The sequence below is a fragment of the Camellia sinensis genome, chromosome 9, assembly GCF_055761805.1.
Source record: "Camellia sinensis isolate YWXY chromosome 9, ASM5576180v1, whole genome shotgun sequence".
Lineage (NCBI taxonomy): Eukaryota > Viridiplantae > Streptophyta > Magnoliopsida > Ericales > Theaceae > Camellia > Camellia sinensis.
The window spans coordinates 62,915,656-62,987,744 of NC_138969.1; the positions used below are offsets into that span (position 1 = coordinate 62,915,656).

At 37.3% G+C, this 72,089-nt stretch overlaps 4 protein-coding genes across 4 annotated transcripts; 2 read left to right on the plus strand and 2 right to left on the minus strand.

Moving 5' to 3' along the window:
* Positions 1-6,493: 6,493 nt before the first annotated feature.
* On the minus strand, positions 6,494-11,289 carry LOC114292403 (uncharacterized). Its single transcript, XM_082886888.1, has 9 exons — positions 11,053-11,289; positions 9,100-9,528; positions 8,776-9,017; positions 8,301-8,519; positions 8,121-8,213; positions 7,926-8,027; positions 7,438-7,821; positions 7,240-7,336; positions 6,494-6,765 (listed from the first exon to the last, which is right to left on the minus strand). Exons 2-9 carry the CDS (start codon positions 9,341-9,343, stop codon positions 6,749-6,751), a joined length of 1,398 nt encoding a protein of 465 aa, XP_082743014.1. The 5' UTR covers positions 9,344-9,528; positions 11,053-11,289; the 3' UTR covers positions 6,494-6,748.
* Positions 11,290-14,630: 3,341 nt separating this feature from the next.
* Positions 14,631-16,802, minus strand: LOC114309564 (uncharacterized). The gene has a single exon (XM_082889070.1). It carries the CDS (start codon positions 16,800-16,802, stop codon positions 14,631-14,633), a length of 2,172 nt encoding a protein of 723 aa, XP_082745196.1.
* A 6,043-nt stretch (positions 16,803-22,845) lies between these two features.
* On the plus strand, positions 22,846-28,364 carry CLS (cardiolipin synthase). Its single transcript, XM_028204140.2, has 8 exons — positions 22,846-23,408; positions 25,715-25,781; positions 25,877-25,951; positions 26,108-26,159; positions 26,473-26,558; positions 26,642-26,716; positions 27,563-27,657; positions 27,802-28,364. Exons 1-8 carry the CDS (start codon positions 22,924-22,926, stop codon positions 27,890-27,892), a joined length of 1,026 nt encoding a protein of 341 aa, XP_028059941.1. The 5' UTR covers positions 22,846-22,923; the 3' UTR covers positions 27,893-28,364.
* A 2,449-nt stretch (positions 28,365-30,813) lies between these two features.
* LOC145799479 (serine/threonine-protein kinase/endoribonuclease IRE1b-like) lies at positions 30,814-31,380 on the plus strand. Its single transcript, XM_082889071.1, has one exon. It carries the CDS (start codon positions 30,814-30,816, stop codon positions 31,378-31,380), a length of 567 nt encoding a protein of 188 aa, XP_082745197.1.
* The last annotated feature ends 40,709 nt before the right edge of the window (positions 31,381-72,089 follow it).

Here is a 72,089-nt window from a genome sequence, read left to right on the forward strand (position 1 = left end):
GGAATATGGGATTTAAAAAATAACCTACATTGAAATATAAAATAATAATAAAAGTGAGACAAATAAACACATAATTTATAATTTAAATAAATTAAAAATTACTTACCAGCAGCATGTAAGTCCATGTGTAATTGGAAAGCCCGTCGATTATCAATAATCTTCCAGTAATCTACATAATAGCGACAATTTTGTTTGATGGCCAACTTTGTTCTATCTATGGCTTCATATATAAAACCCATTGTGGGCTTTTCATCCCCATCTACAAGTCTAAGCACCTTTAGAAGTGGTTCTTGAACTTTTAATACATTTACAGCCTTGGTCCAAAAATCTTTACTTTGTATAATTTTTTTCGCTTCTTTTGCATCATCCTTTTTGGACCATTTGCTGTGCTTCCACTCTTGAGAATGAAACATATCCTGTAAAGCAGTCTTATGTTTAACAATGCTTTTCAATGTAATGAAATTGGTGGCAAAGCGTGTGATGAGAGGACGTAACAACTCTTATCTCCTATGAATTTCTTCATGAAATCAACGACCCAGTTAGAGTTATAAATAAAATGTGTGATTACTTTTGCATAATCCAACACCTTTGCCACACTTTTTTTTCTTCCCAATATCCTCTAACATAAGATCAATACAATAAGCTGCACATCCTTTCCAATACAAATTCTCCATTTTTTGCATAAGTTTGTAGCCAGCTGCCTTTATTACAGCTTCGTTATCAGTTACGATTTGCACAACATATTCTTCTCCAATTTCATCCACTACTTTGTCCATGAGGCCTAAGTAATAATCAGCTGTCCTACTAGGTACATCAGTTACATCCATAGACTTCTGAAAAATTGTTTCACAATTGCTATACACAAGAAAATTAACAATGTGTTTTCTTGTGGGCCCAGACCATCCATCACACATAATTGTAACACGTCTCTCAACCTAACTAGATTTATGAGATTTTATCCAATTTTGTAAAGCTTCATACTCCATTGGTAAATACACTTTAGTTACCTGTTTAATAATAAACAATAAACAATAAACAAAAACTATTAACAAGCATCTTAATAAGTTATTTATTTTTAAACATAGAAAGAGTTTTTTCAAACTTCAAGTTAGAGACTTACTTCATAAGAACTAGGTAGCTTTGTTCCTTTTCTAACCTCTCTTGTAGTATCCAACATTGGTTCTAGCCATTTAGAATTAACAACATTTGTAGGCACCAGAGTGAACAATACTGTCACGACCCAAACCCGGCCCTATGGGTTTAGCACCGTAACCAGCCAGTAATCCGAGATTACCGAAGGCCTGCTTAACAGTAGTACAGTAAAACAGAGTTCAGGGCCTGGCGGAAGCCAATACAGTAAATAAACAATGCCCAATGAGCTGTGATAGTCTATATGCCAAAAAGATTTCTCATGCATTCATACATACAAACAGTACAGAACAGTATGCACAATATTTACAATCATTCAGACTAGGGACTCAATCCCTGTATAACAGTACAGTAAACATTCAGTCTATACAAAACAGTAAGACGGTACAGAAGGGGGAATTGTAAAACACCCCTAAGCCTTAACACGATAGGCTCGGAAGCTCGCGGTGAGGCACAAAGGCTGGCTTGACAAAACTGGAGTCTAGCCTACGCTCCTAGCTCCGATCTGGTGGCTGAGCACCTACATATATATATGAGCAGTGAGCTAAAGCCCAGTGAATAACATAAAGCGTAAAGGGGTTTAGAATGAATGTCCTTACAGTAATGAAAACAGTTCATTTCAATCAGTATTTCAGTTGCTCAGTACAGTAAACAGTCATATGTGGTACATCCATTAGCATAACAGTACAGTAAGCAGTAGGTCTTAAAAGACCGAACAGTAATGATGGCCATCAGTCAGTAAACAGTAGTGGTTCCAACAAGGGAACCGACAGAGAATTCTGTCACAGTAACAGTAAGCAGTAGGTGCTAAGGATGCCACAATACAGTTCAGAATATAGGACATACATTCATTCAATTAACAGTATTCAATTCAGAAGCAGTACAGTTCAGTTGTTCAGAAAATAATCATTTTTGAACATATCTTTACACAATCGTTACTCACAGAGTTCTGGGCTATAGTATGCTAGAGCGTGTCTCCCCAGTCGCCAACCCTACACAGTTAACAGATTGAACACACACACTAAGCTACACAATTGGAAAATATCATAACGTAATCCCTAATTTGCCTCGGTGTGTTCTACATCTATATCCTCAATAAGATGTCTTAAACTAGGTCTAAGAATGCCTAGAATGAGATGAGGATGCAAAGATGCACTATTAAAAGCAGTTTCGGATTTTTCAGAAAACAGAGTCCCGCTCGAGCGCATGTTTACCCGCTCGAGCGGATATGCAACAAAGGTACACGCTCGAGCGTCAACTTTCCCGCTCGAGCGTACTGTAAAAGTACTGGATGGGTGAAATCTCCGCTCGACGGACGCTCGACGCCTGCTCGAGCTTGAGACACATGACTCCGCTCGAGCGCCCAGTCCTCCGCTCGAGCGGACTGTAAAACAGTGCAGAGATACTGGATGCTCGGATTCCACGCTCGAGCGTCAATTACCCCGTTCGAGTGGGAGTGCAAAATCTGGAAATCCCAGATTGCACCTCCAAGCTCAAACTCACATTCAAATGCATCAAAACCAATCCTCTTGGGCCCATTTTCTGGAAAACATTTGTAAACAAATAGAATAACATGGTTCAAAGCTCAATTTGAGAAATCAAAGCCCAAGGGTGTTTAATTCAAACTCAATTTCAAACCATTTTTCAAGAACAAGATGAACATGCAAACATGCATGAATTCAAATCATTTTGAAGCTCCAACTTGATGCTATAAGGAGCCAATCCATTTCAAAACATGATGAAATCATGGACTTAAACATAATTATGAACATGCATGTAACCTTTTGCCATGAAAACAACTCAAACATCTACAATTCAAACATGCATGCATGAATTATGCTCTATATCAACATGTATGAACTAAAACATGACTTAGCTCTACAATTTAACATGGACCATGCAAGAATTAGTTCAAACACTAGAATGAGAAGATGAAATCCTTACCTAGGTTCTTTGAATGCAAGTCTAAAGGTCCAATTTAGCAATCTACACTTCAATTACCAAGCAATTCTTCAAGTTTCCAAGCAATTCAAGGTGAAAAACCAATTTCTCTCCCTCTCTACTCTCTAGGTCGGCAAGACTCAAGAAAGGGCTGAGGAAATGTTTGTTTCAAGTGTATACAAGGCTCACATGTTATATTGAGTGGGCCACTAAGGGTGGCAATTTGGTAATTACGGCAAACTTTGCAATTAACTCGTTTTAATCTAATTTAATCATACCTAATCAGTTTTCAGATAAATATACCATAAATGCACATTAATTCTAAGGATCATAAAACATCAACCAATTCCCGGTTCGGTCGCCGATAAGGCCTTCAATTTGCAGTTTAAACGTAAAACACGAACAGATCAAATAATCAATCAAACAGATAGAATACAAATTAACATACATACTCAGTCAATTCAGTTCCAGTTTTCAGTTAGTCAGTTCAGTACTTTAACCAGTCCCATTATCAGTCATAATCAGTTCAGTTTAACGGTAATCAATGTTTATCGGTAATCAATCAGTCATTAATCGATAAACAGTATGAGGGTTGTTACAAATACAAACTGGCTAACTGCTCTTCCTAATTTTTTCTTTGCTTCTTTCAAGAATCTAGAGGAGAGTTTGGATTGTTTGTTGCCTTTGGTCCTATGAAGATCCACATCTATGTCTAATAATTAAACTTCTGGAGAGGATGTATCAATCCGTTTCCTACCTCTACTAGCCTCATGAACACTATGACTTCACCGAGCAAAACCAGGAGGAGGTGCAACCTCAATATTACTAGCCCTAATTTGTCGGGCCATAACCATTTCTAGGTCCTTCTCATCATTTTCATCATCATCATCACACTATCTAGCTCTAATTTGTTCTGTCAATTCCTCATTCATTTTCCTTTTGTCAAGTTTTTTGCCCTTATAATTATTCAAATGATCCATCATTAGTGTCCGAACTTCACCACTGGCATTAGCACAAGGTGTGACTTGACCTTTAATATGGGCCAAATGTTACTTCAACCTAGTTATACCACCATTTAGCTATTTTTCACAAAATGTACACCTAATTTTCTGCCTTGTATTTTCTAGCGGAATTTCAAATTTCCAACCAATATCATCACTTGGAGGTTTTCCACTAGAACCAACTCCGTGCGTCATTATAACTTTTAATTATCTACAATAACAATTTTCAATTGACAAATATCGTAATTCTAATTTAGTTACTAACAATAATGCATTTAAAATAAAAATAAAAAATCTAAACATTAAACATCTTTACTTAACAATTAACCTCTTTAAAAAAATCTGACAGATGAAATTTCTTTTAAAAAAATCTGACATAAAAATAATCTAAAATAAAAAAACCTGACAGATTAAAAAAATCTGAAATAATAAAAAAAATATGAAATAAAAAATCTGACAGATTAAACTTCTTTAAAAAAAAAGAAAAAATCTGAAATATTAAACCTCTTTAAAAAAGAAAAGAAAAGAACAATCACAAACATTTTCACTAACTTTGTTTGTGGATCCAAGCCTTTGACAGATAAAGATCTTACTTTCAATATTTATTTTTCTTGTTTTTTTTTCCTTGCTCAATTGAGAAAAAAATTTTAAAAAATAAATATATATATAAATATTTGAACAATCATAAATATATATATATATATATATATATATATGTTAATATATCTCCTATCTTATACCATAATATAACCACAAAATGCAAAACAGTGGCTTAAATAGCAATTACGAAACAGAAAAAAGAAAAAATATATATTTATATATATATAAACAGAACAACAACAACAACAACAACAACAACAACAAAACAAAGCATGACAACACATCTTCTTTGAAGAAGCTTGAAAGCGGTGCCACCGGGAGATGGGTTTGGGTTCGATTCGATGCTTCTCCCTACAACACTTTACAAGATCGATGCCACTGGGAGATGGATTTTGGTTTGATTGAGGATTTGGGTTTGGTCTGATTGAGGGTTTTTGTTTACAGGTTGTTGTCTTCTCAAGTTGAAGGTTGAAGTGAACTCTACCACATAGCCCAAAGAAAGAAACTTAGATCTATGGAGCCAAGCCATAGAGAAGTTTGATTGTGAAATGTGAACTGCAAATCTGTAACTGGTATCAAACTTATGGTTCGTGAAAGTGTGAAATTGCTTGAAGAAGACAAAGCCCTTAAAGCCACAAAGGTCTGAGTGAGTGATGTACATGTATGTGATGGGTTATTCATTTATTTTCTGCATTTGCTTTTGCTTTTGCTTTTGCAGGTGCTCTACTCCATTGTCAACTGTACCAAACGATTATTTTTGCTTTTGCAGGAGGTTCTCTGCTCCAATTTCAGCTGTACTGGCGATGGCAAACGTGTATCGGAATTGTATTGCTCATGTATCGGATTCAGGCGGATACGTACCGGGAATTGGCCACTACGATTGCAAATTTCATTTTCATCGGTATATCGGTCCATATCCGAATCGGCACTCCAATTTTCTAATATGAACCGGCCGGTACAGTATGAACCGGCACTACAAAAAAACCAAGATTTAGTAGCGGCCAAAATTGTCGCTAAAAGCAGGAAAAAGCGTCGCTAAAAACTGAAACACCTTTACCCGCGGTTGCAATAGTGGCGGCCAAACCGCCGCAATAGCCCCGTCGGCATATCCTTATAGTGACGTTTTTCGCAAACGCTGGTATAGTTATTTTTATTGCGACGGTTGATGTAGTGGCAGTTACAAATGTCGCTATATCTTGAATTTACCAATTACTTGCTAACTTTATAGCGACGGGTCGACTGCTGCTATATCCTTCACTTTTGCGACATTTTGTAAACCGCTGCTATATTTTGACTCTATTCCATCAGTTTTACACTGTCGCTATAACCATATAATTCGTTTCGTATTTTATTTACAGCGACGGTTATTAACCACTGTTGTAGGCTATTTTTTTTTTTTTTTTTTTGGGGGGGGGGGAGATGAATAAAGTCATAAATAAAACGACAAAAAACTACAAGATACAAGGGGTATACCCTAGGAGCAAACCAACTATACAAACACACATAAACCAAAAAAAAAAAAAAGACAATCTACACAACAAAAACCATCCTGTTCACACACCACATAAGCAAAGGGCAAATGAGGGCAAGAACAAGGCAAACAATTCCAAAAAAAAAACCTAAGAGCAACATAACCTGATTACATTGAAAAGATCCAAACAAGAAAAGGAACTAGAAACAAAACCCAAAAGGCCATATTACAGGGACAATTTGATTACAAAATGATCAAAACAGACATCATAGCCCTGCTCACATTATATATCTATAACAACACTATTTTATTCTAATGGCTCAATGCTCAATAATTGTAAAAGGTGAAAGAGTCTGCATTTTCATAATCCCAAAATATCCAAAACACCTTAATTAAAAGGTTCATTACATAAGCCTGTAATACAAAAAGATCCAATGTTTCTAGCAAACTAATAGCCCACACCATAATCCAAAAGAAAAACTTGTCACATAACAATAGTACTCAAAAGTATTACTCGTGACACCATTTTATAAAGATCTCCATGAAAAATGTTCAAATCGAGAAATGACGTCCATTGTTTGATACTTCATATTATCTTATTTCCTGCAATAAAAATAATTGAATGAGTATAAGTATCATTTTCAATTTTAAAATCTATAAAGAAAATTTAGACAACAAATAATTCTCGACAAGTCTTATTTTATTTTATTTTGGTAAGTATATGGTTTACATATAAAAAAATTAAGATTACAATGAAGTTGAAGATCATCAAGCCAAACATTAGTAGCAGCCACCAAATCAAGCAACCACTGGCAACATCTAAGGGTCTATTTTTAATTGTATATTACAGTTTGATACGTTGCTGATATTCAAATTTGTTCAATTTTTGCCCAATTCTCTATTTCATTGGTTTGTTTGGTATTTTTACGGATGCCAATAAAGGAAGCAAAGTAGAGAAGTCAACCTATCAAACCCCAATTTCGTCCAAACTAACTAACTAACAATTTATTGGTAAAGAAGTCATTAACAGTGGTTCTAAATTTGTGTCAATGTATGTGTATTGTAATGATGATTTACCTCGATTAGAAGGTTGCATTTCATGACTCTGAAAAGAGGATCTTTGATGTGTTCGTGGAGAAGCTTGGTCCGGAATGCCACTACATCCATCTGTCGCCTAATTTATACAATAAAATTTACATAAGTATGCATAAATTTAGAAAATGATAACATATGATAAATACATCATATAAAAGAATATGTTATATGTAGTTATACCTGCAAACCACTAGAACTATGTCTCTGACTCATCAAAAATGCTACTTGCTCTTTTAAAGAGTTTATTACAGCATCTTGAGCTTGCAACTGAATACCTTGAGTTTGTAACTGATCACCTTGAGTTTTTAGTTGTTCCTTCAACTCAATTATAGTGTCTTTGTCTCTCATTCTCTCTTCATCAGAAACCATTCTTAAGTGGTCAAAATTATTGCACATGAAGCCATGCTTGGAAGGAGTAGGCCCAAATCCTAAACCTCGAACACGACCATGATGCTCTTTACCCATCACTTGAGAATAAATATCATTTGGTGACCAAGATATACGTCCACCAACATTTCCTTCGGAGCTGCTTGGTTGTGAGCTCATCAAAGCTTCTAGTTTTTCCTGTAGCATAAATGGGGGGAAAAAAATAAGACGACAAAAAGCGAGAGATTGTTTGCCACAAACACATTAGAATTTTGAAAATGTAACTTATTAAATGGGCATACAATTTTTGTAGCTGCTGCTTCATTGACTGGTGTCCCATCTTTCCTTTTGTGAAGCGGTATATACAATTTTGCTCGATCTAGTGCAATCTTATCTTTTTGCTCCTATGTGACAATCATATCGTTTGAGAATAAATTCATAATATAATGCGCTAACCAAATTCAAAAAGCTGAAAGAAGGAATGAAGTTTGAAATACCATATCATATGCATGTTGTGCATAAGTTTTAGATCCTCCCGTATGTGCACTTGTTTGCTCTCGCCTGCTTTCCTTATTGGTTGCACTAAGTTCCTTCACTCATAAATGCATAACAATATGTTAAAAAAAATGATATAATGACATTGTATTATTTGATAGAAAACATACATCTATGCATACCTGTCCTTCCTTTGAAAACCAATACGCGACAAGGTCAGCATAGTGCTCACGGTTAACTGTTAAAGGTGCAGTAGCTACTATCTGTGCTGCTGTCTTTGTCTCATCATAGTACTTTGCTTTTAAACTACATTTCCAATTTCTCCATTTCTCTCCCATTGACTTCAATGTTCGATGCCTAATCATATCCCTTCTCTCATCTTGAGGAATGGCAAACTTGGACTACAATTGTATGGTTTTTCATGTTATGAACATTCTTAAAATTATCAATACAATAATATAAACTAAATTTGTGCATTTCTTTGCCTAATTCTCATATTTTTACATGGAGATAATGAACCACACTAATTTCATACTTCTTACTTCTAGACGACACCTATATCCTAATATAGGAAAGGAACTTTTAGACAATCCTATCAACAATTTTCTTTACCACTGTAGTAGAATTATCACAAAATACTTGTAGTTAGAAAATTACCTCGATAATATTCCAACAATCTTCTTTATACTGATCTGGCACTTCATGCCAATTCTTGTACTTAATTGGGCATAAGTGTGGCTTCCTAGCAATGGTGCCTATGAAGCGACTGAATATACCACCCTCTGTAGAAACAGCCTGCAAATCCTTGTTGAAGGTGAGCATAATGCGTTCTTCTGGAGTCAAATTCCACACTTCAACCATACGTGTAATTCCCCGCGTGTTTCGCTTGGTCGATTCATCTATTACAATACAACAATGATATATATCATGGAAGTTAAGGGTGACTTCTAATTTGTACCTCAACTAAAAATCTAATAATACCTGTACGTTGCATTTCTTCTTCCCTTAACCAGTCCTCATCTAAATCATCTTCAAACTGAGGGTTAACCTCTGATTCTTGAGGTTGAGGATGTGGAACATGTGATGGAGCATGTGAGGAGGGATGTGACCAACTAGGTTGTGAAGAGCCATTTGATCGACTAGGCTGTGAAGTTTCATTTGGCCGATTAAGCTGTAAAGAGGCATTTGAACGACTAGGTTGTGAAGTTCTATTTGGCCAGTCCATCTGTGGAGAGCCAATTGAGTGACTAGGTTGTGAAGTTCCACTTGGTGCGTTAAGCTGTGAAGGGTTATTTGGTTGGCTAGGCTGTGAACAGTTATTTGACTGGCTAGGTTGTGAAGAGCTATTTGATCGCTTATTTTGGGACTCCTTCTCAAGATTGCAAGTTCTAAATCATTTCTTTGCCATATCTGCTAGATAAACAATAGATGTAATTAATCAAACACAAAGATATTAATCAAATTAAATGAGCATTTATCATAGTATACTAAAGATATTAGAGAACATAAGCCATAGGAAAAGCTCATATACACCTCGCAAGATTATTTTCTTTTTCTACTTCTAAGGAGATTTTCTGTAAACAATGCATGGAAAGAGGAACAGATCTGTTACAATGGTGGATTGGGTATAAATTTAGAATCTTGGAATGGAAAATATGGGATGTGTTTCCTTTTGCTGCACTGTGGTATTTGTGGAGGGGCAAAATGATTGTAAGTTCATTGGTTCTCAACTAAGGGTGCAGTCTCTAGTAAATGGTGTTTGATTGTCTTGGCACGGTTGTAGGGGTGAAGAAGGTGCCAATCCTGAGTCTGCTCTTGATTTTTTGGCAAAACACTGTCAGTGGGCTGTGGTGACATTAGGCCCTAATGGATGCATTGCAAAACATGGAAAAGAGGTCAGTGATATGTTATATTTGTCTCCTCTTCCATAGTTTTGGTTATTAGAAATATTAATATATAACCTGGTTATATATATAAAATCTGTGGAACTTTGAAAGGTAACTATTCCATGGAATCTTATAATAATCTCTCTTCCAAAGGCACATGTGTACCCTTTATGGAATGGATATTATAATTGGTATCATCCTAAACATTGTGAGTCTGAATTTGTTATGTAATGATCATGGCAAGTACACAAGATTAACACAAGACATTTAATCTGTTTTAGGTACACAATATGCTCTCTTTTAGTATATAGTAAGTCTACAAACACATATCTAACTACAGAAACAGATCTAAGTACAGAACATTAGCACTAAAAAAGTGCACTTTTATATTTTTTTACTTTTTGGTAAGTAATGGATAGAATTTCATTACCTCTTTCAGATTGTTCGGGTTCCAGCAATTGGGGAGGCAAAGGCAATAGATGCCACTGGAGCAGAGGACCTGTTTGCAAGTGGGTGTTTTTACAGATTGGTAAAGGGGCTAAACCTAGAGGAATGCTGCAAAGTGGGCTTATGCAATGGTGGCTCTGTTATTCGGGCTCTTGGGGGTGAGGTCACACCACAGAACTGGCAATGGATGCATAAACAAATGCAGACCAAGGGCCTCACTGTCCCCAGTAGTGATGAGTGATATCTCCTGTCAAAGAGGATTTTTTTAGGGTTTGGGTAATCATTATTGCTATTGTTTCATGAGTCAATGTTATTTGGCATTAATGATAGGCCAAATCAATTAACTAACCATGAACTAATCAATATTTTCACAGACCATAAGCTGCAATACATGTATACAAATATGTATGTGCATGTATATATATATTTATGTCTCAGAAGTTGTACAAGTTCACTCTCAATTAGATCATAATTGTAACCACCAATGGTTATATTCAGAAGATGCCCAAACAAAATATGAGGTAAAGAGGGATCTGCAAATGTTAACTACACAGATCAAACCCATGCATATGATGAGAGAGAGAGAGAGAGAGAGAGAGACCTCAAACAAAGTTAAATCACTACCAGCAGTTATGTTCCAGACAATTCTAGTGGCCCTCTCTATGCCAATATCTAATAAAGGTGATTGAACGGCATTTAATGCAGCATCTCTTGCTCTGGACTTTCCTACACAAGAACAAATACCACAAGATAACTTAGAGAAATTTGGCCACTCATCCTATTTCATCAGACTAAAACAAAGCCAAAAGCAAAATGCATAAAAAAAATAAAACAAAAATATATCTGTCCATACATTTTCCTTTCTTGGCTTAATTAAGGTTACTTATATTATTATTTTTTTTTTTCGATGCCAAAAAGCCCAGCCTATCATAATCAGACCGACCACTAAAACAGAATACATTAACTGAGCAGCCACCAACCAGTAAACAAAATTGAGCAGACCAACAAACCTAAGCAGACCAACCACTACAAGAGACCAAACAGAGCAGACAGCAGCAAAGCAAGCCATACAGCAGCAGCAGCAGAGATTCACCACAGTAGCAAAAACCTCTATTGCATTGAGATTTCATCAGCAAAAACAGTACTCAATTAGTACTCTATCACCCCAAAGCCAAAGGCCATCACTACAACATTGCACTCAGCAGCACCAAGGATCACCACTAAACATATCAGGACAGCACTCAACAAACCAGTACTCACCTCAGTAGCAAAGAAACCTCTATTGCATACAGCAGCAAATAATCACCACGAAGCACCATCCAGCAGTAGCAGAGGTTCACTACAATAGCAAAGAAACCAGCAGTAGACAACTAAGGAAACAGAACTGGTGCCTTAAAGACCAGCAGTAGACAACTAAGGAAACAGAACCAGCAACCTGAACCACAAGCTAAGAACTCTCTGCCTGATGGTAATGCACACTCAAAACTGGTGCCTAGTATTCCAGCAGAAACAGCAGCCTTATGCACACTAGCAGACTTCTACCTTACAAACCAGCACCTGAACTGGTTCCTTGAAAACCAGCCCAGAACTGAAACACAACAAACCTGCTACTAGCAGACTAGAAGCACCAATGCAAACTTAGAACTCTGCAGCCTGAAGCTAATGCACACCCAAACTGGGGCCTAGTATTCCAGTAGAAACAACAGCCTTACCACACTAGCAGTCTTCTACCTTACAAACTAGCACCCGAACTGTTGCCTTGAAAACCATCCCAGAAGCATACCACAACAACTCGGATCTCACACCAGACCACAATAACACAGATCAAACAACACAGGGACAGATCAGAAAGAAACAGAAATTAGCTAGACAGTAACCTTAGCCAAGGCAGACTAAAACCTGTTGAAGATGATGTACAATGTCATTGACTGAGTTACTTATATTACTTAATTCAGATAAGTATTCAGTGCTACCTTCAACATATTTAATTTCTTATAGGAATTCATAATATTAAAATTTAAAACCTTAGAAAAGCATTTAAAAAAAAAAAAGGATCGTAATTAAAATCTAGCCACTGAAGAACACAATAAAAAATTGATTTGGCCTATCATTAATGCCTTAAAAATCCCTAGGGATAGTTTGAGCACAATAATTTGACTAGAATTTTGAGCAGGCTGAATGTAATCATATCAAAATCGGACAGTACATAGTTCAGGTTAGGCAAGCACAGCACCAACATTATGGTGCAGATGCCCAGAGGCAACACATTAAACTGCTCTGTAAGAAAGAGGCTCCAACACATCCACATCATCCCAAGTGTTGTTAGTAAACTCCTTAGTTCATTAAACATCACATGACACAATAATAGTACTACATTCAGACAGGTGCGGACATACATGACTATACTCACCTCTCTTGGACGAATGCAGACTTCTTTCTTCTCAAGATATGATATACCTAGATTCGCCCACTAAAAGTTAAAACCAGAGAGAGCAAAAAAACATAGTGTCAAGATGCTGATTTGACAGTCCAAGCCTATCATAGCTATATTTAACAACAAACATTAAAATAAAAAACACGGGTTGCCATACATATATGAAACTAAGAAATTTGAAATTTATATTCAAAACCAAATCATGTTTCAAAGATTAACATGAGAATAAATAAATTAAAATCAAACTAGTTGAACTCAATAGCTAGACATCCTCATCTAAATCATCTTCATCGATCAGTTGGTTATCAAGTGGAAGTGGTAAATTGATTGTCGTTCCATCAGTGTCATTTCTAGCCCAATTGAGGTTTTCATTCGCATCCACATGAGTGTCTTCAACTATCATATTATACGGCTCGTTATCATAGTAATTGTCAACATCACCATCACCTAATTCAGTAGTACCAACATCAAACACATCCCTCGCTTTTGTTTTAACAACAACCAACCAATTTTCATGCCTTACATCTCCCACATAATAAACTTGTGTTGCTTGAGATGACAAGACAAATGGTTCATCATTTAACCGTTCTCCAGTATGTATCAAATGTGAAAAATTTACAAGGTTAAAACCATATTCATCTATCTTGTAGCCTCTACTTGTGTTCACATCAGCCCAATTGCATTTGAATAGTACATATTTCAACTTGTCAAAATAATTCAGCTCAATGATATCAATTAAAACACCATAATACATGGTGCCTCCTTCAGTGGCCACACAAACCCCACTATTCTGAGTTTTCTTCGTCTCCTCGTAATTTTTAATTCGGAACTTAAAACCATTAACAACATATCGTTTGAATCGTCTAGCTAGAGTGTTTGGGCCTTGGGCAAGCCACTTGATTTCCTCAGCAAGTTGTTGCTTTCTTGTGTCATCCATAGCTACAACCTGATATATTATATAATCCATTAAAATGATTACATTAATCTCTATGCTAAAAATTATATATGATAATAGTATTATTTAATAGCTACATACTTACATATGATCGAAACCACTCACAAAACTTTTCCATATGCATCTTATTAAGAACTTCATCAGTTAGACGACGCGGACGACTTTGTCTCTTTATATGCTCTTTGTGTTCTCTGTATGTTTATTCCTAACTTGTGTTACTATTGCAAGTATTAAAATGGGAAACTCAAACTTATTTATATACCATAACTCATAAATATTGCTTACATCCGATATGGTTGAATTTCATCATTGTTAAATAGCACATAACGATGTGCTTGTATCCATGACTTTTGATCAAGTTCGATATTCATTATTGCCCCTGTAGAATCTTCCACATTTCTTAAGGGTCGATTGAATACAGTTTCAATAGATTCCAAATACCGCGAACAAAATATTAAACACTCTTCAGCTATGTATCCTTCTGCAATAGAGCCCTCTGGATGGGCTTTATTACGAACATAAGATTTTAGTCGTTGGAGATACCTACATGAAAAACAGCATGATTATAGATCGACTAAATTGGATGTCATTGTGATGTGGATTAAAAACACAAATGGATACAAGTTGTCACACCTAACCTCTCAATGGGATACATCCATCTATAGTGAACTGGGCCAGCAATTTTAGCCTCAGTGGCCAAATGGACGACTAAATGCACCATAACAGTAAAAAAGGAGGGAGGGAAGATTCTCTCCAAATTGCATAAAGTCAGTACAATTCGAGATGCAAGTCAGTCAAGCTCTTCCACTTGCAAGACTTTGGAACATATTTCCCTAAAGAAACAAGATAACTCAATTAGAGGTGAAGCGACTTTTTTTGGTAATGTTCCTCGTAATGCGATAGGAAGAAGTTGCTGCATCAAAATATGACCATCATGACTCTTCAAACCTATAATCTTACGCTGTCTAAGTTGAATACAACGTGAAATATTTGAAGCATAACCATCTGGGACTTTTACCCCTTTCAAAACTTTCAAGAAGTCATCTTTCTCTTTTAAAATCATTGAGAAGCAAGCTGGAGGCAAATATGTCTTATTGGAACTGATCTTTTGTGGGTGAAGTTCACGTCTTATACCCATCTCTTGTAAGTCAAGACGTGCCTTCAAGTTATCCTTTGTCTTCCCATCTAAATTCAACAATGTTCCATATACATTATCAATCACATTTTTCTCTATATGCATCACATCAAGATTGTGACGCAATTTTTGATTTGCCCAATATGACAATGTAAAAAATATACTTCTTTTCTTCCATGGTTGTGTCTCATCACCATCCGCTTGTTTCTTTCTTTTTTTGTTTTTTTCTTTTGCCTTTGTCTTCCCAAATTTGTAATCAAGGTCTTCTGTTTGCATCATGATCTCAAAGCCAGATAGTATATCAGGAGCTGATTCTATTTCTTGTTTGCCATCAAATGATGCTCTATCTTTACGAAATCTATGATCTTTATCCAAGAAACGCCTATGGCCCATAAAACAATATTTCCCTCCATGTTTTAACCATCGAGAATGAGTCTCATAATTACAAGAAGGACATGCAAGAGCACCCTTGGTATTCCAACCAGACAAATCACCATATGCGGGAAAGTCATTTATAGTCCACATTAGAGCTGCATGCATTTGAAAGTTCTCTTTGGAAGATATATCATAAGTTTGTACTCCAACATCCCATAATTCCTTCAATTCTTCAACTAAAGGCTGCATATACACATCTATGTCATTCGAAGGGGAGCTCGGACCAGGAATAAGCAATGATAGGATGAAAGAAGATCTTTTCATGCACATCCATGGAGGCAAATTATATGGGACCAATATGACCGGCCATATACTATAACTAGTACTCATATTCCCATAAGGGTTAAATCCATCTGCTGCCAACCCCAACCTGACATTGCGGGAGTCAAAGGAAAAATCTACATATTGAGAGTCGAATGTTTTCCAAGCCATAGAATCGGCAGGATGCCTCATTATGCCATCATTTGTACGACCTTCAGCATGCCATTTCATATAAGCAGCTGTTTTTGAAGACATGAACAACCTCTGCAATCGAGGCTTCAAGGGAAACCACCGTAAAACCTTTGCAGCCTTTTTCTTTCTCTTTTTAGATGAAGTACTCATATTATGCTGCAAATCATTCTCATTTGTTGCCCACCTTGAAGCACCACAATGACACACTTCATCATTTGCATGTTCTTTCCAAAATAACATACAATCATTAGGACAAGCGTGAATCTTTTCATAACCGAGACCTAAATCCTTAATAATCTTCTTGGCATCATAAGAGGCTTTCGGCAAATTTGCATCTGAAGGAAGCATGTCTCTCAAAATTTGAAGCAACATTGTGAATGAGTGGTTGCTCCATCCATTAAGACATTTCAAGTGATACAGATGCACAATTGCTGACAACTTGCTAAAATTCTTGCACCCTTCATACAAAGGCTTCTCAGCATCTTTCAGTAAGTCGTAAAATTTTTGTGCCTCTTCATTAGGATCTTCTTGAGGTCGTTGCATGCTTGGACCTTGATCAGATGGTTCTGGTAAATTACTTTCTTCTGCATATTCATCTATATTTTGGGTGTGCATGGGAAACACGTCCCGCAACATGTCACGTATATCACCATACTCAGGTCGTATTTCTTCATGGCTTTGACTAGTTCTACTAGAAGTCGTTGCAGACATAATTTCCCCGTGAAGATACCAACAATTATAACCCGGACTAATTCCATAGGATACCAAGTGATCATGTACAACTTCTAAAGTCAACATGTATGAATTCACACATCTCATACATGGACATGAAATTGTTCCATCATTAGATACATTGTGAGAAGCAAACTCTAAAAATTCTTTAATCCCTTGTATATAATCTCTTGACAATCTACTCTTCTTCATCCAACTCTTATCCATTGATAATTAACTAAATTGAAGTACCATGAAACAAAATGAAAAGTTAAATATATTATATAAAGAGTTATCTATACTAATATAAAAAAGCACTACACAATTTAGTGTAGGTACACATAATTGAATTATTTGTATATGACTTTTCATGTATATCTTCTCCTAAAATTGAACTATTTTATATTTGATACGTTTCATTTTTTTTTATTTGTTTTCTTCAATTTCATTTTCACAATTTATGTAGCATTTTAATTTTTTTGAGTTATGATTTTTTTTACCCTGTCGACTCCATTTGATGGAACATAAGGCTTAGTTTGGTTTGGTTATGATTTTTTGCTGTCTTTCACGTGCACATGCAAATACGTAATGAAAGTTTGGTTGTTGAAGGTTACGAAAAATCTCTTGTACAATACATTATATGGTTTAAACTCCATGATTAAATTTAAGTATTACATAATAGATAAGAAAAATCTCTAGTATAATACACTATTTCTAAGAAAATACTACAATTCTACCTTAGTACATAAATTTTTTATGAATTAAAGGGAAAACAATAACATTGAAAAAGTAATCTACACTAAACTTGTGGCACATCGATTGGTGTCCAGATTAGGGATTCAACTTTTATTTGAGTAATTATAACATGCAGCATTTTACTCACGTAATGTATACAATGTACACGTATAGTTTTTTTAGTATCTGTGTTTCATAGTTAATAATGTGTCAAGAAAACAATCAGCTGCAAAGCTAAAGCTATTAGCGAATGGGTCCAACAATATATATCAAACTCTCAAAGAACTTCAAGTACTGCATACATAGTTCATTTCTAATCTCGCTCTTTTTTCGTCAGTTAAATCACATTCTTCTACAGCACCATTTATGCGTGTGACAAGTAACACCAAAGTAAATGATAATAAGCAGACACTGATGTGAAAGAGAATTGTATAGGAATAGATGACATCAACATCATCAAGTTCTAGACACTAAGCAGAAACAACTTAACTTGTAATATTAAATGTTTAGCACAACCAATATCAACAAAATTAATTCACAAGAAAGTCACTAATTAAGTGCTTCCCCTCCCAAAAAATTAATATTTTTTGTTCGCAGATACATGAAACGAAGAAGTAATAAACCAATAAACAATTAACATTATCCTCAAAAACTAACATTCCAATCCTGCAGCAACAGATTCCAACACTAATTTCAATCAAAGCTCACAACATAGCAGAGATTCACAGCTCAAGATGGCATAAATAGCATACCATAGTGCAAAAATAGTTACCGACCGTGGTAAAATAAAATGACATCATTCGGAAGAAATCAAAAAGCTGCTCAAGTCTCCCAAATGGATAACTCTCAAACAGCCTAATGGATAACTCACAAACAATGAAACCTAGTTGTGCCACCAGTACACTAGGAGCAGCCCCATTGCACATCTAAATGTACCCAAAGCATCAATGACAGCAGACCAGTGCAGAACAGCAAAAGCCAACCACAAGCCACAACCCCCTTACTATTAACACTACCTCCCACCCTTACAGTCATGCATAACAGAGTTTAACACACAGAGTTGAGAAGCCAAGAATTCAGACTAGTTGCAGGACACACCAGAAAGCACACTAGAAAAAATTTGAATATTTGTATTGTTTGAATATAAATTTTCAAACAAAAATAAAATATTTGACTATAAACTTCAAAACAAAAATAAACTACAAAACAAAAATGAATAGTGTCTGCAAATTTTCTGTGATGTGCATCCCAGAATTTTTTTCCCCCTGATTTGAGTAAAATTTCCCCCTATTATGCCAGCTCACAAATAAGAGTGCCTTGGTGACAGAAAGAAATATGGTTCTAAGGGATTGTTTGGCTTAGCTAAAAAGTCACAAAAAAAAATCATAAAATCATAAAAAAGGTCAAATTCCTTCCATTCTCTCTACTATTTGCATGTTTTTGTATAGAAGTCAAAATCATTCCCAAACACTAATTTTTTTCACCTCATATTTTAACTAAATAGGCACTAAAAAGTTGATTTCCAAACAGACCATAATTTCTATGACCAATTATTGCAAGTGCTTGAAGAACTAAAAGTGGTTATGCAATATATACATCAGGACATGACAAGCCGTAGCACCCACAAAACATCCCTAACCTCAAGAAGACAAAAGCTGAACTTAATATTTATATGTTAATGGAAACATCTAGTGGGTTCACTTTTTCAAATAATAATATAAGGAGATATATGTACATGAGTATCATTTATGCCACCATTGTTGTTCCAGAAAGAAAACTCTTTGTGCAAAATTGTAACTTTTTTTGTTTGAGAAAAACAGTGGTTTTGGCTGCTATAAGTTATTCCATGTTAAGTGCTTCTACAAACTCTCTGTTGCAGTTGACTTAGTGGTGATGCATTCTCCTCAATATTCTCTTTTTTATCATTCTTAATTTTATTTCCTTTTTCTTTTTTCTTGGTTTATTTTTCCCCTTGACTCTCCTTAATGGAGGTAATTAAATGGGATAATCTCCCAAGGTGTTATAGTGATTGGGTTGATCTCTATGGCCCGTTAATCTCAATCTTTGAATTTTTGTTGAACATACTACTGGTTAATCTCAATCTTCTTCAAATTTTCATTGAACATACTATACATGAACTGATTATCAACATATAGTGTTAGCATTTTATATTTAAAAGTTCTCTAATATCATACGCATCTATTTAATAGATATATAACAACAACCATGGGAATTCCCCAAAACAGATAGTCAAGGGATGTCCACTGGGCTCATTGCTTCCCAAAGGGGCTAGTCAAGGGATGTCGTTTGGGTTCATTGCCCCTTGTAGATTTCTGATGTGTGACTCGGCACATGGAAATCTAGGTCGGGGTCAGTACATACATATATTGAATACCAACAATTTTTTTTTTCTATTTTCTAAATTATTTTTCCAAATCAAAATCATTCAAGATGATCATGAAATCCTTCAAAGTAGAGAAGTTTTGGAGATATTAGAAGCACTGAATGGAGTGGCAAGTCGTAGATTAACAATGAATTTCATTGACCCAAACTTGACCGAAGACAGTATAGGAAAAACATAGACAGAGATAGTAGAAGAAAGGGAGAATGGCAGAGAGATAAACCGAGAGACAAGAAGAAAGAAAGGGATAGAGAAAGAGAAACAGAGACAGAGAAAGCAAACTGACCTTGAAATCACAGTGGGACGATGATGAATGCTGCGGGGAAGGATGAACGCCGATACGTCGCCGCGGGGGAGGATGAGCTCTGATGCTTCGCCAAACAGGGGTGCTGGACTAGGGCACAGTTTTAGATGAGTTGAACGATTTTTTTTTTTTTTGGACTGAAATTCTGATATGTTATCCACTCCTCACGAAAAAAAAATCTGATTTCACGCGAAATCAGAGTTCAATTTGGCGGGCCTCTATTTTGATTGGCTTTTTAGTAACGGTTGTGTACAAACCGTCATTATTAAAAAATATATTGCAGCGTTTTAGGCAAAAAATGTTACTAAAAATTTAATTTTTAGTTGTGGTTAATAACCGCTACAATAGCCCATCTGTAGCAGCATTTTTTAAGCCGCTGCAATAAAAAACGCTGCTAAAACCTGATTTTCTTGTAGTGCGGCCGGTACAGTACGAACCGACTGATATTTAGAACTATGCATGTGACATAGATACATGAATTTAAAATAAAAGAAAACCAAATAATTAGATGTCCTAATAGCTATAACTTTCCAAGTCGATGCTTAGGTACAACAAAATGAGTTTAGCTCAATATAGGTAAAGCTCGAGGCTTAAATAAAATAATTACATCAATAAACAAAAATGAAGCCTTTAGCTTCAAATCTTCCCAAGTTACGTTCTTGGTGGAGACATATTATCAGCACTTAAAAGTTATTTTTTTACATAAGGTGAGCCAAAACCTAGTTGCTCTAACACAGTATATGAATTTTAACAAAATTATAAGGCGAATGTACATGCACGCCATTTGTCAAACATTCCTCATTTTTCATCTCAAAATAATGTAATGCCAAATTATAATTTAATTCATGAAAATAATCATTTTATAACAGAAAACCGTAAATAATCCTTTTAGAGAGGTTCATATAATTATCTGAGCAATGATACATAACTCTAAATTTAGAGCTTTAACAAGTTCTTTAATGAGATGGCAAGGTAAAAAATTAAAAATTAAAAATTAAAACATCAATTCAATGGGCGAAAGCTCCTTTAGAGCTCTCGGTTTAGAGCTCTCAAACATTTTTATAATTATCCAAGTAATTTTTTTTATGAAAAGAATAATACTAGAGATCTCAAAAGTTCTACCAAAAAGTCAAATTAGCAACACCCTTGACCTAGGAATGGCAATGGGGGCGGGCGGGGCTGGGGATCACACTCCTCGTCCCCGATGGTGAAAATACCCTCGGTCCTGGCCCCGATCCCCGACGGGGAACTTATCTTCGTCACCGCCCCCACCCCTAACGGGGATTGAGTTTCCCTGACCCCGTAAATTTCCCGGCCCAAAAAAAAAAAAAAAAAAAAAGAGCAAACACAACAGCTATCATCATCATCAACATCAACAACAACAAAATATATATCTATATCTATATCTATATCAATGATATTGATATAGTGAAAATCTTGAGAACCAAAGTGTATATATATATATATATATATATATGTGTGTGTGTGTGTGTGTGTATATATTATCTCAGAACCGTGGCTGTAGATCTAGAGACGAAGTAGAAATGTTCATTGCGATTCAGATTTGGAAGGAGCCTTCTGTCGCTGATCTCTCTCCTGATTTCTCCGTTGCGGCTTCAATCTAAAGGTGCTCATTCATCTCAAGGTGTTCATTCATCTCTCTCACACAGAGAGAGAGAGAGAGAGAGAGAGAGAGAGAGTTAAGAACTGATAGATATTACCCACCCAAAAAAGAGAACTGATAGATATTAGATATAATAAATATATTAGATATTAGATATTAGATATAATAGCCTTCTGATTAAAAAAAAGATATAATAACCTAAACATATATAATAAAGCTTAAACATATATACATACATATGGGATTGTCAGGGACATTCGGGGCAGGACCGGGGTTGGGAACCTATTACCGTTCTCGACCTGAAAATTATCAGGGATTTAATTTTTAATACCATCTTCGATCCTATGGGGGTAATCACACCGCATATGTGGGCTATCGAATGAAGGCATCAAGCTATGAAATGACTACGTCCATTGAGGGACTACATTATGCTATGAGCGAGCTACGGATTGAGATGTTGCCTTACTCATGCTACACGTTGGTGCAACGCTAAAGTGCGCAATGGCCTTAGGCGGAATCTAGCACACGTGTTGGCACGAGGACTACGTCGTGGGTAAGAGATTGACCCTCGGTGGCTTGTGGGCTTCGCATGACCGAGTGGCCATCCATTATGCATCTATTGAGGCATGCTTGACCCTACGACACTTCGAGACGCTATTAAAGATCCAGCATGCAATGTTGGCTTGTCGGCTAAGTTGAGGACCTTCTTTAGCACAGTGTTGTATGGCTAGGTACCTTGATGACATAAACCTAAGTTGGGCGAACACCTTACTTGAGGTAAGCATGGCGCTATCAAGTGACTTATGCCGTGCTTGGTGCACTTGAGGCGTCAGGCCTACTTGTGACATCCTGGTGAAGACGGAGCTTCCTTGTGAAGTTATTTTGCTTGACAAAGCATTGGGGCCTAATATTCAAACGGGTGACACCATCAACACTCGATTTGTCAATGAGCTATGGCGGGCTTAAACTTGGTGGAGTTTAAGCGCCACACGGGCAAAATTTGATCCACTGCGCCTCTAAAGGAGTCGGCCCGTGACAGTTGAGATTTAATTTTTGATACCATCTTCAGTCCTATGGAGATAATCTTCGGAAAAAATCCGTTCTAATCAGGGTCAGGAGGTCGGTTCCCGTCGGACAAGGTTCAAATTACCATTCCTACCTTGACCAGTGTTGAAACATCGGCACGTGTCACCCCTTACGTCATTCTAAACCCCTAGCTAGTCTCCTTCCTCCTCTCTTCAAAAACATTTTTCGCAGCAAAAAATACAAAAAAAATGCGTCGTTAATGGCGGTGTACAGATCTCTGAGAACCCTAATTTCCCAAAACCCTAAGACCAAGCTCTCCAGAATCTTCCTCACTCTCGCCTTCCCATCTCCTATTCCCTTATTCCCATCCCCATCTCCCTCCCACTTTCTCTCTCATCCTCCTCGCGTTCGCTCTCTCTATCCTCTCTCCAATTCCATCATCCCCTTCCACGGCCCTCTCTTCCTCTCTTCTCCTCCATGGATGCTCTCTCAGTCCTCCACTCCTCTCTACGTCCAATCCGATCTCGTTTTGCTCCCCAGAGTCCACGGCTTCAATTTGCTCAGGCGGCCCAGTTTTCCGATCAATTTCGGGCTCGAATCGGTTTCTTCGGTCCCCAAGTTGTTGAATTTGACTGGTACGAAGGGATCGAGTGATAGCAAGGTCGGTGGATTTGTGGAGAGTTTCGTGAATTTGCCGAACTTGATCTCGATGAGTCGATTGGTCTCTGGTCCGTTTCTCGGATGGTACTTTTCTTTTCTTTACTTTGAATAATGTATTGTTTTCAATATAATGATGCGAGTTTAAAATGTAATGACATGTTAGAGCATTTCCAATCATTTATCTTTTCTTTCATAAAACTTAAATTTGACATTTTTTTCAAAAATGATGAAGCATTTTGGAGATTTTGATGAAAATTTGATGAAAGGATTGGAGAAATCAAACTTTTTACTCAAATTTGAAATCAAATTAGATGAAAAAATTGGTGAATGGTTGGAGATGGTCTTAGAGAGCTTGATTAATCTTTACCTTAACTTTGCAATAGTATAATGCATTAATTCTTGTTACAAAAAAATTTCAATATGAATTACTTGGCAAAATGTATAAGTGAAGCTATCTACAATAGATGTTTTGAAACATCTATGTAAACAGAAACTCAGGGAGAGAAAAAAATTCCTTATGGAACAATGCAATTCAAAGAATATTAAGGTTCATTATCTGGGGATGTTGATGGATGAGTGGTGTTAATGTTGATTTTAAACAAAAGTGGAAGATGATTTAGTAGGGAGAAAAAAAAAAAAAAAAAAAAAACTTTTTTGCTACCTGCTGCTCTAGTTGGAATGGGGGGAAATATAACCCATGGATTAGTTGGACACCAAATCTATGGTTTTATGATTCTTTGCTATCCAGTGTGGACACCTAGGAAGTACGGATACGGATACGGGATACGGATACGGATACGATACGATACGGCGATACGACAAAATTTGAAAAACTAGGATACGGGTACGGCGGGGATACGTTCGTAAAAAATATTATTTTAACAATTTTTAGTAATGCAGTATGCATAAAAATAAAACTTAAAGCAAAAGACAACTTGATAAAGAAGAAAGATTCCTACAAAACTAAGAGTCTTCAAGGTCAATAGCATCAACTTGTTCCCCTTCATCAGTGAATATCACAAGACCTTAGCTAAAGCCAAAGCCAAAGCCAAAAAACCATTCTTAAATAAAAATTTCAGCAAATATACTTTTTTAAGTCATCAATGATAGCCTAGGAAGCACGGATACGAATATGGTGATATGGGGATGTGGATATGGCGATATGTCAAAATTTGAAAAAGTATGATACGGGTACAGCGGGGATACATTCGTAATTTTTATTTTTTTTTATGATTTTAATAATGTAATATGCATGAAAATAAAACTTAAAGTAAATTAATAAATAAAGAGAGGGATTCCTATTAACCTAAAAGTGCTCAAACATTCATAAAACATCCAAAACTAAAAGCAAAAGCAAATGCAAATGTAAATTAAACATCATCCTCACATGCCAACACCAAAAAAAGAATGAGAGCAGAGAGAAGAAACGTGAGAAAGTGAGAGAGAAGTGAGAGAGACAACAAGGATACATCAATTTGACAAATTCTATTACTTTAGCTCTCACTATATTCCTCTTATGAAAGAACTAAACAAAATATTATAAGTAATATGTAACTTCGAGTATCCGATACTTCAAAATTAAGTATCCGATACTTCAAAATTAATAAAAAATTAATTAAGAAGTATCCGATACTTTTAAGAAGTATCCGATACGTATCCGCGAGTATCCGAGGAGTATCGGTATCCTATAAGTATCCGATACGGATACGTCACCCTTTTTGAAGTATCCGTGCTTCATAGGTGGACACCTTGCAGGTTTCGGCGATCTGGGTTTTTTAATTTTGTGAAGCTGTTTTCTATGTAGTGTAGGTACACATTTGATGTGCATCTTGTAAATTGTGAAGGACTAAGGAAGGAGATGGTCTATTGCCATGGGATAGATGTGTTTTATTTGAATGAAGTTGCAAGCAAGAAATTAAGTAGGATTGTTGGTGTTAGTTAATCAAAAGGTGATTTTATTGCAACCAATAAAGTCATTCCGTCTGTGTTTGGAGTTGTTAAAGAGTAGGCTTTTTGAAAGGTATATTGTTTTCATGATTGATTTGATTGGCCTTCGATAATTGGGTATTGTTATCCCTTACCCTGTTCTCAATTTCATGCAAGTTGTATCGATTCTTGATTTGTGTATGCTTTGGCATTGGTTTACATTGGACTTTTCTCGGTTTTTTTAACTTGGAACTTCAAAGTAACATAATACAGTCATTTTCTCTTTGTGATTGGCTGATCTTGGAAAATTGAATGCATGCCTGAAATTTTGCATCACCTTTTACTTTTCACTTAAAGTTTTAGGCAAAAACCATTTTTTTACTTGAATATTGATTTCCTGTCACTCAACGAATGCTTGATCGGGTTGCACTGAATTTCTATGAAACTTGACTACATTTTTGCAGGATGATCTTACACGAAATGTATATCCCTGCATTTGTGGGGCTGGCTATCTCTGGAGCAACTGACTGGGTATGAATACTCTATTAGTTTTTCATATTATCAATACTACTATGGAGTGTATGAGAGTGAACTCTTATTTTTCTCTATTCTTGTTCATCTTGTAGCTTGATGGATACGTGGCTAGGAAGATGGGAATCAATTCTGTTATCGGTTCTTATCTTGACCCTCTTGCTGACAAGGTAATATATGTGTCTTTTCTTCCTTGAAGCTCGTGTCACATGGGACTGGCCAATGTCCCAATTTGAGTTTTGTAATTGTGGGCTGTTTTGTGGTTCATATGAACCTACTTGGTGGTTGAATTTGTCTAATAGTTTTTTTCGAACCCTTTAACACAGGTCCTGATTGGATGTGTTGCTTTAGCAATGGTTGATATGGGCCTTCTACACCGTAAGTAGAAATGGTATTTCTTTGTTGTTAGTGGTATTCTTAACATTTGAGTAATGAGTATGCCATATATGGAAAGAGTAAATGGCTTGTTATTTCTGTAAGGGCAAAGGCTTTTTCTCTGTGCAGTTGTCCCTCTTTTAGTCTCATAAATTATGACGGAGGCCTGATTAAATCAAGTTTGCTTGTGCTTTCGAGGATAGGGCCTGACTTTGACTAATTATAGCTTAGGGTGTAAATATGTACACACATACATGAGTACTATATTGTATTAGTCTTTGGCACACTGTTCTTATAAAGCTTTTGGGTTTTGAAGCTGGACTCGTTGGGCTTGTTGTGCTGCGAGATGTTGCCCTCATTGGGGGCGCAGCGTATAAAAGAGCTAGCAGTTTGGATTGGGAGGTGAGTTTACCTACCCTGGCTTAGCATAGTTGCGTTGAACGTTGATTGGATTACATTTTTCGAACTGAATCTTTTTATCTCAGTGGAAAAGTTGGTTTGACTTCTTCAATATTGATGGGACCCGTCCGCTGAAGGTTGAGCCTCTGTTTATTAGCAAGGTAAGCTTTGTGTTCTTCAACTAGATTATTCAAGCTTTGTTAATGGAGCATCTCAAATAAGATAGAACTGTTTACTTACCTTGTTAGGTTTTCTGTACTAAAGTTTTACCATCCTATTAATTTTCTCCCCTATAAGCACAGCTTTTTGTTTGTTTGTTTGTTGTTGTTTGTGGCAAGAATGAGAAAGCACACACAACCAGAACTTTAAAAGGTTGACGTCTCACGACCTATAAGCTATTTAAAAGAAAAATCTTGAGGGAAGGATTGTAGGTTACAAGAAAAGGAAGAGGTTTTATGAATTTGGTCTAAAACCCTTGTATTCTAATGTATCCTAATTTTTTGAGTTGTAGCAATAAAGTTGGTCGTTTTTGGCTAAGAAAGTTCATTTAGTGTTTTGACAATTGAAGGTAAGCTATGTCATGCCTTTGAATTGCCTCTTAAGTGAAATTTTTGATGGGTGAAAAAGAGAAGGAAGAAAAAATAAAGTAGCGTTTATGTATATGATTATAAATTTAGGACAGAGCGATATAAAAGGCATCAATATATATGTGTGTTTTTTTATTTGTTTTCACTTTCCTCCCAATTTGTTTTCGTATATTTTACTTTCCCCAAACCAGTCCTATAAATCTATTAAAAAGAAACTCACAAGGGTGTCCTGCCCAAACACAGGACAAGGGTGGGTATGAATTGTCCAAAAAATGTCTTACAGATAATAATAATTAAAAAAAAATTGACACAGTCCATGTCCCATAAGTGTCTTGGAGGAACATGGAACCCATTTTGAAGTGTCGGTACTTCATAGCTTTTGTCTTTTTGGTTTTTGCTGAGAGCTGCAATTCTTGACAGGTTAATACAGTTTTCCAATTGGTCTTGGTTGCTGCAGTTCTTCTTCAACCAGAATTTGGAACCCTAGAAACTGAGTCGTACATCACTTACCTGAGGTACATTATTCATTTCTTTAGCTGCCTATTTTTCTCTTTCGAAAATTTCGTAGATTTTATTGTTTGGTGAAGCTCTTCTCTATGTTTGATATATTTCAAGAAATAAAACACTGTAAACTCACTGCACTTTATCTGTTGGTGTAGTTGGTTGGTGGCTTCAACGACAGTAGCTTCCACTGCAGCATACGGAGTGCGACACCTAAGGAGCGGATCTTTGACAATCAAAAGGAAATAGTAGCTGAATCTCTGGCCTGAATTCTAGAGCAACTCCTTTCACGGACTAGTAAAAGTCGTTGCATTTGAACTGCAAAGTTTTCATGGTTCTGAGATAACTGTAGGTAAAAGGAGGCATTTAGCTTACTTTGTTGCTATTTATGTCCATTGAGGAGAGAGAAGATAATGCTTTTTTACATCTAAAAGCTCCTCTCCTACAATTTGTTCATTGTAAATGGCCTCTGGCAGTTGATCTCTGGTGCAAATTAGGTGGTGTATGGGGGCAGATGTCAACCCCATTTAAGTCACGGAGAACTTTTTTTTAATGTTTTTAGTTTCCATTCTCAGAGAAGAAATGCAAGGTTGTAAAGATCATTCTGAATAGATTAAGAGACATTCTTCTGAAATTTTTGCACGAGCAGGTGCGCGCGCGCACACATATAAACAGAAGTGTAATGTTAAGGAAATTTTTTCAATCTCATCTTATTTTACTACATCCCTCTCTCTGTTTGATTTTTTCTGTTCTTTGTATTTTGTTCGTAGCGTCTTCCAAGCCTAGAAATAGGGTGTCGCTTATTAGGACAGGTAATTTACAATGTATGCATAAATATCTGCTTCTAGAGGGAATCTTGATTTGGGAGCAGTCGTCTATTCATTCAAATTTTGCCCCAACAATTGTGCCAACCCTTGCCTTGTTTGAAAGCCATACCAACTCATGAGAATCCATCCTTTGTTTTGGTTTTTAGTTACCTCTCTACTCATACAATATACAATGAGTAGGATGCGTTTATTTGAGAGGGGCTTTGGGCCTGTTTAGTAAAACTTATAAGCTGCTTATTTCAGCTTTTGACTTAATTTAAGCTATAATGTTGTGTTTGGTACAACTTAAACTATAAAATTATAGCTTTTAAAAAAGCTATTTTCAGCTCAAATGGAGAAGTTGCTCAGGGGATGCTTACAAATTATAGCTTAAGCGTGCAGCTGATTGGAGGGTCATGAAATGACTGAAATGCATGCCCCTCCAAAACTTCAGCAATTACGGTTATGCCACTATATAAGCCCTCTTTTGTTGCCCTAGCCCGCTCCTCTCCTCACACTCCTCTTCTCATTTCGTTGGCGACTGAAGACGATCCTCCACATCTCTCCAAGATCAGCCGATCGAAGTCGAAGATTTATCCAAGATTTGCACCAAAAAGGTAAGAGTTCATGCCTTTTGTTTGTGATACACACACACACACACATTGAGTTAGGGTTTACACAGACCAAAATCAGATCACACTCCCTGTTCCTCTCTCCGCTTTCTTCTTCTTCTCCGATTTTCATCATCCTTTTTGTTTACTTTTTTTTTTCCAGCCACCATTCGCAGCCGTTGGACGAGTCCGACACCTGAGTATTCAGGTAAGATTCTTCATCATTTCCTCTTCTTTCTATTCGTCTCTCTCTCTCTCTCTCTCTCTCTCTCTCTCTCTCTTGTTTCGATTCTCCCCTCTGTTATGTGTTTTAATACTTGGGAATGATTTATAATGGTGGTTGTTTGGATAATAGTAGATTTGTAGCGTTAAATCAAAATTTCTGCTCAATTTCTGTTCAATTACTTGGGAAGTATATCTTGTTTATCTCCAATTTAATGGATTACAGAGACTGTGGGTTGGGATCAGGGCCATGTTGAAGTTTGAAAAGGCAAGATGTGGCCTGGTCAAATTGTGTTTTTCTGTTTTCTATTTGATGGAAACAGCATGGTGACTGAAAGCCCCTTGTCTGTTTAAGCTTTTTCCATTTGCTAGTTCATTGATTCCTTTCTTCTTAGATTTGCTCATCATCCAGCATTTATCTATCTATTGTTTAGTTTGGTTTTCTTTTCTAATTTATCTCATAACTAGATAGCCTCAGCAATTTTAGTAAAGTAGACAAGATAAAATTTTTTTTTATCAATTCACACTTTTAAGCTGTGTAGGTACTTGCCATTGAACTTTCTATAGAAATCTGTTTGGGGAAAAATCATTAGAATTTTGAAGTCACTCTAGCTGGTGGGATTTTTCGGTCAATGGAGTTTCAATTGTGATATACTTAGAAGAAGATTATGACCCCTTGAATAATTTTGTTCTTGCCTGGACAGTCAGTCTGTTGGTGGAGTTTTGCTGGTGAAACAGTAAGTCAAACTTAAAACAGGGAGCTGATTTGGTGCCAAATGATTATGACCTCTTTGCTTATTGAGTTGTTTAGGAGAGTGACAAGCAGGTATTGGCTCACTGCGTGTGCAAACCTGGAATCACTAGTAATTGGTCATGCAGTGGTTATTTGTTGTTGGGCTTTGTAATCACCACCAATCAAACTGTGAGAGTTGGTCATGCTCAAGGTCATTGATTGAAAAGAGAATAGGAAAAGAAGTTGAACGGTACATGTGATGTCATTGCTTGAAAAGAAAATAGAAAAAAATTGTGGATCTTGAATAAAAGTTGCATTCATCTTTGCTGGAATTCGGTTTTTAAATTCTAAAAAATCTAATGTGTTTTCAAGACACTTTTGAGCTGTCATTTGTCATATTTAGTAGGACATTCATGGTTTTTTATTTTTGCCATAGGAAGTTACTGTGAAATGGGAGTTTGGGTAATGTGGTGATGTAATGATGGTAATCTTGCTTGCATTTTAAGGTGTATTCTTATTGAAAATGAATTCTGTGTGTCATGGGGTTTGGGCTTATTATATTCTCCAAGAATAAAGATAGATTGTTGGAAATGAATTCTTGAATTTCTATGCTCTGAAATAGATGGGCTAACATTTGCTATAATTGTTGTCTTCGAATTCCCACCAAGAGAATTGTTGCTATAATTGTTGTTTCAATATATTTCATGTATACTCTGCTTAAGAGGCCATTTTTTTTTATTAAAAATAAATAAATTACAAGCATAGCAGTTCATTTTCTTCCGTGTGTGATGCATATCAATGTATATGCTGTCTGGGCCAAAAGCTGTGGATGTATTGCATCATCCTTTGTTTTGGAATGCTGAGATGCAACTCTCATTTCTTCGAGATGCTAGTGATTGGGTAGAATTGGAAGACAGGGAGAGTGAATCTGAACTCTTAAATGCATTGGGAAGCATTGCATCTGTGGCTTTGGGTGGTAAATGGGATGAAAAGATGGAAAGTGCATTCATCAATGATATTGGCCGCTACAGACGTTATAAGTTTGACACTGCTCGTGACTTGTTGCGGGTCATCCGCAACAAATTAAATCACTATAGGGAACTTCCTCAAGAAATTCAGAGAATTTTAGGGCAGATTCCTGAAGGATTTGACAGCTATTTCTCAAGCCGATTTCCACAACTTCTAGTTGAAGTTTATAAAGTCATTCACAGTTATTGCGGGGAGGAAGAATTCTTGCATAAGTATTTTAGAAGCAATCAACTTGATTTCTCTGTTGTTCTTGTAGTTAACCAGATACTTCTAGCTTCTGTAAATATTAAATTTTACCAAGTTGTGATTGATAACACATGTAAATTTGTTGAGTAATGGTCACACGTATTATTATTAGCCCTTTTGTCTCTTGTTTCAATTGTGTTCATCATCTTTTTGGAGATTTTAACACTATCATTGGGCCTCCTCTCTTTAGTACAGCTGATTCAGTTTCATTAGGTTTTTGAATTATAGTGAAAAAGTGACAGCACCATTTTGCTGAAAAAATGAGAACAGATAGTGGCCTAGTTGGAAGAAATAAAAAAATAAAAAAATGAAAAAATAAAAAAATTAGGTGATGTAAAAATGTACCAAATTAGGTATTAATTAATCAACTTTCATTAATGAAATAGCTTTTTTAAAATTTAAAGTGAAAAAAATGACAATTACAATTTTTATATTTATAAGGGTAAAAATTACAATTATACAGTAAAAAATTATTTTACAGCTTATTTACCAAATATTGTTCTGCTGTTTAAATTTATAATTTTACAGGTATACCAAACAAATTATCAACTTATGCTCACAGTTGTAAGTTATAATTTATAATTATTTTCTTACAGCTCTACTAAACGGGGCCTTTGTGATAGAGGGATGAGGGAAGGGAAGTTACTACAGTTCTTTTTTCTTTGGACCAAACGAGTAAATACAAGAAAAAAAAAAAAAAAATTAAAAGAAGAGGGAGGGGGGGAATGAAAAAGAAAGGAAAATTGAAAGTCCTTGCCTCAGTTTTATTTTAGTGGATTTAAGTTGGAAAAAAAGAGGGAAAAAAATATAGGGGAAATATCAAAGACATGGTAGGAAAAATGATTGCATAGTAATGGATATATTAGTGAATCATGCATTGGATTTTGCAAATGAAATTTGTACTTTTGTTACTTTGCAATTATTTTTCTTACTCTCCATGTTTTTGATATTTCGCAAAAAAATATATTTGTGGCATATCTCAAGTTGAGTACTTACCCATTTTTTTGTTCCTTTCTCTTGTGCATTTGTTTTCTCTTGTGCATTTGTTTAGCAAGACATCTTAAACAAGCCGGTCTTGCCTCTGAATTCAATGAGGATCATATTATTAATCCAGTGACATCTCAAACCTATTTTGTTTCGAGCCACCAGAAGAAAGTTGGGGGGAATTATAGTTCAGTGGAACAGACAAAAACAATTTACACAAATATGAATGGGTACAATTTAGAGTTGCATCTTCACTGCGTTTGAATTTGCGCTCCATCACAAAATGTGTTGCACTCCTCATATTTTGTTAATTTTTTTTTCTCATACACCCTGAATTGTAATTCCCCCATAGGTTAATGCAATCAATAAGGACAATCTATTTGATCTTCACATTTTTTTTTTTTGCTTTTTTTGCGGGCTTCTTTTGCTTTTGTTTTTGGGAAAAGGATCGACTTCTTCAATAAAATGAAAGACCATTTATTCTATTTTATGATCTCTAGGTGTGTGAGTGATTTTCTGATCACACTGCCCGCCTAGTAATCAGCTGGAGAGCACTGGCAGAATAGATGGCTTCAGCAAACCTGTCACAGAAAGAAAAGGCTCCGGCGGTGGCTCTTCCACCCGGGGGCACTCCGACGATCAAGTCAGTATATCTCTCAAAGATAATCAAGTGCTAAACTCACTGCTCAAAGTATAAAACTGTGTACCTTAGACCCACGGGGTACCTCTTTTTTATAGTTTACTCAATCCTAGTCCCACTAGAAGCTTGACTTCTATGGACTCCAATTCTGTGCTTACTTTGGATTCCTCAAGAGATAAGGATAAACTCCCTAAGAGTGTTATCCTTATCTTGGCCAAGTTTCCTCTTTGTCCTAGGACTCTTGTCCTCCATTCGATTATCTCGGATTCCGATATCTTCGGAGATAACCTCGGTATAACTACCACGACACGTGGCACCTCGGCTGACACGTCGGCGTCACCATGCCACGCGTTGGTACTCAGAAAATATATCCCCACAACTGCCCCCTAGGTTCTATTACCTCGGCATTCTGAGATGATGGAACCTATATCGTGCCTTCCTTCCAGTACCTCGGCGTAAGAACTCTTCGGCAGAGGTCATTCATGTCAAGCCGATATGTCTTGTTTTCAAGAACAAGAACTCAAATGAACTTTCCCACTCGCATGAGCTGTCATGCATCACTTCTCAACCGTTTCCTGCACACGTTTCATCTTTATTGGCCCGTGCCTGTGACGCGCTTGTAAGCCGTCTTAATCTGTCTGCGCCGTCTGACGCATGCGTTTTTCCAGGCACAGTAAATGCCTTATTTTGCCGCCGTTTCATGTTTTCAACAAAAACACTACCTTTGCCTTCGTCTCTTCACTTAGCGCTTTGATTCACTTGCTTTTTCTCTCTCTAAACTTTGTCTCTCGAATCCGCCATTGTTCAAGCTCCAGGCTCTGCAACTTCATTCATCTCTTTGGTGAGGCTCTCGCTACTCTGTCACTTCTGTAACCGTCGTCTGTCTTCGGCGAACTTTATTTCGACTTCAATTTCTCTGGTAAGCCACTATTCTTTATGTATTCAGTTCACTGATGTTCTTCTATCTTCTTGCTGCCATTACTGTTCTGTTTAAACTGTTAATTCCGTGAATTATATTTATTGTTCACTACTTCTTGCATTTTTGCCACTGTTCTTGGCCCTGTAGTTCTTGTTTTCTTTATGCTTTTGAGAACCCCACTTCTATTCTTCATTCTGAAACTGCGTTCTGGTTTCTTGTTTCTTGTGTTGTTTTCCAGATCTTTGCCTTCAATTTTTGCTTTCAATCTTTGCCTTTATAGATTTAGGTTTGGGATTTGTCTTTCAATCTTTGCCTTTATAGATTTAGGTTTGGGATTTGTCTATAGAACCTATCAATTCTTAGGAAAAAACTGAAACAATCCTTACCAGCATATACCTAGGGTTTCGCCGAGGTTCCGATAACCCCTTAAGAGCATCTTCTTTCTGAAACCTAGCCCTCTGATTTTAGGCCGACGTTATGGGTATGTGGAGGCACAGGGTAGATACCCCGACCAAACCTGAGTACTTTAGGCAGGAGTTCTCCATCCCTGCCGATGTCCACCTGAGACTGGCTGGGGATGACGACTCCATCATGCCTACAGAAAACGCCATGCCCCTTCCCATTGTAGCTTTTACTGAGTGCGGACTCCGGATCCCACTCAACATCTTTTCCCGCGAGATTCTTCATTATTATAAGTTGAACCCCATACAACTGGCAATCAATTCTTATCGAGTGATTTTTGGTATTATCGCCTTAGCTAGGCAGGAGAACGTTAGGATCACCCTTGCCGACATCCAATACTGTTATACCATGTGCGCCCTTAACCTGAAGGAAAAAGGTTACGTCTATTACCTCAAGCCGAGGACCACTAAATTCAAAATCGTAGCCGACCTTCCAGACTGCAACAAGGGGGCTGGAGATGATTATGTTATTGCTTCGGGAAATTGGGAGTTTGGCACAGACGAGGACGCCTGTGATACCCCTGTTCCGTAATGTGCTAAATTGGTCCTTAATTTGAATATAATTATGTGTTTAGCATGATTTTATGTGCCATTATGTGAATAGATGTGATTTTGCAATTCTATCTGTTCACCGTAGGAATATCTGTTTGAATAATCCGCTTTGGAAATTAAATTGAGGGCCTTATCGGCTACAAAACCCGAAATTGATTACGCCTTTGTGATTAGCGTAATTTTTAGAGCCTACGGTAAAAATTTAATTGAAAAATTGATTCGGGACAGATTAAGTTGATTTAATTGATGAATTAGTGCCCAAATATTTTATATTGAAATATTATGTTAGTGGGCCTTGTTGTATGATAGCATTACACTCCCCTCTAGCCCTTATGAACTCAAAAATCTGAGTTAGACTATTGAGAGGAAGAGAGAGCCGGCTGTAGAGAGGAGGAGAGAAGAGAATTGAGCAAACTTAGCTCAAAGCTTGGGAGCCTTGAAGATTATCCAAGTTTTGACCATAGATTGGGAGAATCAAGCCTCTAGGTAAGTGAATTCATGGATATTAAGTTGTAATTTTGTGAATTCAAGTTGAAATAATGGTCAAGAACATGATTTAGTTTGATTATGAGGAAATTGAAGTGGTTTGGTTGAATTGAAGGCCATTATGTGCATGCATGTAAGAGAGTACCTTGAAATTGCATGTTTTGTATAATCCATGTATAATTTTAATTGAAGCTCATTTTATAATCATCATTTGTGCCATCTAAGTTGAGGATGTGGCTAATTCATCACATGCGTGTACAATTTGAGAAGACATGAGCCTGAATGCATGAGTTTGTTATGTTGATGTTGTGTTTGACATGTTTTGAGACATGCATGTAGATAAATCAAGAAATTGAGCTCCATAATGTTATAATCTTGCATTGGTACCATGTTAGTATGATTATATTTGAGATTTGAGCCATTGCATGCAAGTATTGAGGCTGAGATTTCGAATTGGAGCTCAAGAACTCAATTAGAATTTCCAGATTTTGATGTTCGCTCGAGCGGGAGAACTGTCGCTCGAGCGGGAAATACGTGCTCCCAGTATATTTTCTGCAGCCCTTGATGTCCGCTCGAGCGGGGAAGTCCACGCTCGAGCGGGGAGCTACGTAGGATGGACTTCCGTTCGAGCGTCCTAGGTCACGCTCGAGCGTAAAAATAAGACATCCAGAACTTTTGCAGGCATGGCTTCCGCTCGAGTGGGTAAGTTCGCGCTCGAGCGGGGAGCCATGTAAAGAGGCCTTCCGCTCGAGTGCCAGATTTAACGCTTGAGCGTAAATTTCCTATATCCAGTACTTTTGCAGGCCTCAGGGGTCCGCTCGAGCGGGTAAGTCCATGCTCGAGCGGGGACCCTATTTTCTGAAATTTTGTTCATGCATTCTATGATTCGTTTTCTGTTCTCTTTCACTTGTAAGCACTCTTAGGCATATGTTAAGCATTGTAAATGAGTTAATGAAATAAAAACAAAGCCTAAAGAGGAATATGTGAATTAAGGAACGGATTGAATTGCTAGTGACCCTTTTGTGTTCATGAAATGTGTAGGGTCAAGCTCCAGGGCAAATCCACAAGCCGATCACTGTGAGTAATATCAATATTTGAAAACTTGTGAATGTCCAATTGTTATTCCTTTATAAGCCTTATGAATTTGCTAATTGGGATCGTGGACAAAAACCTGACATGAAAATAATTGGACCTAAGGTCGTTTTGTCAAGAATGAATGGGCCAAAGGCCGTTTTGACATGAATGAGTGGGCCGAAGGCCGTTTTGATACAAATGAATGGGCCGAAGGCCGTTTTGATATAAATGAATGGGCCGAAGGCCGTTTTGACACAATTGAATGGGCCGAAGGCCGTTTTGTCAAGAATGAATGGGTCGAAGGCCGTTTTGACATAAATGAATGAGCCGAAGGCCGTTTTGACGTAAATGGAAATCAGAATGGGGCCAAAGGCCAATATGTTTAGAACTTCAGTCACTTGATCTAAACTTTGTATAAATGTACATATGTTAAGTAGGAATATGAATTGGGCCCAAGGCCGTTTGGAGTATGTTGTTCTACATATTGTTTATATGACTTATGTATTTGATATTATTCACTGGGCTATCGCTCACGCTCATTCATGTGTTTGTAGGTGAGCCAAGGGAAGTCCAAACCCAGACCCAGTGAAGTCTGCTAGGAAAAATACGAGTTTTGAGGAAGTCAGCCTTGCGTCTCACTCTTGAGACCTATCCTTGCCTTTTTGTTATGTAATTATATTTTGTCTTGTCGGTAAGGACTTTATGTATATTTGTAAATAGTCTGTCATGGGTTGACTTAGTTAGATGATCCTGTCTGTAAAGAATTTTATGGTACTGTATTTTTGACGTGGGTTATTAACGTATATGAGTATGGTTTGTTTTGAAGTGCATATAAGCACGGCTTTATGGACAAAGTTTTCGACTATTGCTTCTGTTTGGCCCCTTTACTCTGTTGAGTTATGTCTGATTTGGTTTGAGGCCGTAGGTAATCTCAGGATTACTGGCCGGTTATGTCCTTAACCCATAGGGGCGGGTTCGGGTCGTGACATAGTGGTATCAGAGCACGAGTTGATAACTCACACACTTGTCCAATAAGAGCAATAAGCGTCTAGACAAGATCTAGGATGCATTCATGTGATAAATATGAACTTGGAAGCATTGATTATATGCTTAAATGTTTTGATATGAACAATTATAAGTTATGAGTTGTGAATTACTTGCATTGCAAACTACCTGAAAATGTATGCTCCTTGTTACATACACATGTGTGTATCTTTTGTATAAAATATAATGCAAGTTTAATCAGATGATGAGAACCAGAGGAGATAAAATAGAAGAATCCTCAACTGCCAGGATGGACAGGATGGAAAGACTGATACAGGAAATGGCAGAAGCTTTGAGACAGCAACAGGAGTGGCAACAACAGTGGCAGCAACCATACCCGCCACCGCCACCTCCACCTCCGGCACCACCTGTGCCAGATCATCAGAATGATGACCGGATTATAGCTCTCACTAAGGAATTCAAGAAAATGAAACCACCACAGTTTCACGGGGTGTTAGACCCGTTAAAAGCTGAAGCATGGGTCCTCGGCATTGAGAAATTATTCGAAGTGTTCCCCTGTTCAGAGACTCAGAAAGTGCTTCTAGCCACTTTTATGCTAGAAGACGAGGCAAGAAGATGGTGGATGTTGATGCGAGAAAATCATAGAGATGTTAACTGGGTAAAGTTTCTAGAAATATTCTATGACAAGTACTTCCCGCAGTGTGTCCGGGATAGAAAAGTGGCAGAATTCATGGAACTCAAGCAAGACAGCATGACTGTAGCTGAGTATGAGGCCAAATTCACTGAATTGGCCAGGTTTGCACCACACGTAATTGACACGGACTATAAGAAAGCAAGACATTTTGAAGGTGGGCTCCGCAATGACATCCTAGAGAGGGTGAATGTCCTGAAATTGGAAACCTACATTGGGGTGCTTGACAGAGCCATCATATCAGAGGCTAACATAGCCAGACAAGCTAAGCCAGTGACAGAATGGAAAGGCAACAAAAGGCAAGGTTTCTTTTCGAAGAAGAAATTTCTGAAAAAGCAAAACACGGGCTCCTCAAATACTTCGAGTTCTTCCCGAGACGCAGCTCCCATGTGCAATATTTGTAGCAAAAGGCACCGTAGAGTTTGTTACCGTGCATCAGGAGCCTGCTTCAAATGTGGGAAGCAAGGGCACATATCCCGAGAATGTAATCAGAACAGTGAGAAACTAGCAGCTAGTTCCACTGCATCAATCCCGAAGCCGGGGAACACTTTGAAATCTGCTATTGCTGGGGATACAGTGAGACAGGGGATAGTCTTTGCACTTGTTTCAGGCGATACACGGAATGCCAATGCCGTTGTCTCAGGTACTATTTCAATATGTAGTCAGGATGCCTTTGTATTAATTGATTCTGGATCAACGCACTCATTTGTGACATATACATTTGCATCTAGACTGCATAGACCCTTAGAGTTATTGCCATATTTGTTATGTGTGTCTGCTCCATCGGGGGAATCCGTGTTATGTGATTATATATATCGGTTTTGTGACATGCATATTGAGGATGCTACCCTATATGTAGATTTGTTGCCCTTGAACTTTAGACATTTCGATGTAATTTTGGGCATGGATTAGTTGACCAAGTACTGTGCCATCATAGACTGTGTGACAAAAAGGGTTGTATTTAACCTACCAGAACAGAAAGAGATTGTGTTTGTGGGTAATGGGGTAGTGCCTCCACCTTATTTGATATCCGCAATGAAAGCATGTAAACTGATTAGGAAAGGGTGCCAGGGTTATTTGTGCTATGTGCTGTCTGAACAATCTGAGAATGTTGAATTGAATAATATTCCTATTGTTAGAGAATTTCCGGATGTGTTTCCGAATGAATTACCAGGGGAATTGGTAGACAGGGAGATCGAGTTTACCATTGAAACTGTGCCGGGCACCCAGCCTATTTCTAAAACTCCCTACAGAATGGCTATGGCCGAAATGAAAGAATTAAAGGAACAGTTGCAAGACCTTCTTGATAAAGGGTTTATCCGGCCTGGCACTTCGCCTTGGGGTGCACCAATGTTATTTGTAAAGAAGAAGGATGGTACTTTGCGCCTGTGCATTGATTACCGGGAGTTGAACAAGGTAACGATAAAGAACAAATATCCTTTACCCCATATTGACGACTTATTTGACCAGTTGCGAGGATCACAGGTGTTTTCTAAGATTGATTTGAGATCCGGGTATCATCAGCTGAAAGTTAAGGCAGAGGATGTTGAGAAAACCGCATTCAGAACGAGGTATGGTCATTTTGAGTTTCTTGTTATGCCGTTTGGGGTGACTAATGCTCCGGTAGCATTTATGGATTTAATGAATAGAATTTTTAAAACCTACCTTGATGAGTTTGTTGTAGTCTTCATCGATGATATTTTGATATACTCTAAAGATAGACTTGAACATGAACATCATTTGAGGACTGTTTTACAAATACTTCGGGAAATGAAACTATTTGCTAAATTAAAGAAATGTGAGTTTTGGTTGGATGAGGTTGTTTTCTTAGGGCACGTGATCAACAAGGAACATCCTCCTTCTGTTTCCGTTTAATTTCATCAATGATCGCCGACTCAGCTGTAATAGCGGCTATCAATCCGCCCTGTTCACACATTACCACTTCAATTTCAGACTTCTCAAAATCTTGCAAGATCTCTCTCTGTTCAGTAAGCAAACAGGCCATGCTCCTCATTGATTTTCTGCTCAAGGCATCAGCAACTGTATTAGTTTTCCCGGGGTGGTACTGAATTTCTAGGTCGTAATCTTTGATTAGTTCCAGCCACCTTCTCTGACGCATATTCAACTCTTTCTGCGTGAAGAAGTATTTCAGGCTCTTATGATCCGTGTAGACTTCACACTTTGTCCCATACAAATAATGTCGCCAGATTTTCAGAGCAAAAACGACTGCGGCCAATTCAAGGTCATGTGTTGGGTAGTTCTTCTTGTGTGGCCTCAACTGTCGGGAGGCGTAAGCAATAACCTTTCCGTTCTGCATTAACACACAACCCAAACCCTTATAAGATGCATCACTAAAGATTACGAAATTTTTCGTACCTGAAGGTAGGGTTAAAATTGGTGCAGTAGTAAATCTTGTCTTTAATTCATGAAAGGCTGATTCCCTCTCTTCGTTCCACTCAAAAGGTTGCCCCTTACGTGTCAGTTGGGTAAGAGGCACTGCTAATTTCGAAAAGTCCTTCACAAACCTCCTGTAGTACCCAGCCAAGCCCATGAAGCTGCGAACTTCTATCACATTGGTCGGTGTAGGCCAATTCACAATTGCCTCTATCTTCTGCGGGTCCATTGAGTACCTCAAGAAAGTGATTGACGAATTCGAGGCAAGCCCGAAAGCAGAATTCAGTATTGAGAATGAAATGTTGAAATTCCAAAATCGGATATGTGTCCCAGATATCGCAGAACTAAAGAAGAGGGTTTTAGATGAGGCCCACAGGTCCATATTTGCTATGCATCCGGGTAACAACAAAATGTATCGGGATCTGAAACAAACCTATTGGTGGCCTAAAATGAAGAGAGAGATTGCAGAATATGTGTCCAAGTGCCTTCAGTGTCAGCAAGTTAAGGCTGAACATCAGAAGCCAAGCGGTCTACTTCAACCTCTTCCTATTCCTGAATGGAAGTGGGAACATGTGATTATGGATTTTGTCGTTGGCCTACCTCGGACTTCTCGGAGTATGGATTCTGTTTGGGTTATAGTTGACAGACTGACTAAATCTGCATATTTTCTGCCTGTCAAAACTACATTTACTGCTTATAGATTGGCTACTATTTATGTTGATGAAATTGTCCGTTTACACGGAGTTCCGGTATCTATCGTGTCGGATAGAGATCCGAAATTTGTATCTAGATTGTGGAAGAGTTTGCAGGAAGCTATGGGAACAGAACTAAGGTTTAGTACTGCATTCCACCCACAGACAGATGGGCAGTCAGAACGAACAATACAGACATTGGAAGATATGCTTCGCATGTGTGCTTTGGATTTTCAGGGGAGTTGGGAAGATTACTTGCCACTTGCAGAATTTGCTTATAATAACAGCTTCCACTCCAGCATCGGTATGGCACCATATGAGCCTTTGTATGGTAGGAGGTGTAGATCACCTATCTGTTGGACAGAGGTCGGGGATAGAGCTTTACTTGGGTCAGAAATTGTACAAGACACTTCTGAGAAAATCAAGACTATTCGTCAAAGGCTCAAAACAGCTCAGGACTGACAAAAGAATTATGCAGACGTTCGGAGAAGACCTCTTGAGTATGAGGTTGGTGACCATGTGTTCATCCGTGTTTCTCCGATGAAGGGCCAAGTCAGATTTGGGAAAAAGGGCAAGTTGTCGCCCTGTTACATTGGGCCGTTCCAGATTTTGGAGAGACTCGGTCCAGTTGCTTATAGAGTTGCCTTACCACCGAGATTCGAGCAAATCCATAATGTGTTTTATGTGTCACTGTTGAGGGGTTACCTCCAAGACCCGTTGCATGTGATTGATTACCACCGGGTTGCTATTGATGAAAATATGGAATATGCTGAATGGCCGGAAAGGATTGTTGACCGACAAGTGAAAGAATTGAGAAACAAATCCATCCCAATGGTGAAAGTGGAATGGAAGGAACACTATGGGACAGATGCTACATGGGAAAAAGAGGAGGAAATGCGTCTACGCTATCCACATTTGTTTCCCGACGAAGGTAAATTAAGTTTGGAGGACCAAACTTCCTAAAGGGGGGAAGACTGTGATACCCCTGTTCCGTAATGTGCTAAATTGGTCCTTAATTTGAATATGATTATGTGTTTAGCATGATTTTATGTGCCATTATGTGAATATATGTGATTTTGCAATTCTATCTGTTCATCGTAGGAATATCTGTTTGAATAATCCGCTTTGGAAATTAAATTGAGGGCCTTATCGGCTACAAAACCCGAAATTGATTACGCCTTTGTGATTAGCCTAATTTTTAGAGCCTACGGTAAAAATTTAATTAAAAAATTGATTCGAACCAGATTAAGTCGATTTAATTGATGAATTAGTGCCCAAATATTTTATATTGAAATATTATGTTAGTGGGCCTTGTTGTATGATAGCATTACACTCCCCTCTAGCCCTTATGAACTCAAAAATCTGAGTTAGACTATTGAGAGGAAGAGAGAGCCGGCTGTAGAGAGGAGGAGAGAAGAGAATTGAGCAAACTTAGCTTAAAGCTTGAGAGCCTTGAAGATTATTCAAGTTTTGACCATAGATTGGGAGAATCAAGCCTCTAGGTAAGTGAATTCATGGATATTAAGTTGTAATTTTGTGAATTCAAGTTGAAATAATGGTCAAGAACATGATTTAGTTTGATTATGAGGAAATTGAAGTGGTTTGGTTGAATTGAAGGCCATTATGTGCATGCATGTAAGAGAGTACCTTGAAATTGCATGTTTTGTATAATCCATGTATAATTTTAATTGAAGCTCATGTTATAATCATCATTTGTGCCATCTAAGTTGAGGATGTGGCTAATTCATCACATGCGTGTACAATTTGAGAAGACATGAGCCTGAATGCATGAGTTTGTTATGTTGATGTTGTGTTTGACATGTTGTGAGACATGCATGTAGATAAATCAAGAAATTGAGCTCCATAATGTTATAATCTTGCATTGGTACCATGTTAGTATGATTATATTTGAGATTTGAGCCATTGCATGCAAGTATTGAGGCTGAGATTTCGAATTGGAGCTCAAGAACTCAATTAGAATTTCCAGATTTTGATGTTCGCTCGAGCGGGAGAACTGTCGCTCGAGCGGGAAATACGTGCTCCCAGTATATTTTCTGCAGCCCTTGATGTCCGCTCGAGCGGGGAGCTACGTAGGATGGACTTCCGCTCGAGCATCCTAGGTCACGCTCGAGCATAAAAATAAGACATCCAGAACTTTTGCAGGCATGGCTTCCGCTCGAGCGGGTAAGTTCGCGCTCGAGCGGGGAGCCATGTAAAGAGGCCTTCCGCTCGAGCGCTAGATTTAACGCTCGAGTGTAAATTTCCTATATCCAGTACTTTTGCAGGCCTCAGGGGTCCGCTCGAGCGGGTAAGTCCACGCTCGAGCGGGGACCCTGTTTTCTGATATTTTGTTCATGCATTCTGTGATTCGTTTTCCGTTCTCTTTCACTTGTAAGCACTCTTAGGCATATGTTAAGCATTGTAAATGAGTTAATGAAATAAGAACAAAGCCTAAAGAGGAATATGTGAATTAAGGAACGGATTGAATTGCTAGTGACCCTTTTGTGTTCATGAAATGTGTAGGGTCAAGCTCCAGGGCAAATCCACAAGCCGATCACTGTGAGTAATATCAATATTTGAAAACTTGTGAATGTCCAATTGTTATTCCCTTATAAGCCTTATGAATTTGCTAATTGGGATCGTGGACAAAAAACTGACATGAAAATAATTGGACCTAAGGTCGTTTTGTCAAGAATGAATGGGCCGAAGGCTGTTTTGACATGAATGAGTGGGCCGAAGGCCGTTTTGACATGAATGAGTGGGCCGAAGGCTGTTTTGACACAATTGAATGGGCCGAAGGCTGTTTTGATATAAATGAATGGGCCGAAGGCCGTTTTGATACAAATGAATGGGCCGAAGGCTGTTTTGATATAAATGAATGGGCCGAAGGCCGTTTTGACACAATTGAATGGGCCGAAGGCCATTTTGATATAAATGAATGGGCCGAAGGCCGTTTTGATATAAATGAATGGGCCGAACGCCGTTTTGATATAAATGAATGGGCCGAACGCCGTTTTGACACAATTGAATGGGCCGAAGGCCGTTTTGACAAGAATGAATGGGCCGAAGGCCGTTTTGTCAAGAATGAATGGGCCGAAGGCCGTTTTGACATAAATGAATGGGCCGAAGGCCGTTTTGACGTAAATGGAAATCAGAATGGGCCAAAGGCCAATATGTTTAGAACTTCAGTCACTTGATCTAAACTTTGTATAAATGTACATATGTTAAGTAGGAATATGAATTGGGCCCAAGGCCGTTTGGAGTATGTTGTTCTACATATTGTTTATATGACTTATGTATTTGATATTATTCACTGGGCTATCGCTCACGCTCATTTATGTATTTGTAGGTGAGCCAAGGGAAGTCCAAACCCAGCCCCAGTGAAGTCTGCTAGGAAAAATACGAGTTTTGAGGAAGTCAGCCTTGCGTCTCACTCTTGAGACCTATCCTTGCCTTTTTGTTATGTAATTATATTTTGTCTTGCCGGCAAGGACTTTATGTATATTTGTAAATAGTCTGTCATGGGTTGACTTAGTTGGATGATCCTGTCTGTAAAGAATTTTATGGTACTGTATTTTTGATGTGGGTTATTAACGTATATGAGTATGGTTTGTTTTGAAGTGCATATAAGCACGACTCTATGGACAAAGTTTTCGACTATTGCTTCCGTTTGGCCCCTTTACTCTGTTGAGTTATGTCTGATTTGGTTTGAGGCTGTAGGTAATCTCAGGATTACTGGCCGGTTACATCCTTAACCCATAGGGGTGTGTACGGGTCGTGACAATGCCCATCTCTACCCTCTTCCCCGATCAGTTAAAGAGGGCAAGGGTAAGAGCCCAGTGTCAATACTTAGCTGTTTCTGTTCAAGTCTTCAACATTTTATCTGTTTCTAATGTCTGTTTCTTCTTGCAGACGTTCGCAAGCCAGCGAAAAACTTCCACCAATCTTACGTTCCTAGTAAGGACCTGAAAAAACTCCTGGACTTGCTAGTTCACAAAAGAAAAGCACCTCTTCTTCTTAACTTTATTCCTACATACAAATCGATTTTGCCCGACGTCCCCAAAAGAAAGAAGAAAAGCCTTTCTCCTCCTACTGCCACAACTCAAACCGCCTCTACATCACGAACAGATCAAGAGTCAACATCTGACCCAACCAATCAACCATCTACTTCGGCCCCATACTTGGTCCCAATACAATAATGAAAACGTCGGCGAAGACTTGTCAAAACTGCTGAGATGGGTCGCCCAAAGCCCGTTGCTCAAGACCTCCTTGCCGATCTCCCTGTTGACGTCGATGCTCAGCCGACGCAAACCATGCCCCCACCAAAGCCGAAACGAACCAAGAAAGCCCAGCCAAAGGCTAAAGCCACTGAAGTTGAGGCTGAGGATACCCTAACAATTTCACAATTGGCAGGGAGTGAGAAGACGGCTTTCGTTCCCAAAAAAAGGTCTGCTGAGACACAGCCATCAGAGTCCACACAATCAAAGAAGCCGAGGTCATCGTTGCGACGACCTCGGGGTCCAGAATACCAAAAGTCCCCTGGACGCCTGAAATTACTTTAGAAGATAAGCCTGTTCTTGCCAGCGATAGTGCCGACGACATTAATGTTGGCGTAGCACTCAGTACCGCCCTACTTCTCCCAGGTGATCTTGAGCGGAATGCCAAGATGAGTGAGTACGAGAACTATGCCTTTATGCTCCAACGTTCTGTCCAAGAAAGTGTCTTTACATGGAAACTTGTCTTCTCTTTTACTTTGTAAAATTTTGTAATAATTTTTGCCCTATGCTCTTTCAGGCCATTCAACATACCCACTCTCTCTCTATGCAAGCTTTTGAAAATAGGGCAAAGTTGGCCGACATGAAGAGGGAGGTTTCTGCCCTTAAAAAGGAGAACAAAACTCTTCAATCAAAAATGAAAAAACTAGAAGACCAGGCTGAGGCTGCCACCAAAGCCCAAACCCTAGCCGAAGAAAAGGCCGAATCTGCCGAGGCCATCAAGAAGGTTGCCAAGGCCGAGAAGAGAGAAGCCGAGGACAAAAAGGCCCAAGCCGAAAAGGAACTTCAGGAGGCCTTGGCCACTAAAGATGCTGAAATCAAAGCAGTCAACGAAAAAGCCTATGCCCAAGGAATGGACGATGTTACAGAGGAATACAAATTACAAGTTAGGCAGGCATGCAACAGGGGCTTTTCCCTTGGTTGGATGTCCCTGGCCAAAAAGCTCAATATTCCTAAAGATTCACCTCTGCGCAAGGCCGAAGCTATTCCTCTCCCATTCCCTCATCCTCCTCCACCTCTAAGTCAAGCTGAAGAAGAATCTGAATCTGAGCCTGAAGATGAGGAGGAAGGTCAGGATGAGGCTTTAGTAAGGAAATCCAAGGAGGCTGTTGGGCCTAAGTCTCCTTCTCTGAATGAGCAGGTCTTGGACCTGACTCAAGATGATGATGGTGATGCAGTTGCCAAGGAAACTACTCCTGAACATGCCTCATTTGACGTTCCTCCAGCCGAAAAAAGTCTTGATGAAACTCTTGCGCAGATTGATGCCGAAATCAAGGCGGAAAAGACTGTCGAAGTAGCTCTCCAAGAATCAGCCGAGGTAGTTCTCCAAGAATCGGCCGAGGTCCAGTCTCAAATTGCGCTTGAAGTAGAAGAATCATAACTTTGATGTCCCTCTTTTCTTGTCTTTTGTACTTTTTTGTTTCCTGGACAGTAGAAGCTTCTTTGTACGGCCGATGTGCCTTCTGTTTGTGTTGGATATTTTAACATAACTATCTTTCTTTGAATGACTGCATTCTTTTTTGCCTTTTCTTTGACTGCCTCTGTTTGATTCTATACTTAGAATTTTTTGTATGCCTTTCATACTTTGCCTCCTTTGTGCAATCTTCTCGGGGTTACATACCTCGGGTATAATAGCTACAAAACTTTTACTTCGGCAAGATACTGACTTGCAAACTTTTCATAAATTCTAACAAGTGTGAAACATATACTACTCAATGTTAACTTTGCAAACTTTTTCTCAAGTTTCAACAAGTGTTTAAACGGTGATCTCGGTCTAGCCTACTTGTAAATTGCTACAAATTTCAACAAGAATTAACATATACTGTAACAGGGATCAACAAGGATTAACATAACAAGTGTTAAACAATAATCTATTTGTAAATTGCTACGAATTTCAATAAGTGTTTAAACAACATACTTAGCTTTTTCCTCAACCTGTAAATTGCTGCAAATTTCAACAGATGATCATATGTCGGCTTAACGTTATCTTGTAAATTGCTACAAATTTCAACAAGTGTTAAGCATCTTCTTTGGTCCAACCTGTAGATTGCTACAAGTGTTTAGCAATAACCTCGGCTTTGCTTCAACTCGTAAATTGCTACGAATTTAAACAAGCGAAGAGAAACAGTAATCTTGGCTTAACTTCAACTTGTAAATTACTACAAATTTTAACAAGTGAAGATAAGGAATAATCTCGGCTTATCTTCAACTTGTAAATTGTTATGAATTTTAACAAGTGAAGATAAGGAACCATCTCAGCTTAATTTCAACTTGAAAATTGCTACAAATTTCAACAAGTGAAGATAAGGAACCATCTCGGCTTAACTTCAACTTGTAAATTGCTACAAATTTCAACAAGTGAAGATAAGGAACCATCTCAGCTTAACTTCAACTTGTAAATTGCTACAAATTTCAACAAGTGAAGATAAGGAACCATCTCGGCTTAGCTTCAACTTGTAAATTGCTACAAATTTTAACAAGTGAATTAAGTGTCTCTGTCTTCTCTCTGCCCCCAATGTGAACCTGAGTTCTACTTGGGTTCTCATTATTCATGTCTCCAAAAACACCAATATGTAACTTTATCAATCATATGTATTTAAAGAAAAGGGAAAAGATTTTATTGATGACCTCGGCCAAAAATAATGCACATCTAATGATAGAAGAATTTCAAATTACAAGTGTTCCAAGGTCTTGGCAGTGCTTTGCCCTCGTTATCTTCAAGCCGATAAGCTCCATTGCCTAATATCGAAGTAATTCTATAGGGTCCTTCCCACTTTGGGCCAAGCTTGCCCTCTCTGGGATCCTTCTTGTTGCTGACGACTTTTCTCAGGACTAGGTCGCCGACTTGAAAATCTCTTGGATTGACCTTCTTGTTGTAAGCTCTAGCAAGCTGTTGCTGGTATACTACGAGCTGAATTGCAGCTTTCTCTCTTCGTTCTTCCAAAAGATCTAGATCTCGGGCTAAGAGTATGTCATTTGTCCCGTTCTCAACTCCTTGGGTTCGGATCCCTGGGATGTCGACTTTTAGTGGAATGACTGCTTCTGTGCCATAAGCCATGGCAAAAGGGGATTCCCCTGTTGATCTTCTCGGCGTAGTTCGATATGCCCAAAGTACGTTGGGCAATTCGTCTACCCACTTTCCTTTTGCTGCCTGCAGCCTCTTCTTTATTCCATCCAAAATTACTTTGTTCGGATGCTTCTGCTTGCCCATTACTTTGGGAAAAACTTGGTGTTGAAAAGTAATTCTTGATCTTGAATTTCGCACAAAAGTTCTTGATGAGTTTGCTGTCTAACTGTGTTCCGTTGTCGGCAACTATTGCTCTTGGAATCCCAAATCTAGTGATGATGTTTCTCCATATAAAGTTCTTGACGTCTACATCTCGGATTTTGGCAAGAGGTTCTGCCTCTATCCACTTCGTAATGTAATCTGTTGCTACCAGCAAGTATTTTCTCTGCCCAGTTGCCTGGGGAAGTTGCCCAACAAGATCCATGCCCCATTGGGCAAACGGCCAAGGGCTGGATACTGGGTTTAGGTCAGCAGCTGGTTGATGTATCAAAGGTGCAAACCTTTGGCATTGTTCACACTTCTTCATGTAGGCTTCAGCATCCTTTTGCATATAGGGCCACCAATACCCCTGGGTAATGGCTCTGTGGGCTAATGATCTGCCCCCAGCATGGCTTCCACAAATTCCTTCATGAATTTCATATAGGAAATCTTCAACCTGCAAAGGGTCCAGTGAAGGACCTTCTGTAGAGGTGTCCATCTGCTGTCAGACTGAATCTTGCCGATTTCAATCTGACTTTGTGTGCCTTCTTACGATCTTCTGGCAGCTTTCCTTCTTTCAGGAATGCAACAACTGCATCCATCCAACTTGGCCCCATGTCCACACACATTGCTTCTTGCTCTGTGCTCTGTGGTTCTATGCTCGAGCCCGACATATAGTCGATCATAATTGTCCTTGTTTTTCCAGTCTGCATTGAACTTGCCAGGTTAGCCAATGCGTCGGCGTGGGTGTTGTCATCTCGGCTAACTTGGAGTAGTCGGCAGTTCTGAAATAGGGCTGCCAATCTGATGACCTCTTTTGCATATGCCGACATCCTTTCGTCTCTGGCTGCAAAACCTCCTGTTGACTGGTTAACAATAAGCTGTGAATCACAAAAAACGATTACCTCATCTGCTTCTGCTGCTGCCTCCAGTTTTAGCCCTGCAATTAATGCTTCGTATTCCGCTTCATTGTTTGAGGCCTTGAACCCCAAACGGATGGACTGTTCTATTATTTCTCCATCTGGAGATATCAGCAGTACTCCTGCCCCCGCTCCTTGTCGGTTCGAACTTCTATCGACAAATAGTCTGAATGAGTCACCGATGTAGATGCTGCAGGGTCTGAGTTTTTCTTTCCTTTGCTCTTTTGCCTTAGGCTGGGATTCTCCTTGCTTGCTGGGACAATGCTCATCCTGGCTCAACGGAGCCCGATGTTCGATGGTTTCAGGCGTGAATTCTGCCACGAAGTCGGCCAAAACTTGGCCCTTTATTGCTGTTCTGGGCCTGAACTCCAGGTCATACTGGCCCAAGGCAACTGCCCATCTTGCTATTTTTCCTGTTAAGTCTCCTTGTTGCAACAGGGACTTCAGTGGGTGCTCTGTAAGCACCACAATCTTGTGCGCCTGAAAGTAATGGTTCAATTTTTTTGAGGCCATTACTAAGGCCAGCATTAATTTCTCTAGTGGTAGATACCTTGTTTCTGCGTTGGCCAAGGTTTTACTTACATAATAAATAGCCTTTTGTTCTCCTTGTTCTTCTCGGATTAGCACTGCACTTACTGCGTGTTCTGACACAGCTAAGTACAAAAACACCTCTTCCCCAGGTTCAAGTGTCGAGAGGACCGGAGTCGTGGTCAGATATTTCTTTTGGTCGGCCAAAGCGGCCTCACATTCCTCAGTCCATAGGAAGTCCGTGGTCTTCTTCACCAGGTTGAAGAAGGGTTTACATTTGTCTGAGCTTCGGCTTATGAACCTGTTTAGGGCTGCGGCCCTTCCAGTAAGCATTTGTACCTGTTTTGCCGATGTTGGGCTCTGTAGGTCTAGGATGGCCTTGATCTGATCTGGGCTGGCTTCTATGCCCTTCCTTGTTACCAGGTACCCCAGAAATTTACCAGATCCAACTCCAAATGCGCACTTTGATGCGTTGAGTCGGAGCCGATATGTTTTGAGGATCTCGAATAACTCTTTTAGGTCGACAAGATGACTCTTAGGCTCCTTGGTCTTCACGACCATGTCATCGATGTAGACTTCTACTATTTGGCCAATCAGGTGTTTGAACATTTTGGTTACCAGCCTTTGGTAGGTTGCTCCTGCGTTTTTCAACCCAAAAGGCATCACTCTGTAACAGTACAGGCCTTTTGGGGTGATAAACGCTGTCTTCTCTTCGTCTGAGGGGTACATGGCTATCTGGTGGTACCCCCTATAAGCATCTAGGAAGCTCATCCTTCCATGTCCAGAGGTGGCGTCTACCAACTGGTCAATCTTGGGTAGAGGAAAGCAGTCTTTGGGACAAGCTTTGTTCAGGCTTGTAAAATCTACGCAGACCCGCCATTTACCGTTTTTCTTCTTTACCACTACTGTATTGGAGAGCCATGTCGGGTAATGAACTTCTCGGATGGCCCTGGCCTCCAGAAGTCTGTCTACTTCTTCTTCTACTGCTTCGACGAGCATCAACGTCGGTCTTCTGGCTCGTTGAATCACAGGTTTTGCCGACCTGTCGACATTCAGTCTGTGGCAAGTGACCTCGGGGTCAATGCCAGGCATTTCGTAAGGTGTCTAGGCGAACACCTCAATGTTGGATCTTAAAAAAGTCTCCAACTCTTTTTCTTCTTCTTCGGCTAAGCCCGAGCCGAGAAGAAAGAAGCGTTCTTCATCCCCATCTTGGACAAGGATTTTCTTCAGCGCCTCTTCGCTCTTCTCGGCTGGTTCTTTGCCGACGTCTTCTAGTACTTCCACGTCCTCATCTTTAATTTTTGCCTCTTTTGGCTCTCGAACGCTGCATATTGCTGCCATGGAGCAATTTTTTGCCTGCAGTTGATCTCCTCTGACTTCTTCAATCCCATGCTCTGTTGGGAACCGCAGTAGTTGATGCAATGTTGAGGGAACTGCCCCCATTGCATGCAACCATGGTCTTCCCAAGATGATGTTATATGGTGAAGGTGTGTCAATCACCATGAATTCTGTCCTGATCTTCTTAGTGCCAGCTTGTACTTCCAAGCTTGTTGCGCCCAGTGGCCACGTCGGCGTTCCATTGAAGCCGACCATCGGGCCATTTGATTGCTCCATGTCGTTTGGGTGAAGGCCTAGCTCCTTGTAACATCTAATGTACATGATGTCACAAGAGCTGCCTTGATCTATTAGGATGCGTTTCACTTGGCACTCCCCAACCTGGAGGGATACTACCAAGGCATCATTATGCGGATGCTGGACCATCTCTAGGTCAGCTTCGGTGAAGGCTATCATTAGTCCTCGGCACTCTTCAGGCCGAGGTCGTTTATGTCCGACCTGGTTCACGTGCTGTAGGTGTTTTACTCTTTGGGTTTCTCCCCGAATGTCGCTTTCGTTTACCTTTGAGTGAATTACATTAACCACCCGTGGTCCTCCTGCCTATGGTTGCTGTGCTGGGGGAGGCGGAGCTGCTGGTGCTTGAGGCAATCTTGCCTGTTCTTCTCTTGTCCTGGCCTCATCAACAAGGTCCCTCAGATGGCCTTGCCTTACCAAGTCTTCTAAGTGTGCTTTTAGGGCTCTGCAACCCTGAGTTAGGTGCCATTCTTCATTGTGGTAAGCACAACGCCTACCAACGTTTCTTCCCATAAATTCCCCTGGTGCTTTTGCTGGAGCTCTGAAATAGGGTTGGTTTCGTATTTGATCCAAGACTTTGTGGATCGGGACTCGGAATATAGTTGTTACTGCCTGTTTACCCCTCAATTCTATCTCCGATTTGTTAAATCCGTTGTCATCTCGGCTTCGCTTCGGTGAGCCGTTCCCTTTTTCCTGCTTTACCTCCTTATTCCCCGATGTATCCTCCTCGGCTCTGGCATATTTCTCAATTCTCGCTATGAGCTCTTCCATGCTTTTTGGCAAAGTTTTTGCCAAAGACTTCCGTAGTGGACAATTGTCTTTCAGGCCGTTCTTGAATGACACGACCGCTACTTCTTGATTACATTCTGGTATTCGATTGAACACCTCATAGTACCTTTTCGCATAGGCCCTAAGGTCTTCGTCTTTGCTGATCTTCAGAGCCATCAATGCATCCACCCTCAATGGCTGCAGTTTGTTCATCACAAACCTGGCCACAAACATCTCGGCCAGGCCTTCCCAAGTCTTTATGCTTCCCTTCGGTAATTTATGGAACCAATCTGATGTAATTTTCCCAAAGGACGAGGGGAACACTTTGCAGAGCAATGGCTCGTTTCCACTATATAATGCCATTGAATTCAGGTATAGCCCGACGTGGAAGTTGGGATCTGACTTACCATCATATATTTGGAACCTTGGCATACTGAATCGCTTTGGTTCTTGAAATTTGTCCAATTCCACCGAGAATGGTGTCCTCGGCTTAACCGGGGAAGTTACCTCGACTTCAGCATTCTGTTGCTTCCTCTTGAGGTAATCTCTCAAGTCTTCTTTACTCCTTCCTGGAGCTCGGCTATCTCTGGACTTCAATCTCTTCGGCACACTACTTTCGGCCTCGTGGTGGGCTCGTTTTGATCTCTTTCCACGTGTTGTGTCAAAGCAAAGCGCCTGCCCCTGAACATGCCGATGTTCTTTGGGCTCTGGATCCTTCATGTGATACGTTCTTCGGGACTCCTCTCGTCTCGGCTCCTCTCGTTCGCCTTCCTTGGAAGGTCGGTGAGAGTGCTTTCTGCTCCTGGTGTGCTGAGGGACTTCGGGGATTGTTCTTCTTCCTCCCTTCTGGGTGTTAGTTGCTGGCATCGGCGTATCCTGCAGCGGGTATGGTGGCTGCATGACATTGTTTTACATCATGAAGTTGACCACTGACTGTAGGTCTGCCAACTTGTTTGCCAAGTCTTTTACTTCCTCATCCCTTCGTAGGCACCTATCCCTCCATACCTGAAGGTTATCTTCGTTATAATACTTGCTTTGGTCTGTCCTCTTCGAAGCGTCGCCCTCCTGGCCGACGTCTTTCTCTCTGTGGCCCTGGTCATGAGTTTCTGTATTGTGGTTGTCTCCTTCAACGTCAACGTCAATTGGTTTGCCACTCCCAGCAGGAGTGTCGCCCCTAACGTTTTCCCTCTGTCCGTTACTAGCCATTTATTCTTCTAAGTTTCCCACAGATGGCGCCAAATTGTGTGAGTGATTTTCTGACCACACTGCCCGCCTAGTAATCAGCTGTATAGCACCGGCAGAATAGATGGCTTCAGCAAACTTGTCACAGAAAGAAAAGGCTCCGGCGGTGGCTCTTCCACCCGGGGGCATTCCGACGATCAAGTCAGTATATCTCTCAAAGATAATCAAGTGCTAAACTCACTGCTCAAAGCATAAAACTGCGTACCTTAGACCCACGGGGGTGCCTCTTTTTTATAGTTTATTCAATCCTAGTCCCACTAGAAGCTTGACTTCTATGGACTCCAATTCAGTGCTTACTTTGGATTCCTCAAGAGATAAGGATAAACTCCCTAAGAGTGTTATCCTTATCTTGGCCAAGTTTCCTCTTTGTCCTAGGACTCTTGTCCTCCATCCGATTATCTCGAATTCTGATATTTTCGGAGATAATCTCGGCAACTCAGAGATAACCTCGGCATAACTACCACGACACGTGGCACCTTGGCTGACACGTCGGCGTCGCCATGCCACACGTTAGTACTCAGAAAATATATCCCCACACTAGGTCATTGTGACTATATAGAGTAATGTTAGGGATCTTAAATAATCTATCAAATATTTTACTAAATTTCTCATATAGGTGTGAGATCCATATACATGTGGGTTTGTATGAGTCCTACACCAATGTGAGAGATTTGGTAAAAAATTTAATATTTTCCATAATAACCTTTATAGCCACTCAATAATGCCCAGTAAAAAGTTGAGTGAGATGTTATTGAATGACCCAAGCTTTGATTTACAGACAAAACACATTCTACAATAGTACCCAATAAAAAGTTGAGTGAGATGTTATTGAATGACTCAAGCTCTAATTTATAGGCAAAACACATTCTACAATATGTAGCTCTAATTTGATCCTGTAAATGGCTACTCTTGCAAAACTATGAAACTAATATCTAAAGAAAGAACTAATAGACGAAGCCTACTACTGACGTCACAACAGAGTGACATCTATGGCAGAGACAACACCCTTCCTCGATTACTCGAGCAATGGATTGAGGTTGATATGGATGTAGACATCTATGGTAGAGACAACACCCTTCCTTGATTACTCGAGCAACGTGTTGAGGATGATCCGGATGTAGGCATGGATTGAGAACACTTCATGCACACAAAGATGTAGGCATGTCTTTCCTTGGCCGCTGATCTTCGTCCGGTGAAGCAAACAAGGCCACTGAGATGTCAGCCAGCTTCTTCTTGCTCAATCGTGACCGTTGATTTTGAAACTGTTTCGGAGCATTCGATGCCTCAATGTCTTCTATGTCCCCAGCATCTCCTAAATCAATAGAATTTCGAAAAGCTAAAGTTTTTGCAACACCCTTCCTTAACTACTTGAGCAATGCGTTGATTCCTCGATTACTTGAGCAATGCGTTGAGGTTGATACGGATGTAGGCATGGATTGAGAACACTTCATACACACAAAGATGTAGGCATGGATTGAGAACACTTCATGCACATAGACAGTGGGGTGGTGAATGCATAATGAGATTAAATATATTTGCATATCAATATTACCGTTGTATTAAGATTTTTTCACATATTTTTCATACATAATAATGTAGCTTGTCATGGTCCTTTCATTTTCAATATAAAAAAAAAAAACTATGTTCTCATAATTTAAAAAATACTATTGACATTTCATCCTAAATATTATTTTTATAAATTTTTTATTTAAAATATTTTCTTTATATACATATGTAAAAAAAAAATTAAAACGTTACCCCTAGTGCATAGGTAAATTAGCCCTAGGCAGCCATGTTCTTGTAATTGGCTTTTTCCAGTTTTATAAACTATCTTTCATGAAAGCTATATTGGGCAATCTACTTTCTCGCAAGCAACAATATATTATATCATGTGCAATTAATAAAACTAGAGTAGAACCAAAAGGTCACAAAGATTTTGCATTTAGTAAATTAATTCTTGAGTTTGACACAATAGATCTGAAAATACAATTTTTATTGACAACACTTAACTACGCAAAATACTTATACATAATTACACACTAATATCACTCTTATAGTGATTGATCACTTAATTACAAACACTTGATCACTAAATTACAAACACTGCTTAGGTTGTTAGGTTTCTCACCATATCACCCTACTCCCTACACATCACTCTTATCTCATTTCTATGTATTTATAAGGGTCTTCCCTTTATATAGTCTTCCACCTCTTTAATTTATGGCTAGGATCAACTTAATCCAATGGCCATCATTAACCTTCTAAAATATTCTAGCATCTTTTTTTATCTTTCCACTATATTCTAGAATTCTATAAACTATTAGCACATAGTGGAGCTTTCTATATTTTTCTAGAATACTTCATAATCTTCTAAAACCTTCTAAATTTGTCTAGATTTCTTTGAACTTCTCCAATGTTCCAGATTCTTCTAGAATATACCAGAATCTTTTAAATTTCTCTAGAACTTTCCAGATCTTACAATTTCATGTGAAAGACTCAAGAGAGTCTAGGTTGAATCCCAATATTAACGTGGGTATGTTCTTACCTTCATAACACAATTTTGAAAGAAAAGTTCCTCAATTAAATTTTTTTTTTGGGTAGTTTAAAAGATTATTTACAAATATATAGAGAATTACATCTGATTACAAGGCTCAGCTCTAAGGCAAGGCCAAGAAGGCAACCGCCTCCCTCAAACTTTGACAATATTTAAGGGGGCTCAAATATTTTAGCCATTACAGTATTAATAGATCGAAAAATGAGGCTTAATCCAACTCACAATCCAAGCCAAAAGTAATTTTTTTTTTAAAGGTGAATCAAGAAGGTATAAGATAATTACATTCAAGACAATCATAATTTAACCATAATGCAACACATATCTAATAACTAATAACCCATCAATCAGCCTGTTAGAAATTGGGCGCCCATGTGGCATGTGGCATGACCCATGACCCTTTCGAGCCTTATCCATGAAAGTTTGAATTTGAATTCAAAACCCATTTGGATAACCCATTCATGATATCTATATCTATCCTATCAACTGATATGGATAGATGATATACTTAGCCTATATATCTGATATGTTATATGGGATATGGTATGAATCAAATGACCAATGATTTTTCCCATACTGACTCTCTTCCATTAAAACAACGATCAAGCTTTTTGCACTGTAACTTGTGTGGGTGATACTCATATTGTGGTATCACTCCACTGTTGGGGGTTTGTTGTTCGTATTTTTTAACCATGTGATTTACCCACAAAATTTCTCGCTTCAGGTTCTATCACCTAAGGTATGATCTGAAATTTTTATCCGCTACGTTATACTTGATTTACATTGGTATCAGAGCATTAATGGGTATTTTCATGCTTATTTTATGCATTAAAATATGTGTGTAATTTTATATAAATATATTCACGATATATGCATGAAAATTAATATTTTTTCAAAACTTTACATGCATTATGGTTTTAAATGCTTTAATTTCAGTCTGCAAATCTTACATATTTAGAATCCTTGTTTTGAGACCTTCGAGACTATATATTATTTGTTAGATTTGGATTTACGGTTGATGAGATACATTAAACCCTTATTTGGTTTTTTTTTTTTTAATTTTTTGATGGGAGGAAGAACAAGTGCAGGATTTTGTACTTTCACTCTCATTAGAGAGAGAGTGTAATACACTTTATAATTTATATTCATTAAACGTTATTTTTGAGACCACAAATGTTTTTATTTTGGAAAATGGAGTCCGGAAGTACCAAAATTAAACCAGAAAACACTCAGGAAGGCGGCGCATGAGTTGCACAAGCCAGATGACGCCATCAGCGGCGGCCACGCGCTGCTACGCGTCATCACGTGCCAGGCGCGCTTCCCATACGCCGCCACACGCTGCCACGCGCTACCACTCGTGCGTTATCCGCGCCATCACGCGTGCGTCGTCCGTGCTGTCATGCGCACCGAGACGAGCTGCGCCATTTTCTGCGCCAGCTTGGCTGGCTTGGTTGCTGGGTGCTAAGGCGTTGTTTGTTTTTTTTTTTAAATTCTAAATTGCATTAAATGGTCATAAATAATTCGTTATAGTTTTGTTTTAAGCGTGGTTGGTACTGTTAGTCTCAAAATTAAATTTTCTATCTTCTGTAAAATTTTAAAAATTTTATGAAAATAAAATATCTTTTTTTTGAGATAATAATTCATTATTTCTGCTTTAAAATGCTTCTGGTGTTTAATGACTAATTTTCTAGGGTTAAAATTTTTATTGTAGACTAATATAAAGGTTTACTATTTATTGGTATAATTTTTTCAGTTTACTAGATTCTGGAATATTTATTTTTGATTTTATGTGTGTTTATTAGTTATTTAAAATTCGAAAAAATTTCAGAAAAATATCAGAATGATGTACATTCTATTATGGCATAATCTGAATATTAAATACAACATATTATTTTTTTTAGGGTTTGTAATATGTTGTGATTAGAGAAGCATGCTTAGTTTTATTTATTTATTTATTTATTTAAATTCCATTATTAATTGAATATAGCATGTGTAAATATACATTAAGATGCTATTGTATGGAATTTATCATGCTTTGTATATGCCATAAGTAGTGGGAGATTGGTTGTTTTTTTTTTGTTTTTTTTTTGCGCATGGAATTAAATTAAATTTTGATAATTGTCACTAGAGGCGCAAGAGATGATTACGAGCATAGCAAATTTTCGATCTTGAGACATGTGTAATGTTATCATTATTTAATTTAGATTCTTTTGTTGGAAAGTAATTTTTGTGTTGTTATCATTAATATCCCCTGCGCATTTGTTTACTCTGTATGTAGAAATGGTTGCTAAGACAGTGGTGGCAGACTTAACTAAGGGAGAGAAATTGGATGGCGACAATTATGACATATGGCATCGTAAGATCCAATACCTCCTAAATGAGCAAGAAGTGTTGACCACACTTGAATAAGAGATGGTTAAGCCAGAGCAGGGCAATACAGCTCAACATCGTCGTGATCTTGAAGTCTTTCAGACTTGGCGTAATAAAGATCGGTGCGTGCGCTTTACCATGTTGAGTAGTATGCACAACGACTTGATTAGTGAGTTTGAGCGTTGCCTGACTGCATTTGAGATGTGGGAAGCTCTCAAGCAAAAGTTTAGTATTACCTCTTTGGCAAAGCTACGTGGGCTGACTATAAAGTTTGACTCCTATTAGAAAAGGGCGCATCACTCGATAAAGCAGCATTTGAGGGTCATGTTAGCCATGATACGTGAGCTTGTGGCCGCTGGGCACAATTTGACTCAAGAGCAGCAAGTACAAGCTGTGATTCATTTTTTGCCAAATTCTTGGGAGCAGATGAAGCAAAACATGATGCATAATGAGAGTGTGAAAACATTCGAAGACATATCGCGTCATTTGGAGCTAGAGGCTGAGCGCCTTGAGGTGGCTAAGTCTGATGGTTCTGCTATAGTGGTTGAGTCGAACTCACGTAGGACTTCTCAGTTCAAGCATGGAAAAGCAAAAAGTGCCCCTAAGAAGCAAGCAGCAACTGCGCTAAAGCCCAATGGCGCTAGAAATTTCAAGCGTAGGGGCAAGAGAGGTGGCAAGAAGGTAAAGGCTAAATTGACATGCTTTAACTGTAACAAAGAAGGACACTTCGCTCGGGATTGCCCTGAGTAGAAGAAGGTATTCCCTTATTTAATTTCTCGCATTCAATGTTTTGTTTCTAGTCAAGCATTAATTGCTCATTTTCCTCATTTTTGGATTGTAGACTTCAGAGCAACAGACCACATCGCGAGGGACAGAGTAGGGTTCATTGAGTATCGCCGAGTACCTGCTGGGAGCAGAAAAGTTTACATGGGGAACGAGTCCAGTGTGGAGGTGCTTGGCATTGGCACATACAAGCTGGAAATGCGACGAGGGCACACCTTTTATCTTCATGATGTTCTTTATACTCCGGATATTCGGCGAAACTTAGTTTCAGTTATTAGCATGGTGAGCCTTGGTTTTAGCTTTTGTTTTGAGAATAATGGTGTTAGCATTTATTTGGGAACAATTTTTTATGATTTTGGTTATCTTTCAGATGGTTTTTTAATTTTGGATGTGGATGATTCTAGTTTTAATAAAAATGTCAATGACTCTGTTTCTAATATTGCATCTTTTTGTGATAATGATTCTATGAGATGGCATGCTAGATTAGGCCACATAGGGGGAGACAGGATGACTAGATTGGCTAGAGAAAGTCTTTTAGGCCCATTGGCTAGAGTCACTTTGCCTACTTGTGAGCACTGTCTTGTTGGAAAAGCAACAAGGAAACCATTTGGGAAGGCCCAAAGGGCATCTATCCCATTACAACTTATTCATTCTGATATATGTGGACCAATGAATGTGAGGGCACGGCATGGAGCCCCTTATTTCATCATATTTATAGATGATTGAACACGTTTTGGCCATGTCTATTTGATTTCTCACAAGTCATAAGCATTGGATTGCTTTAAACGATATGTTAATGAGGTTGAGAATCAATTAGACAAGAGCATTAAGGCTCTAAGGACTGATCGGGGATGCGAGTATCTATCTGAGCAATTTAAAGTGCTCTGTGAGGAAAAAGGAGTTATCAGGCAATTGACAATTCCTAGGACTTTGCAGCAAAATTGTGTAGTGGAGAGAAGGAATCACATATTGCTTGACATGGTTAGATCTATGATGACACAAGCTAATCTTTCCATTTCTTATTGGGGAGATGCTTTGTTGACTGTTGCCTACATCCTTAACCGTATGTCTTCCAAATCAGTTCCTTCCACCCCATATAAGATGTAGACTGGCAAAAAGCCTGATTTGGGCAATTTGCGGCCTTGGGGTTCGGCAGCTTACATACACAATGCCTCTCATAAGTTTGGGAAGTTGGGCCCTAGAGGACAGAAGTGTATCTTCATTCGCTATAGTGAGCATTCTAAGGGCTATGTGTTTATTGGGGAGCATCCGGATGGAAGTGTGACTAAAATTGAGTCACGAGAAATGGATTTCCGAGAGGAGGGTTTCCCTAGCAGAGGTGAGGTAACTAGAGATGTAGAACTCCATGAGATGGAGGATCTACTTGAAGGCACACCTAGTAGCCTAGTAGAGAATGAAGAGATAATTCCTCAAGCTCCTAGGGACAGTGGGAGCGATCTACCTGTCCATGGATTAGATCCAATGGATGAGGATTCTCAGGATTCTCAACTGCATAGAAGCAAACGTGGAGCCACACTCGTTTTGAGATTGAAGAGGAAGCATTCATGATTACTCTGAGTGATGAGATGGAGCCTAGGAATCTCAAAGAGGCTCTCTCATCCTCTGCTAGTAAAGAATGGAGTATTGCAATGGATGAAGAAATAGAGTCTATAAAGAAAAATCATATTTGGGACTTGGTTAATTTGCCTCCAGGGCGGAAGACTATTGGGAACAAATGGGTTCTCAAAATTAAACGCAAGACGGATGGTTCCATAGAAAGGTATAAGGCTCGCCTAGCGGCAAAAGGTTACACCCAACGAGAGGGTATGGACTATGAGGAAACTTTTTCACCAGTTGTGAGGTTTGCCTTTATTCGCCTAATTCTGGCCATAGTAGCTTAGTTGGACTTAGAGCTATATCAGATGGACGTTAAGACTGCATTTCTCAATGGAGAATTGGATGAAGAGATCTATATGGATCAACCAGAAGGCTTTGTGGTACTAGGTCAGGAGCGCAAAGTTTGCAAGCTTCAATGATCTATTTATGGCTTAAAGCAATCATCCAGACAGTGGAATTTGAGATTTTATCGAGCCATTGTTTCTAATGGGTTTATGATGATCGATGAAGATCACTGTGTGTACATTAAGTGGTCCAAAGACATTTTTCTGATTTGTCATTATATGTAGATGACATATTATTGGTTAGAAATGACAAGGAGATGATTGTCGCCACTAAAAGGTGGTTGTTCTCTACATTTGAGATGAAAGACATGGGTGAAACAAGCCATGTGCTCGGTGTTAAGATCCTTAGGGATCGCTCTAGGAAACTTCTTGGTTTGTCTCAAGAGACTTACATTAAGACTATGGGTCCTAACCCATTGACACAAACCATGCAAAGCTACAAACCCATTGACACTCTTGTTGCGAAAGGCAAGAGCCTAAACCTTGATATGGGTCCTAAGACTCTAAAAGAGAATGAAAAGATGGCCCGTGTTCCCTATGCAAATGCTGTTGGAAGCTTGATGTATGCTATGATGTGTACACGTCCCGACATTTGTTATGTAGTCGGATTGGTGAGTTGTTACCAATCCAACCTAGGACCAACTCATTGGAAAGTAGTTAAGAGGATATTACGATATCTTAGAAGGACTGCAGATTACACACTTTGCTACCAAAGTTCAGATCTACGTCTAGTTGGCTATTGTGATGCTAACTGGGGAGGAGACTTAGATGAGCATAAGTCTACTTCAGGATATGCTTTCATGCTTAGCGATGGAGCTATTTCATGGAGCAGTAAGAAGCAATCCTGTATCGCCTTATCAACTATGGAGGCTGAGTTTGTGGCTTGTTCATCTGCCGTTTAGGAAGCTGTTTGGTTGAGGAGATTCCTTCAACATTTGGATATTGTCACACATATTTCAGACCCTATGACTATCCATTGTGATAGCATGGCTGCACTCGCTTATGCTAAGGATCCTAAATACCACGGGAGAACCAAACACATTGATGTGAGGTTCAACTTTATCAGAGACATTGTGGTGCAGAAAGAAGTGATCCTAGAGCACATCCCTACGAGTCGCATGGTTATGGACCTAAGCCCATTGCTAAAGATGTTTATCTTACTCATGTTAGGGCTTTAGGACTACGTAGGTGGTGATATATATGTGTATTCAGTTGAACTCATATTTTTTGGGATATCTATGCCATTAGTATTCATATTTGTTTTTATTACACATTTATGTTTACTACTTTTTGCAATAGTTTGTGAATTAGCATACACAGAATAAATAAATTGATGTTAGCAGGCATGATTGGCTCACTCACACGAGCAATCGCCCTTAGCGATAGGTAGCGAGCAAAGATGAGACTAGTGGCTTATTGTATTAGGAGCAAATAGAGAAGCTAAAATTATCCAGTAGCTATGTCGCCTTGGTTGGAGCCAAGATGAGGTCTTGTTAGAGATTGACCATGGATATGAGAGTACCCACTTTTCCATGATGTGCTTGTTATGGATAGCCAGATGCGAGATCTCATTTGATGCCTGAGAGGTGAGCAAATAGAGAATTCGAGTTAGACGCTAAGAAGCGACTTGTGCGCTTAAGAGCGACTAGACTAAGATCTGTACGGTGTGTGAGTTTAACATCACTCTTTGGAAGAGTTACTCCACCATAACATGCATTCCTACTGCATGTGCTTATCGACCGTTAATGAGGTAAAAGAATGGATCCTTGCTTCTTCACCGTGTGAGTCCTAAAAGTCATTTTTTTCTAAATGACTTCACTTTATGCCTTTTTTGTGACCTTTGACTATGTCATAAGATGAGGAGTTGATGTTCAGCTACTTTGGTATGTTGCATGCGGTTATGTATGATTCGGCTTTAAGGGACATTACTGGGAAAACGGTCAATTTCAAATTAAATGATATGAGGGTGAAGGGAAGATCATCTAGTTCTACATCTCTGCTCTATATTCACTGTCGACAACTTACATCGCTCTCTATAGGATGCTGATTGGGTGTGAATATAATGCGGGACCGAGGAGGGTCAAACATGCTCTTTGAGGGATTAGAGATGTTTTTTTGACCGATGTAGCTAGATGGGTCTAGGTGCATAAGACACTATTTCTGTTCTTTTTGGGTTGATGTCTCTATACTAACTTATATTGAGTTTCTAGTATAAAGCTCCCACATGCAGGTGTTCTCAACGATCGCACGGTGCATTGGGTAGTATGAGATTGTTCATTTTTTGGGAGATTGAGATAGAGATGTGGTAGTGTCATGCCAACTCATGTGCGAGTGAGAGATGTTAGAAATTGGGCGCCCATGTGGCATATGGCATGACCCATGACCCTTTTGAATCTTATCCATGAAAGTTTGAATTTGAATTCAAAACCCATTTGGATAACCCACTCATGATATCTATATTTATCATATCAATTGATATGGATAGATGATATACTTAGCCTATATATCTTCTATTGGATATGGTATGAATCAAATAACGAATGATTTTTCCCATACTGACTCTCTCCCATTAAAACAAGGATCAAACTTTTTGTACTGTGACTTGTGTGCGTGATACTCATATTGTGGTATCATTCCACTGTTGGGGGTTCGTTATTTGCATTTTTTAAGCACGTGATTTATCCACAAGATTCTTCGCTTCAGGTTCTATCACCTAAGGTATGATCTGAAATTTTTATCCACTGCGTCATACTGGATTTACACAACCACATATTAGGCAAGAAATTAATTATATAACAAACAGTCCAGCAACCAACATAACAAAGAGCACCCGAGAAATTATTAATTTTAAAACGACTGATCCTATCTTCTTGTTAAAATGTAGCCAATTAAATACTAAAAAATTAATTGAAGTAGTTAATTATTTAAAAATAATAGATGATTGTTGCTAAAAAACATTTTTATAAAAAATTAATCAAAGTTGAAGGTGATTAAATCTTATTTTTGATCAATCGTGTCACGACAAAGATCGAACAAATTAACTATATTATTTATTAAAAATAATATATTCTCTACGGCCCAAATTGTGTTTTTTGGCATGAAAAAGAGCAACTTAAAAATAATGTATTCTTGCATTGATTTTTTATTTTTTTTTTTAAATCACCAACTAAAAGATCTCATTAAGTACTTTTAATTTATAATTTTTTTTATAAAAAATTTTGACACAAAAATACATTATTTTAAAGTTGTTTTCCGTGCTGAGCAAACAATTTATAATGGAGACAATAATAGATAACCTAGATCATGCAAACTTAATTAGTAATTCAAAAATGTTAGAGACCCCAAATATTTTACCAAAATTTTTACTAACCAATCACATGAGTGTGAGTCATGTGAATAGTTTGGTAGAAATTTAAAACATTTAGGATTACATCTATAAATGCGAGCATTGTAATATTTAAATCTCATAATTGATTCAATTTTTCTTTGGTATTATAATTTTAAATTTATTTAATATTTTTTTTTCTTGGTGTAAACTGAATTTTTCTAAACTATAAACAATCAAAATCATATTTTTATATTGAACAAATGAGACAAGTGATCCCAAAAGTTATCTCCCGTGTCGGTTTGATCCATAACTTTCTAATTGTAATATATTAACCCTAAATTTTATTTTGGATTTGGCTTCTCTCATGTTCACAATCTAATTTGAGAGAGCATTTAGACTTAATGGCCCATTGTGAGCTTAATCTCAATTATCTTAACCGTTTACTTTTTAGTACTCGTTGAGAAGAATATTCATGTAAAAAGTCAAGATGATTGAATTTCGGTAGTTTTATATTTGAATGACATTTATTTTTTTTAAAAATGGATGTCAAATATAATTTTAAGAATAATCATCTATTTTTTAAAGACAAATGTGATTCAAATAGATAATCACTGACAACTAATCATTTTAATTTTTTATATAAATATTCTTCTCAATAAATATTAAAAAGTGAACGGTTTAAATTATCGAAATTGAGTTTACAATAGACCTATTAAGTTCAACTACTCTCTCAAATTAATTTCCCAACATAAGAAAAGGCAAACCCATTTTATAAATTGTATCAATTACGGACAATCATTAATGGCTATTTTGTTTTTGGCTGGAAAATGTTCAAATGCGATGCATGGTGAGCATCTTTTGAGGTTCAAGTCGTCTTTCTACCCACTAGTCCCGTCCTAACACATTGGTTTATAGGACATTTTATTTTCAACAATATTAAAAACTCATTATCAACTCAGAATTTATTGAGAAATAAAAATCTAATTACTTAGATTCATTTTATATGTGGATTCCATATTTTATCAATTCAACCTCCATCATACAAATATATTCGGAATAAATTCGGGACCCATAAGGATAGATTCTTAGCATTTTTTTTTTTTTTTTTTTTTATTTTTTATTATAAAATTTTTTGCACACAACGTATTATTTCAGTGCATACCATTTGGATAGTTATATTTTCATATATCATTTACTCTATATAGACATAGTTGATGAATAAAATCTGTATTTCAATTTTATCACTACATGGAAATTACTAATATAGACTTAAGTACACCCCACTTCATGTTAATTCCCCGTGGTTGTGTGTATATAATTTAAATGTATAAATAAAATAAACAACAAAAAAATTAAATAATTTTAAAAAAATAATTAAATAAATTAAATTTTGAATTAACCGCTTACAGAAACTTTAAGTCAAAATTTGTGTTGAACGCAATCTCTTTAAAATAGATTTCGCCCTCACTCTGATATTTCGAAATTTACTGGCGTGTATACAGAAATACTAAATCAATCACTGATGTCAAACATTTCCACTAATAAAAGAGGAATGTAGTAGTTTGCTACTTATAAGGACAATACTCAAACTTGTTGGTTATTCAACCTGAATATATATATATATATATATATATATATATATATATATATACTAGTAAACAGGTTATTTACACATAATATTTGAATTTTAAGTAAATTAAAAATATATTTTATTAAATTTGCTTAAAATATAAATAGTCATTTGTAGTTGTAGAAATTATATCTTGCCCTTTTAAGTTTTTAATTGCATAACAGATGATTTATTTTGTTAATAAATCATTAAATTAACTAACAGTTTTTAATAATATCATAATAATATTTTAAATTAAAAATTCAAGTAATTTTATTGTTGTATAGTAGTGTCGTTACGATTTTTTTTTGGTTAATTATGTTAAATAAAAAATTATGACAAAAAAATATTTGTAATTTTCAAAATCAAAGGGGATAATCCATATGAAGGTGAAATGTCACTTAATAAGATGAAATTAAATAGAATTATTATTTTTTAACCTCTACAAAATAACCATTCCATTATATTTTTTCCATTAAAAAAACACTTCCTTAAAGTAAAAAATAAAATTATAATTTTAAAAAAATGAAGGGTAAATTACAAATACACCTTCTAGGATTTACATAAAGGGTCTTTGTTAACGTGTGCCCAAGGGCAAGGAAGCTCAAAAATATTATACATCTTTTATTACTCATTTTCATGCATGATGTATAAATAGACCAAACATGTTAACATTGCAACCTTAAAACTAATACATTATTATTTATTTTAGTGCTAGTGGCAGTGGAGGTAATGCTTAATAAATAAATAAATAAATAAAATAAAATAAAAAAACACCAATAGTTATGTGTTATTTGGACACGTTAGATCTATTTCTTTAAACAAAAATGGAAAAAAAAAAAAGTTCTAATGATCCTGATTGTCACTATTGAAGTGACAAATTTGACAGGGATTGTTTGGAAAGTACTAAATTAGTATATTTTTTGCCTTTTCATAAAAAATGTGAAATATAAGTTGGATTTGAAATGATGTAGTAGAGAAATGATATAACCTGAATAAGATGATTGTGATTTAAATAGGATAATGTGCTAAAATGCCAAACAAAGCCTATATTTGACTTTAACAAATTTTAGTTTGAATATTTGTCAGAAAATTAGAGTTTTTATTTTATTTTATTTTACATTTTATGAGGGTGTAATTTTTAATTGATTTTGGGTCAAAGATTTAGGACATCATTAGAGATATTCTAACATCATTTTGCTATACTATTGGAAGAATCTCTTACAATTTAAACAAATTTATAAACCTTCATAGGTCAAGAAGTAAAAAATCAAGATGAAAATATTCATGTTATTTGTACAATTTTTCTTTTTTTTTTGGAACTATTATAATGGTTATTATTTTTACTTCAAATTTTTTGATTTTTAATTTTTTTTATAAGTCCTTACTATTAAAATAATGAAAATTAAAAAAATTAACATCTTTTTTTTGCTATGCCAAATTTAAGACATACTAATTAGGAACTCAATTTTGTACGTTCGAAAGAACTACAACAATATCACATTTTAGTCTTAAAAGTGTCACATCAAAATTGATAATTTAAGTAGAGATATTCTAAGTCATGATTAAAATAAATTAGTTTTTTAGTCTAACGTTTATTTAACATGGTATAAAATTTATATAATTTTAATATTCAAATAAAAGGTTAAATAGATAAAATAAAGGATTAAGTAAAGAGTTCGATTTCTTTCACATTCAAATCTCAATAATTTTTTTTTGAACTTGATACCATGAATCCTATTTCGATAATTTGAACTATTTATTTCATAATACCCTTTGTGTATATTATCCATGAAAAAAATTAAGTTAATTTGATAGTCATAGTATTTTTTTTTTTATCTCGTGTGTCTTCGAAAGAATGAATGATCATTTTAAAAATTGGTTGTCTAATTTTTGAAGAAAAATACAATAAAATTAAAAATGTTACGATTATTAGATTGACTTAATTTTTTTTATAAATGACATATGTAAAGTATCTTATAGAATAAATAATTTGAATAATTAAAATAGGATCCATGATAAATTCTACAAACCTATAAGCCCAACTCTTAAATAAATACTATAAAAATGATGATACTAGTGAAATTAACGTTTTTTAGACAAAATAGTCTACGATTTGTGTCTTTGTCCTAATCATCACATGAGGACAATTGTGCACTCGTAACTAGTTGAATCAAATTAAATTTATATTTTAATGTCAATTGAGAATTTATTTTAAATTATTAAACTTCATTCATTTTGGATTCAATTGATGAAATCGTGACCCGTTAGTAACCATGTAATATTGTTGTGGTTTTATTATTATTATATTTTTGATTACCATAAAAGAGTTGTGAATATTTATGGTGTGTACCATTAAACAAAATAAATTTTGTAGTGAGAAAATATTATATTTACTTTTGTCATTAAGGATGTTGAAATATATTTTGAATTAATATTTGTATATATAGTTAAACGAAATATATTTGTATATTTTTAATTGATGTTTGAAATGTATTTATATATATATATATATAGTTAGATATTTGTTTAGTTCAAAAAAAAAAAAGAAATATCTATAAATAGAAACCAAATAGATATTTTGTTCAACTTTCGGGTTCTTGCCGTGAGGAAAGAAAGAAAAGGAGTTCCAAATTAGTTTTTCTTGGGTTTGATCTAGTATAAGTCATTTTTGACCCTTAGTGCTTTGGATCAAAACGTAGAGGGCGGAAAAGGCATCGTTTGGCTCTGAACAGATTTAATTTCTATTGCCAAAAAATTTGAAAGCTTCTTGGCTTGAGGTAGGGATTCTTCCTATACTTCTTTATATACTTTTACTTGATTATAAGAAGCTTAGAGTTGTATATAATTTAATTAGAATTTTTGAATTTTTTTTTTTGATTTATTTGCTTAAAAGAGAAATTTTGAGAAAAATAAAGAGTTGATGCCCAAATTGCGAAAGTGTAAACTTGGAATATGTTTATAAGGTTATGAAAGAGTTATGTTTTAAATTTGAACAAAAAGGGACTTCGATTAGATCGATTTTGAAATTTTTACCGGTTTGCGAACAAAAGAGCATTTAAAAAAAAAACAAAGGAATTATGTTAACTTTTGAGGTTTTTGATCAAAATAGGATGTCATAGTTGAATAATGCTTGGAGAATGAGTTTGGAAAGAAAATGATGTTTTCTTGGGCATTAATGGTATTATTTTGCTTAATGTATCTGTTGGAATAAAATTGACACGGTTAGAAATAGGCCTTGTGAGGTTACTGGACTTGATTGTGATATGAAAACTAGTGCAGTTGTTCATAATTTATGAGATGTGGAATAGATTGTATTTATCAGAATTTTTAGAATTTAATTGTTTGAATATCTGTTTAGAAATATCTATTTGGGCTATCGGTGGAGGATAACCATGATTGTTATAGAAATGCATCAGACTTTGGTAAATTGAACCATATTCCTCATTTGTTGCATTGGACATTGCATTTCATTCATTTCATTGGAAATGTATCTGTTTTTGAGAAATATTTGGAAATGTATTTGTTTGCGAAAAGATAAATACTCGGTGAATCTAGGTAGGGGGTGTAGAACCGCGCGGTTAGGTCAAGCTTTCCAGTTTACTGGTAAAAATGACGGTGGTAATGCATTAGGGCCTACTTGTAGACACTTACCTAGAGATTCACAGAGCCTGTATTCATGTAACATATATGGTTTAAAATGGAAATGGTTTTATATCTATTGTTGCATCTCAGCATTGCATACTTTATAAAAAGAGAGATAAACTGTTTTATCATGAGCATAGCATGAGCATACCCCTTTTTAGTCTTGTCATGATCCATATATTGTGTAGTATATCTCTACTGGGCTGTAGCTCACCCTATAAAGGAAATTATTTCAGATACAGGTGTTATGCCTCCGCTAAGGAACTGACTTGGGAGGACTCGGAGCTGAGGCTTCATTTTTGTTTTATGTTATTTATTGAATGTAAGCCTAGGACTGTATTTGCGTTGAGTTGAAACTCCATTTTGTATAACCAAGAATGTTCTTGGATAAATTTGTAAGCCTGTAAGGCACTTATTATCTGTTTGGCTTCTATTTCATACTTGTTGTAAAATCCATACTTGGGATTGGAATTGGGGCATTGAGATATGAACAACATGTATTTGGCATTTGGGATTAAATGGAAATGGATGTATGGAATAGTTAGCTATATATATAAATATGTAGTTGTCTATTAGGTAGGTTTGTTATATAAATAAATATACCTTGCCCAATTTTTCGAGGCGTTACATCACTAGTTTCTCATTTGGCCCTTCATTGGGGAGAAGGTCATGAATTGTGTACTAGCAAACTAGCTTCAAAAGATTCATGCAAGACACACGTTATTATTACAATATATTTAAGTTTTGTATTTTAATAATTTTTTTAAAATTAAAATATTATTCTATGAAATTGAATAGAATAAATCATTAGATATATGATAGAATTATGTGGTATAATATATATCATTTTTTATTTTGTTATACACCCAATGATGTAGACTCCAATTCTATTACCATATCATTTTGGGTGAATTTATGAGTCTTTAACATTTCTTTTGAATTTATATAAAAAAATTATGGTGTGTAGCTATTCTTAACAAATAAATATAAAAAAATATTAAAATAATTCTCCCATCTAAAAAAAAACTACTAAGATAATTCACTGAACTAATAAAGAAGCAGAAGAAAATATTTATATATACAAATGACTAATTTTATTAATATATAAATCATACTCGCATAACAAATGATCAATTTTATTAATAAATAAATCATTAAGTAAATTAATAATTTTTAATGATATGAAAAATATTTTTTAGTTAATCATTTTGTTAATAAATAAATCATTAAGTCAATTAACAGTTTTTAATGATATGAGAAATATTTTTCAATAAACAATTTTGATAATTTATTATTGCATGGGAGAATTTTTTTTTTCCCCTGAATATTGTGTTAAATGAAAATTTATAATAAATAATAGTTGTAGTTTTTAGTATTATAGGATCGATTCATATTTTAAACCAGAAAATGTTTGGTGGCCCGAATTTTTTTGGCTCAAATGTGTTAAAACGACGTCGTTTTGGGTGTTTCGAACTATTTGAGCCATAATTTTTTGGACCACCTAGCATTGTTGTTTTAAACCAACTTTATGGGTGTATTAGTAATTTGTTAAAAAAATAAAAAAAATTATGTTTCATAATTGACCAATAATGTTTGCATAATTACGGAAAAACCTATTTCATAATTGACCAAAAATGTTTGCGTAATTACGAAAAAGCTATTGCATAATTGACCAAGAATATTTGTGTAATTATGAAAAAACTTTCATTCAACATATAGGCCATTATTAGTAAATTATTCAAAATGAATGGGCAAAATCGGAAAGAAAAGACGAACCTCAGTAAGCTAAGCAATTGGTCAATTATGAAATAGGTTTTTTTTGTAATTACGCAAACATTTTTGGTCAATTATGAAACATGATTTTTCGTAATTACGTAAATATTCTTGGTCAATTATAAAACATAAATATTTTATTTGCTAACAAATTACAAATACACCCAAAAGGTTTGTTTAAAATATGAATCAATACATCCATAAGGTTTGTTTAAAATATGAATTAGTTCTATAATACTAGAAATTACAACTGTC

Bases quoted from the DNA above. Each gene is read 5' to 3' on its own strand.
- LOC114292403 (XM_082886888.1), bottom strand. From the start codon at position 9,343: ATGGACTGGCCAAATAGAACTTCACAACCTAGTCGTTCAAATGCCTCT. The intron at 8,520-8,775 runs GTAATTTTCTAA...ATACAATTGTAG, and splicing joins ATTGTTGGAATATTATCGAG to TCCAAGTTTGCCATTCCTCA. The intron at 8,028-8,120 runs GTATTTCAAACT...ATTGTCACATAG, and splicing joins CACAACATGCATATGATATG to GAGCAAAAAGATAAGATTGC.
- CLS (XM_028204140.2), top strand. From the start codon at position 22,924: ATGGCGGTGTACAGATCTCTGAGAACCCTAATTTCCCAAAACCCTAAG. The intron at 26,160-26,472 runs GTAAGTAGAAAT...TGGGTTTTGAAG, and splicing joins TGATATGGGCCTTCTACACC to CTGGACTCGTTGGGCTTGTT. The intron at 27,658-27,801 runs GTACATTATTCA...CTGTTGGTGTAG, and splicing joins TCGTACATCACTTACCTGAG to TTGGTTGGTGGCTTCAACGA.
- LOC114309564 (XM_082889070.1), bottom strand. From the start codon at position 16,802: ATGGATAAGAGTTGGATGAAGAAGAGTAGATTGTCAAGAGATTATATA.
- LOC145799479 (XM_082889071.1), top strand. From the start codon at position 30,814: ATGTATATGCTGTCTGGGCCAAAAGCTGTGGATGTATTGCATCATCCT.